This window comes from Cynoglossus semilaevis, chromosome 9 (genome assembly GCF_000523025.1).
Source record: "Cynoglossus semilaevis isolate Cse_v1.0 chromosome 9, Cse_v1.0, whole genome shotgun sequence".
Taxonomy (NCBI): Eukaryota; Metazoa; Chordata; class Actinopteri; order Pleuronectiformes; family Cynoglossidae; genus Cynoglossus; species Cynoglossus semilaevis.
This window is the reverse complement of record NC_024315.1, coordinates 10,806,573-10,869,358: the sequence shown is the minus strand read 5'-3', so window position 1 is coordinate 10,869,358 and position 62,786 is coordinate 10,806,573. Positions and strand designations below refer to the sequence as shown.

The 62,786-nt window shown below is 39.5% G+C and overlaps 7 protein-coding genes across 12 annotated transcripts in view; 2 read left to right on the top strand and 5 right to left on the bottom strand.

Moving 5' to 3' along the window:
• The window catches only part of LOC103383852 (mitochondrial calcium uniporter dominant negative subunit beta), a 14,019-nt gene extending 8,672 nt beyond the window's left edge, over window positions 1-5,347 (top strand). For 2 of the 3 annotated variants that reach the window (XM_025058773.1, XM_017035289.2), the window contains 7 exons: window positions 1,139-1,199; window positions 1,719-1,886; window positions 3,217-3,321; window positions 3,435-3,595; window positions 4,265-4,468; window positions 4,549-4,665; window positions 5,065-5,347. In XM_025058773.1, coding sequence (XP_024914541.1) covers window positions 1,139-1,199; window positions 1,719-1,886; window positions 3,217-3,321; window positions 3,435-3,595; window positions 4,265-4,468; window positions 4,549-4,665; window positions 5,065-5,142 — 894 coding nt within the window. In that variant the 3' untranslated portion in view covers window positions 5,143-5,347. Of the gene's footprint in view, window positions 1-1,135; window positions 1,200-1,718; window positions 1,887-3,216; window positions 3,322-3,434; window positions 3,596-4,264; window positions 4,469-4,548; window positions 4,666-5,064 lie in introns of all 3 variants that reach the window. The other variant, XM_008317164.3, reaches the window with a different exon arrangement.
• A 128-nt stretch (window positions 5,348-5,475) lies between these two features.
• Window positions 5,476-9,558, bottom strand: LOC103383854 (caspase-6). Its single transcript, XM_008317167.3, has 8 exons — window positions 9,423-9,558; window positions 9,120-9,158; window positions 8,454-8,496; window positions 8,206-8,355; window positions 8,038-8,114; window positions 7,766-7,941; window positions 7,523-7,673; window positions 5,476-6,798 (listed from the first exon to the last, which is right to left on the bottom strand). Exons 1-8 carry the CDS (start codon window positions 9,451-9,453, stop codon window positions 6,563-6,565), a joined length of 903 nt encoding a protein of 300 aa, XP_008315389.1. The 5' UTR covers window positions 9,454-9,558; the 3' UTR covers window positions 5,476-6,562.
• A 1,213-nt stretch (window positions 9,559-10,771) lies between these two features.
• On the bottom strand, window positions 10,772-13,322 carry pla2g12a (phospholipase A2, group XIIA). Of its 2 annotated transcripts, XM_025058774.1 has the most exons (5): window positions 12,895-13,322; window positions 12,452-12,528; window positions 11,752-11,917; window positions 11,219-11,372; window positions 10,772-11,015 (listed from the first exon to the last, which is right to left on the bottom strand). In XM_025058774.1, exons 1-4 carry the CDS (start codon window positions 13,112-13,114, stop codon window positions 11,254-11,256), a joined length of 582 nt encoding a protein of 193 aa, XP_024914542.1. In that variant the 5' UTR covers window positions 13,115-13,322; the 3' UTR covers window positions 10,772-11,015; window positions 11,219-11,253. The 2 variants fall into 2 exon arrangements, with proteins under 2 accessions (XP_024914542.1, XP_008315390.1); XM_008317168.2 differs by having other exon boundaries at window positions 10,772-11,372.
• Window positions 13,323-13,968: 646 nt separating this feature from the next.
• On the bottom strand, window positions 13,969-19,541 carry dnajb14 (DnaJ heat shock protein family (Hsp40) member B14). The gene is made up of 8 exons (XM_008317169.3): window positions 19,318-19,541; window positions 17,644-17,818; window positions 16,415-16,560; window positions 16,084-16,272; window positions 15,791-15,867; window positions 15,547-15,656; window positions 14,886-15,058; window positions 13,969-14,794 (listed from the first exon to the last, which is right to left on the bottom strand). Exons 1-8 carry the CDS (start codon window positions 19,448-19,450, stop codon window positions 14,670-14,672), a joined length of 1,128 nt encoding a protein of 375 aa, XP_008315391.1. The 5' UTR covers window positions 19,451-19,541; the 3' UTR covers window positions 13,969-14,669.
• A 1,767-nt stretch (window positions 19,542-21,308) lies between these two features.
• LOC103383857 (tetratricopeptide repeat protein 39B) lies at window positions 21,309-27,288 on the bottom strand. The gene is made up of 18 exons (XM_008317170.2): window positions 26,667-27,288; window positions 26,165-26,196; window positions 25,947-26,051; window positions 25,433-25,564; window positions 25,218-25,294; window positions 25,003-25,132; window positions 24,776-24,878; window positions 24,600-24,665; window positions 24,388-24,496; window positions 24,214-24,281; window positions 23,785-23,844; window positions 23,545-23,706; window positions 23,347-23,438; window positions 23,151-23,271; window positions 22,952-23,063; window positions 22,757-22,874; window positions 21,819-21,935; window positions 21,309-21,449 (listed from the first exon to the last, which is right to left on the bottom strand). Exons 1-18 carry the CDS (start codon window positions 26,694-26,696, stop codon window positions 21,335-21,337), a joined length of 1,749 nt encoding a protein of 582 aa, XP_008315392.1. The 5' UTR covers window positions 26,697-27,288; the 3' UTR covers window positions 21,309-21,334.
• Window positions 27,289-28,327: 1,039 nt separating this feature from the next.
• On the top strand, window positions 28,328-34,537 carry snapc3 (small nuclear RNA activating complex, polypeptide 3). Of its 2 annotated transcripts, XM_017035100.2 has the most exons (10): window positions 28,675-28,778; window positions 28,811-28,823; window positions 29,323-29,406; window positions 29,498-29,576; window positions 29,692-29,796; window positions 29,903-30,052; window positions 30,475-30,557; window positions 31,705-31,863; window positions 32,738-32,845; window positions 32,924-34,537. In XM_017035100.2, the coding sequence occupies exons 1-10, from the start codon at window positions 28,775-28,777 to the stop codon at window positions 33,069-33,071; spliced, it is 933 nt and encodes a 310-aa protein (XP_016890589.1). In that variant the 5' UTR covers window positions 28,675-28,774; the 3' UTR covers window positions 33,072-34,537. The 2 variants fall into 2 exon arrangements, with proteins under 2 accessions (XP_008315393.1, XP_016890589.1); XM_008317171.3 differs by lacking the exons at window positions 28,675-28,778; window positions 28,811-28,823 and adding an exon at window positions 28,328-28,596.
• On the bottom strand, window positions 34,015-43,153 carry psip1a (PC4 and SFRS1 interacting protein 1a). Of its 2 annotated transcripts, XM_008317172.3 has the most exons (17): window positions 42,891-43,153; window positions 42,478-42,569; window positions 42,099-42,175; window positions 41,861-41,999; window positions 41,652-41,741; window positions 41,197-41,298; window positions 39,978-40,037; window positions 39,618-39,678; window positions 38,925-39,006; window positions 38,547-38,727; window positions 38,388-38,467; window positions 38,230-38,285; window positions 37,806-37,876; window positions 36,817-36,918; window positions 35,650-35,851; window positions 35,093-35,180; window positions 34,015-34,682 (listed from the first exon to the last, which is right to left on the bottom strand). In XM_008317172.3, the coding sequence occupies exons 2-17, from the start codon at window positions 42,547-42,549 to the stop codon at window positions 34,652-34,654; spliced, it is 1,494 nt and encodes a 497-aa protein (XP_008315394.1). In that variant the 5' UTR covers window positions 42,550-42,569; window positions 42,891-43,153; the 3' UTR covers window positions 34,015-34,651. The 2 variants fall into 2 exon arrangements, with proteins under 2 accessions (XP_008315394.1, XP_008315395.1); XM_008317173.2 differs by lacking the exon at window positions 41,197-41,298 and having other exon boundaries at window positions 42,891-43,151.
• Window positions 43,154-62,786: the final 19,633 nt, after the last annotated feature.

The window sequence follows — 62,786 nt, the reverse complement described above, 5'->3', positions numbered from 1 at the left end:
CTTTTAGAGAGGGAGGAAGAATAGCTGTATATACAGTAAGAGAAGGGAATACACAAGCCCTCTGCCATGATGAGTATATATAAAAAGAATTTATTTTATCTATTGCTGTAAAATACCTTGCGTTAATTTTATTTAAAAAATCAAATATAAGATTCACATATTGTATGCTATTTAATGACAACTACGTCCTCTGTGTACACAGGAAACATGAATTCGTTTGACATGAAGTGCACCCACAACCTTCCTGCCGGGGGAAGTTGTTCACCCTGTTTGTTCATAAAACTAAATAAATAAGTAGACCAGAAAAATTACAGTCTTTCCCCTAAAGCAGGAGATGTCAGCTGTTTAAATAAATCAATGAGCTCTTGGAGTTTAACTGCTTAACCATTATTTCTTTGCAGCCAAGGAGCGACTCTAATAGCTAAAACCGAAAAAGTGCACAGCCGGTAGATTTCTAAAATACACTGGCAGACTATGTTAAGTGAGCAGTTTTAGACAGAGTTTTTTTATTTTTTTGTCGCTGTGTCTCAAATCAGAATCTGTCTCCAAAAGCAGCTGTAGTCCTTGGGCTCGCTGTCTGAGGTGACTGCTGTCTTTGGAGAAAAGTCAACCATGGCAGAATGGTTGAAATTGTTTCTGTAGCAGAAGTGATTTATATGATGCATCGGCCTGTGCTGGGTTCATCAGAGTTCACGCAGCAGTGTCTTAGTCAGCTACTTTCACAGTCTGGATTATGTCAAACAATTGGCACAAGCCTAGTCAAGTGTAAGTGACACGTCTCCTGACAGCTTCAGTGGGCTGCGCCCAAAGGTTTGGGATGCTCAATCACCCCTCCGCTACAGGACAAGCACTACACAATTAATGACCCAATTAAATGCTGCACCGTGCAAGTTTCAAGGGCTCCAAGGGCCTTTCTGTAACCACTGCTAAATTCTCACACTGCTGGATATTAATAATCAGTGTTGAACAAAGTGCAGGGGCACAGAAAACACACAATGAAAGCAGTTAGTTCACTGTATCCTTTACTGTGTTGACATTAATCTACGTACAGTGAGTGTTGAAGTTTCTGCACCTCCTGATGATAACTTTATAACAGAATCTCTTTTCTCCTTTTGTCTTTTCTCCTGTGCTGCAGCAGAGGTGGCCTCCATATGGAAACTGCCCAGCGCTTTTCTACAGTACACACCTGCCCCCAAGTGGTAAAATACAATTACTACATATTACTTCTTATAAGTTTCCCAACCTTTTTTAAGCCACAGCATATATTTAATTATATTTATTTATTTATATTATATATTTAACATTTTAATAAAAATTTCACCGCACAAAACCAACATTAAATGTTCAAAGTATGTGTCATATAGTATGAGTTATCTAGTTTCCATATGTTCACAATGTACTAACTTAGTTTAGTTGAACACAATGCTGCTATACTCGCAGGAATAAAAGAAAGACGTACACAGAGAATTTCTTCAGCAGTTACGGTGTTTGTTTGTTTTTTAGTTTTTATCAAAGTATTAAATTATTCTGCCTTTCACCGTCAGACCAATTAAGTGAAACTGATTTATATTATTTGTAGTTTTCACCACTCTTGAAGATGCACCATGTATTATGTCTCCTCATCTAGTGGTTGGGAGTCCTTGTTGTTTGACAAATAGAAGGTAAACTTGCAGGGAAATCAAAATTTTTTGTTAAAGTGTTTCATTATTTTATTGCAGATGTTAACTTAAAGTACAAATATGACCGCTTGGTCCTGGAAGTACCGCTGCCATCCAGGAATGAAAAGTGCGTCTTCTTCCTCAGACCCATGTTGATGACTGTTGGAGACCTGCTCACAGACCTGCAGAAGGAGGACCCTGGAGTCTCTACCTCCGTTCTCACAAAGGGTATGACGCAGCAGTACATCTGCGCTATGCAGATACTGGACTGTCTACATTCTTAAAATGCAAACAGCACTTTTTTGTTTTTGAATACAGCTAGTGTTGGAGGTTGCAAGATAGAGACAAAAAGAAAAAGAAAGTCCACCTGTGGCAGAGAAACAGCATATACACCCGTGTACTGTATGCGACAGACAGCGGTCTGTACTGACCTTATTTGAGTGTGACAGCAGACGACCAGCTTGGACGTACACTCACATGGTAGAACACGACTGACTTGACGTCAGCCCTTGCAGTCCTGCAGCTGTTCTCCCTTTGATCACCATCTGAGAACATTTGGCAGCAAAGTATTTAATCAGACAAACAGCCATTTCCTCGCCACATTCATTTTACTGACAGCAGCTTCAAATTAAAAGTCAGTGTTTGGTCAACGTGCAAAATGAAAAACGCTTCGGAGAAACTGCAATTTGTTTTTGATTAAGTAAGAGTCGTGCAGGGCAGAAACCTGTCTGACATTATTTCTTACTTTTAAATTAGCAACAAATTGTATATATTATATATTATATATTATTGTAGTATATACCTTACTACAGCCTGTATAGGGCTGTGAGGGGCTGCAGCTTATACCTGCAGTCCATCACAGGGCTACATACAGAGACAAATAACCATTCACAGTCACGCTCGCACCTTTGGCCAACTGAGAGTGTTAATTTAGCCCAATGTGACATGTTTTTTGACTGTGAAAGGAAAGGCAGCCACAGAGAACACGGACACACACACAGGTAGAACATACAAAGTCAAGACAGAATGACCATCAGTTACTACTGAGGTTTAAATCACTGACCTTCTTACTGTAAGGCAAGAGCACTAACCACACTTCTGACATAAACCCAAAATAATGTCAACTTGTAACACTGCAGCATTAGCATTTCAAGGGAGGGTTGTGAAACCAAGTCCCCCGACTTGAAAAACGTGTTTCTTTTTCTGTGGAACGTTATTATTTGATAGCACCTGAGACAGTGAAGCACAATCTTCAGTGGTTTATGTTACATTGTAAAAAAGACTTGCATTTTAATACAATAAAATATGAATGTGCAGATGTCTCCCTATTTTTACTCTTTGCAGCGATAGGTGTCTTTGTAGGAGCTGGAGAATGACTGCTCCTGCCTGAGGTGTAATAGTATATGGAAGATGGATCCTCTTAGCATTACATTATAATCCTCTCATTCCCTGTGGTTTATTTGTGCAGTCTGTCTGCTAACCATTCTCGTTAGGTGTTAAATGAAATTTTATGACTGCAATAAAATTACTGAATAAAATATCTTTCTTGGCCTGACAGATGGAGAGCGTGTGGCCAGCACCACGCTCATCGATGCTCTGCTGGATAAGAACTTCAAGCTTGTCATCAATGACACTGCTTATGACATCCAACCACCTAAAAGAGGTACTAGCATGTCCCCCCGACCCCCACCCAGATTGTTTCGTCCATGCATGTTTCATCTCACATCAACTCTAATTCTATCTTTCTCATGCACCTTGTCTTGCCCTTTGATGAAGAGTGTGTGTCCAGTGAGCACATCATAGAGCTGGAGGACATGAAACATGTGGTGCACCTGCTGCACACGGCACTCCACATGCCTGAACATCACCTGCTGAAAGAGCGGGAGCTGCTGGAAAAACTGGACACCCTCAAACAGCAACTTTCACCACTAGAGAAGGTTGTTTAACTTCTCCCAAGATCAGTTTTACTCATGATTAAACATAATCCAAATTACCCTTGATTGTCAATAAATTATTTTTTGTTCAAATCATTGGACATTATTAAAATATATATGTAGCCGGTGTACTTATACACGCTGCAAGAAGCTACAGCAGCTTTCCCGCCTTTGTCCAAAAACAGCTCTCATAACCACACTAAGTCACAATAAACACGTAAGACATCCCCGAACAATGTTACTTTAACATTTACTAATCAATTTTGTATTAAAACTTAAACATAAAACGTTTTAATTCTGCCTCGACAACGTACCTCTCTCAATCAGGAACAGCACAAACTGACGAGGGGCTACCCACAACATATCCGCCGACTTTCAAAATAAAAGTCTGGATTTAAAACAAAAAACGGAAATACATAAAAAATAAAACCACAATTGTATCAATAATAACCCGAGTAAAAAGAAACTAGACCACCCCATGCGATGGATTTTGGTGAAATTAATAATAATAAAATAAGAATACCAGAATAAAGTGTTTTATTTTCTCACCTGTTACATATACATTATAGTGAGAAGGAGAGTGGTAGCATTTTAAATGTGTGCTTCAAACCAACTTTTTAACTTTTTGACTGCATGAGAGCAACAACAAAACAATGTTCTCTGTTCTAACAGATGAAGGCACAGCTTTCCCATACAGCAGAGTTCCAGACTTCCAACGTCGTCTGGACTGGTTTGGCCCTTTTATCAGTGCAGGGCGGTGCACTTGCCTGGCTCACATGGTGGGTCTATTCATGGGACGTAATGGAGCCTGTAACATACTTCATCACCTACGCTACCAGCATGGGAGCCTTTGCCTATTATGTCCTTACAAAACAAGTAAGTCTCAGAAACTCGCAGCTTATTTGAGCACTTTTTTTTTTTTTAAAAACAAAACAAAATTTTCCCTCTTCCACCAGGACTATGTCTATCCAGAAGCTAAAGATAGACAGTTCCTGCGCTACTTTTATAAGGGGGCCATCAAGAAAAACTTTAATGTGACACAATACAACCAACTGAAGGATGAACTGGCTCAGGTGGGTTGGGGTTTTTACATGGCATTCTCTCATAGCCATTGCTACACTGTGACACTTAACTAGTGTGTATATTCACAAATGCAAGTCAGAGGTTCATTATAAACATAATATAGTCCAACTGTTATTGTATGATCCAGCTGTCCATCACATGCCTTGACCAATCCAATTCACCCACCCTCTGTCTTTCCTTGCTATTCCCTCCTTCTGTTCTGTAATTTACCAAGTGTCTGGTTTTGTTAAGTTGGTTTATAACCTCTATCTCTAATGAATCATTTAGGTAAAACATACCAGGAAGTTTATTGCTCTCTGAAATCAAATCACATGAACTATTTCAATAACGTTTATGACTGAAGAGGCAATTACCTCACTGAACTGACATAAAACCTTCCTGTGTGTCAGGTGGAGGAAGACCTCAGACGTCTGAAATATCCAACCCAAATGCAGCTGCCACTTGAACAGATCCAGGCAAAGCCATGAAGAAGTCAAGCGGCCCAGATGTAGTTCTCACACTTCTAAACAAACGAGCAAAAAACAAGTAAAGTTCAACTTTATTTTGATAACAGCCCGTGTTTTTTTAAACCGCAAATCTGTGTCGTTCAGTGTTTTGTTTACAACCTTGATATCAACGCCAATCAAATCTAATTACACTGTGGACTGTTAAAATAAAAAAAATTCAGAGGACCATTGGCTGTTTGCATGAAGTTTGTTTGTACATCATAACACAAAAGAACAATGCTTTTTTTTTTAAGGTAATGACGTTTTTAAAAAATAAATCCAAAAGGAGAAAAAAAAAGGGAAAACACAAACTTCTTTGCCATTAAAAGGATCATTTATTTAAAAATAATGCTTTCAGAAACATTTCTATTTGTTTCACGTGGGATTTGGACAAACAGATCAGATGCAAGGATTCAAGTTTACAGCATGCTTCTCCCTGAGGTGGAAACCACGATGAGCTTTGTTACATTTCTGGCTGCAAAGACGAAATATTATACTTAGTCCCTGAAACTGCTACATAACAAACAACAGGACAAACATCAATTCCCTTTTTGATAGAGCCAGAGGTGTCAAACAGCAGGATCATGTCCCCTGAAATGCTTTTTCAGCTGGATGATACCATTTCAAGTGAGATGTCATGTTCATTGGAACATCTGGTTTTTGATGTAATGACTATTTTTTCTTCTCCTCAAACAATGCCCTTTCTCCACTGCTAATGTACTTTATTGGAAAACTGTAAGACATTGCATCAATTTGATGTACTGCTAACTGCTAACTAATGTAGTATAACTGGAGGTTACTGAATGACATGTGGGAGCAGCAGTTGGGTCTGGTTGTGCATTTGTACCGTACCATTACAACCCTATCACTAATAGAGGTTGATAAGTCTGACAAAGTCAAGTTGGAGTAAGAACATTATTAACACAGTCACATGAAACACACTTGTGGTGTCACCAGAGTTCACACTGGATCAAAAAGCAAGCTTCAAGAACAGAACATGTTGTGGAAGGTCACTCAGACTCATATGGACCATTAAAAAATTATTGATTGATAGTGCAAGATATTTGGCGTAGATGAAAACAGCAGAAATGAATGCAGCATTACATAGACACACACAAAAATATGATTCACATTTCAGTTCTTAAAAGGTAAGATGGTACAAATGGAATCACCCTGAAACTGGACAGTTGGGTCCGCATGTTTGATATTTACCTACGACACTAATGGAATGATTTAATTAAACTTATCGTGACCTATAATAGTGTGAAAACACAAGCTAAAATCACCTCGTAATGTAGTATTTACTAAAATTGCTCCATGATTGGAAATTACCTTTTCACTCATTTTGAATAGATCCTATTTGACTGGCAAAAGATATAAAACGAATTAGAATCTGAATCTGTTATTTTTTTGGTCGGAAGTATAACTTTTTGGTGAGCATCGAAGCAAAGCAAGGCACTTGTTTCTTTCCAATAGCGTTTCGGTCACTGGAGCTTCCCACGCTCCTCATGGACACCTTTCTGTTGACCAGTGTAAGCAACTCTGTAAATTCCAGGGAATCTCCGTACTGCTTTATCAGCTCACACAGGTCCTGGATATACCACGACCCATTGATGGTCTCCCGGTGGGAATAGTAACCTTAAACGACAATGGACAGAGGACGGGTCACGTACTGAGGTCACAGCCACACATCATCTACAATGACCTTAGCTCAAACCACAAATAATGGGTTTAAAAATAAAGGACCAAGCTATTCACAGGCAGAACAACTAATTAAAGGCTCTTCCTGTTGAAGATCTCTGTGCTTCTTTCTTTATTCCATATTAAAACCAATAGCTTAACATTATTTACCCATAAGTCAAATATGAAAAGGTTTTTAAGATGTGATGGAAGTGTTTGCATTTTTACTTAATTTATATTCTATTTATAATTTAATAAATGTAATATAAATGTAGTAAGAATACAAGAATTTATTATTTTTAACACTAAAAACAAAACCATTGTACTCTGTTTAATTAGGTCAATTACATGTTTCCTTTTTACTCTATAGCCAGTTTTCTTGGTGCACTGTAATACTATACAACATGACAAGGGTGTGGGAGATAGGAATGGCCTGCACTGAGATAACTACAAGAACACATGCAAATATGATACTTTCAGACAACTGTGGGGAAGTGGTGGCTTAGTGGTTAAGAAAGTGGGCTTGGGTACAGAAGGCTTCAGGTTTGAGTCAACCAGCTGCTAAGTTACTGCCCATTGTTCACTTTGATGATGGGTTAAAAAGGCAAAGGTCACATTTGGTTGTGTGTGCAGTGGTGTGTCACAATGACATTCAATTCTTATTCACTTTCAAATTTCTCACCTTGGGCAACAGAGTAACACATGATGAAATCAGCTCCGGCAGGAAGTGTGTAAAACGCACTAGCGTCCACCACAACCTCATTTGTCTTAATTTCACTGTCCACATCATCACAAGGAGTAACTGGATCATCGTGTTTGTCTCCACGGCAAGCCTGTGGACCAGCACAGCCACATTCAAAATTCTAAATTAAGCAAAAAAATTGAAAACATAATACATTGATTTTACTTGACACATTTTTATTACCTGTATTATAAAGATCTTTGGCTTTCCTACAAGGCTTTTGCACTTGTCTCCTTTGAACAGGGACATGATTTCCTGGATATCAATCTTGCCATTGTGGGTATAAACATGTTCGTTCTCGCCGTGGCTCAGGAAGATGAGCATGAAGCAGTCTGCATCTGAATGGTTAGCTGCAGCAGCTGGTGGGAATCAGGCACATGTTAAAACCTGACTTTTAACAATACCAGTTATGGAAATATAGGTGATGCTGTTCAACTTAATATATACGTGCCTACCATCGTCAATTACTTTTTTGACTTCTTCCTGCTTGTAGCTATGACATGACTTCACCTCAAAGCCCAGCGCAGCCAGTCTGATAGAGATAATTACGAGATGTTATGCCCTTAAACAAAATACACAGACGTGCACTGAAGTTCTAAAGACAAATGGCTGCAGTAAAATACCTAATCTCCAAGTTGTAGCAGTCAGCATTGGTGCCATGCCTGTCATTTAGTCCAAGTCGCCAGAAAAAACGCTCCTGGTTGAAAATAATTGCGAGGCCTCGGCGTTTGTTGGTCATTTTATACTCCTCTGCTACATCCAGAGCTAAGGAACTGATCAGCAAGTACAACACACACAACAAAGTTACATTATGTGACAACCTGTATACAGTAAATGACAATTCAGTGAAATAAAAAGAGAAATCCCTTACCTCCGAATAAAGGCATCAGTTTCTGTGAGGTTTTCTGTACATGCTTCAAAAAAAAAAAAAAAAAAAAGAAAAAAAATCTGTTTTGACATCCACTTAAAACCACAGAAAAAAGAATTATAATGTGACCGCACAAACGTGATGTCACAACCATCACTATTCAGCAGTGCAACTACAGGTGCATGAAATGCTTCCTGCTGCTAGTACGGAGGTCAAGCAGCCATTGTTCTATCAGATTAGAGTTGTCAATAGCTGAATGACAGGTGGAGAAAGATGGTAAAGAACACAAGCCAAAAAGCGTAGGAAGGTTAAACTTTATGTCAGAGCAACAGCTCAGAGAGAAACAGCAGCCACCGACCACACTTTAATGCTGTGGTCAGTGTTACATAAAAGATTCTTGTTTTTTATTTTTTTATAGAGATGTAACTTTTATTTCCAACATCACATGCACTAAACCCATGACAGAAAATAAAAAGGATAACATAATAAACTCGTGACACCAATTATTGGACATGGTTACTTATTAATCCAGTTTGGGTTTTTTTGTTTCAGTTTTGCTTTGTTGGAAATCTAGTAACCTAGATAGCCAAGTAAAAACTCTTCAAACCGACTTTAAAAAAAAAGATTTATAAAAAGGGGTTACAGTATAAGGTTAAGTTAAGAACTCACCCGCCCTGTCTGTCTCTGTCCTGCATTTGGCAGAACTTCCTAGATAAAACCAGACAAAAGTTCACTTTTAAAAACAATATTAATAAATTTGAAACAACACAACCTCACAATAGTTGTAAACACCCGGTAAAAAACAACAGATAGTTTCTGTAACCAATGAAAGATTAATTATGAGTAAAGGCGGTTAAGGAGGAGTATCAGCTTTGAGAACTCTGGCAAGTTAGACGTCTTTGTATTTACATTTACACGCATGCAAACTCTCAAGGTCCGATTTAACAGCTAACATAAATGGAGATTCTCTACCTTCGTGGCTGTCTTCTGTCGTCTTGGACATGTTGACCAAAGTGCTCTCTCAACGTAGACACCAATGGAAAAATAGTTTCCTCTCCAGCGCACCTCCACTGAGTTTCCACAAGCCCCTCCCATACGTTCCCCTTTGGCTAAAGAAGACATGTTGATAACACGATTGGCTATCGTGCCTGTCAGTCACAGACGGATATCACGACTTCCGTGTTTGCAACATAGCTACGGTGACTAAGACAACTGTCATGTAACGCGAGCGCTCTCTAGTAGTACGCGGGGAAAATTCACTTTTTAACATTTACATTTTCAATTGAATAGATCTGAAACATACCATGCGCAATTAATACAACATTTAAAAAAAATGTGTAGCTACTTGTGAGTTTATGAAATAGGAAGCTAATAGGGAAGGCCTATGCTGCTATATTCTAATGTTGGTCATCATGGTGGTACTCAGAGAGCTCAATGTTTTCTCAGGTAGCACTGAGTATAAAAAGTTTGAGAACCTCTAGACTAAACCAATTAATTTAAAGTGGATTCAGAGACTAAAACCTTATCCATCCTTATCAAGTCTCTTTTATTCACAATATTGTAGCATTTAAAGTGGATTCAGAGACTAAAACACCTTATCCAGACAAGTCTCTTTTATTCACAATATTGTAGTAATGACTTTGTATATTTCACAATTTAAAAAGTAATTTATAATATATTGCAATTAAATATAATACATACTTATAAGAGACATTTAAGTTTAAATTAATTGTACAGTTTTCAAAAACATAACCATGGGCTAAAACATACAATTCATTTGGGAATTAAAAAAAATAAATCTCAGAAGACAATCAAAAGTGCTTTGCTGGTTAACAACTCCTTAAAACAGAAAGTCTATTGAAAAATAAGGCAGTGAGAATTTTTCAAAATCTTGTCAAAGTAAGAAAGACAACACTTTTGAAGATACACCATGTGTGATTGACCAACAAAGTGTCTCTGTACATAGGTGACATTCATTTTAATTGCAAGCAACCAAGCTGCTTGTGTGTAGCGACAGTACCCTGAATCTCACCAGGTTCCACTGAGGTGCACTGAGCATGACATCGTCCAAACACACTGCTTCCCTGCTGCTCTACTTGAGCTGCACACTGCTTACCATGTGATGGGATAAAGACAGAGGTCAAATTCTGTTGTGTGCAGTGGTGAGATGCGTCAAAATGAGAATTAATTAATTAATAAATGACTTTCACTGGTTATAATGGGTGAAGCAAGGAAATAATTGACCAAATTCTTGATAAGTAATACGGTTAAAAAACATAATATGGGCTTGGAATCAAACAAAAATTAGAGTATACAGTAGGTGCATTGGTGACTCAATAACAAATTTATTCAAGGTCAATGGACATTTCCTTACACAATATAAAGTATTATAAACTTTTCATAACAACTTCTATTTTCAAGTTCTATTTGTCTTCACAAATTGATATGTTTCAGCAGACCTCACCAGGACATTGAGTTGTGCATCATTCAACTGTGTTATCCCCTTTTAGCTCCTCCACATACAGACATCCTGGACCAAAGTACAGCTGAAGTTAAAAGCATCTGCTAATATAAAGAGAATATCCACATTTTCATTTAACAAAAGTGCATGACACCATGTTGAGAAAATATAAACTATTAAATCCTCCAGAACAATATTCAATATGCACTAATGTAGCGCTACATTCATTTGTCTAACAAGATTCCTGAGAAAATCTGAAAACTATTGGAGTAATTAGTTGCAAGCTCTAATAGCTCCTTGTTTTTACCACAGTATGTTCCAAGTCCAGTTTCTGCTACAGTGTCAGAGTTCCTTTTTTATTTCATACTGACAAACACAGGACTCCCGCTGGCTGTCCAGGTACGGCTTACATCCCAGGTGCATGACGGCATCAAACAGTAGACTCACTGCTGACTCACAGGCTGCCAAACAATGATAGGTGTTAGTTTGATGAAAAACATGTTCCCTCAAGCAATTTCAGTAGATTAAGATTGAAATGAGTTATCATAATAAAATAATTTGTAAACATGATAATCTCGGGTTATTTGATATATTATCCTAATCTATCAAAAGAGGGCAAAAACAAACAAAACAAGCACTGTTTCCCCCTGCTAGACACTACATTAAGTGCGCTGCCTGTTTCTGCACTTAATCAACATTGTAATATATGTTGAAACACAAATAATAAATTTTACCAGTGAATATTAGAAACAGTTTTTTAAATGTATTTGTATGGTTTATTTGTATATAAACCTGTGTTTAACCATTAAATAAAAACTACAGGAATGGATGTAATTTCACCTTGGACACTCTTGGCCAATCCCAGAGTTTTTTGCACATTCTTACAAATCGTCTCAAGACAGTCCTGGAACTGCTCATCGCAGTCTTGCTTCTCTCTGCCACAGGTGTCATAGCATCGATCATGTTGGTTACAGCATTTGGTCATTGATGGGATGCCTATGTCAAACTGGACACAGCAGTTCAATATTTATGAATATCTACTGTGAATACTACGAGCAATAAGTTGCTAAACAGTGCTAGGAAATAACAAAATACATTATTTTCAAAAAGTACTATATATTTTGTATTACTATACATTAAGTCTTTGGAAATGTTTTTACAATATTGGCTTTTATTTTAGGGTATACTCATAACAGCCCCAAAGCTGTTATGAGTATGATAACAAAAAATACAAAAAATATTTGTTTCTCATAAAATTTGATTCTTTAATCAGTAAGAGTAAGCATGTATTGATTGTAATCTGGCAGTTAATATGTATTATATGCAATAAAAAGTAAAAATTCAAACAGAGTGCAACCCTCCTGACGTAGGCATTGATGCATCAGAAACAGCAGCTGCAGCCATTACAACTGTGGTAACCAGCAACCACGGGAAATCCTAAATCAAACCTTGCACCAAAATGTTTTACACTTCCTCAATACCAGTGATACAGCCACAGAGAAAACTGGAGTAATCCCCACATCCTTTTACATTAGAGTACCTGGATTCCAAACAACGGGGACCCACATCCATTGGGTGGTGGCTGCTTGTATCTAGGACGAGGGACCGGCTTGTAACCTGTGAGACAAAGAGCAAAGGTAAAAGATTCTTTTTTTTTTTTAGTTATCTTGTTTTCAGAGATAACCACATCATACACAGACCATTTGTGACTGACTGTACCATTACAGATATGGTAACATAGATGTTTTAGCTTCAAGTCTAGGTTTGTCTCCTACTGAATGATCCTAAGCTGGTAACTACACAGAGGCATAAATCAAAATAATCTTCTGTTATGCATGTGGTGTGTCCTAATTTGAATGAGACCGATTAATTGGTTATATGTATATGTATTTAATGTATGTACATTTAGATGTGACATGTTGACATGGATATTTAACTCATTTAAAGACAAATTATCACTAAAGAAAGTGAAGTCTGGTTTACCATCGCTACACCTGTAACGACACAGTCCATCATCACCACCGAACAAGTCCAGCGCTGCGTTCAGGTACGTGTCTATTCTGTGAATTCCGTTACGGATGGTTTTCAGAGTCGTCCTCCAGTCTGGAGTCTCGGGTTCCTTATCCCACGCAGATACATAGCAGAACCCCCGGCAGCAGAACAACAACAACAAAAATACATAGCTGGAGTGGTGGTTACGCATAGTCTTTGTGGAAGCCGAGGACGTACAACGTAGTTTTCCGACAGGCTGTTACGCTGGTTGTTTTATTCCGCACACTTCTGCCTGGCCGCCATCGTTTATTTTGACTTCTAGTTTTCGTTTATATTCCAGGCACCTAGCACTACACTATTCTGACGAGCAGTCCTCTCTTCCTGGTTTGACGCTGTCACGTGAACACTGATTACCAATAGGAGATGACGCCAAAAGTTGCGTCAGTAAATCGCCGCTTTAAGCTCTGTAAACATTAATTCAAGTTCGTTTATTTTAATAGAACTAATAATGTGAAACAGCCTCCAATTGTCGAACGGGAGTTGCTATAGTGTCAATTCGGATGCTGTGAACAAATTAATTGCCTCACGTCTTTTATTGAGTGGAGGTAAAAATTTGCAAACTGAGTTGTTAAAAGAGGAAATCTAAATTTACTCCGCCAGTTTAAAGCCCCCTACAGTCCTGTCTCTGTTAATACACTTTAATCTTCAATGGAATTTTTTTTTTTACACCATTCTATTAGATTGCAAATTGAAATGAATATGTTTTGGTATATTGAGTGCATTTATGATTTATCCAGCAGTTGTTCGGAGAAGAAAAGGGTATTTTTTTTATTACCAAAGAAGACTAAAAGTTTTAAAAAAATAAACCCCTTTAAAAAATGACCATTAGTGATCTCTAGCCTGCAGATAAGTAATGTGTATGGACATCTATAGCACTCTTCATAAAAAAAAACTATTTGCTAATAGATGTAGCAATAACTATCACATGACCACAGATATTTTAAAACAGTCAAACTACGTACTATAAGACACAATTTATTTTTCTTATTGACTGAAACACACCCATCCAGTCTGAGGTTAGGTTTATTTTAATGTTCAGATGCACACCTAAGAAAACGTCTTTCTTCTATAGGTTCATATATTTTAAACATTCCCAAATGAAAATAAACAACCATTCGTGATTAAAAGTTCCAATGTCTCTGCATATAAACTCTTAAACAATTGTCACATTTTTTCCAACATAAAAATGTTCAAGTAACAAAATCACAGATATCTTTCTTTACCCACCGATCCTCATCTGCACTGAGGGTTAGGGAGGAAGCAAAACCGATGGATTGATGCTCTATATTGTCTTTTTTTCTGGGATGATTGGGATTTTTCTGGAGGACAGAACCATCAGATGTGTCCCTGAAGTCACCAGTGGTGTAGTGGGTGATAGCTTGATAACGAAAGGAATCATCCACAAGAGTCTTTTATCCATGTTGTAACCAGAAAAAACACAGATGCGCAAATATGAAGTGATGTCTTTAACCTAGTGTTTTTCTACTGGTTCAACAGGTCCTAACAAGGCAGTTCCTCAAGTGAGCAGTAGTGATGAAGAAGCAAAGATGGTGGAGGCAGGTGAGATGGTTGCTAATAAAATATTGAACAACAAATTACTTAATTTATTCATTTTAAGTTTTGCTTCTAGAGTGAAGACTTTCTTTAAAAAAACATGAGCATATACATCTATGCATTTATATTTACTAAATCTAAAAATGTCCTAATCATCCACCCCTGAATAAGTTATTTAGTCGGTCCAGCTCCTTGCAGTTATCCATGGTCATGAGCTCGGCCTTCTTACGCATTCGGTCATCCCTGTATACTTTTGCAGCGTACAGCAGGTCTGTCTCTGGATGATGACAAAACGAAAAACAATGTGAGTAGTAAAACCAAAGCTGTCCTGAAGGAAAACAAATTGTTTTTGTTGTGTTAACACTTACTTGTCTGTCTCTCCTTCCAACAGTTGTTCCTTACATTGGCTACATAATCATCCTCAACATTTTTCTCAACTTGCTGCAGCGCTGAGCCTTTATACTCTGACTTGAAATCTTTAGTGACGTAGTAGTCGACATGCAGGTTTTCCGTCTGACGTTTTAAGGTTTGACCAGTGGACCTGGTGGGCAGTGTTAGAGAACACAGCGGAGTAGAAAGAAAAAAATTACAATATTTAGAAACCAGAAAAACTGTTGTAGGCAGTACAACACAACACTGTAAATAAATAAACAAAAAGCCACAGGTACCGAAAAGTATTTGTCTTATATCTAAATAATATATACTGCATTTCACTCTGATTAAACTAAGTCACATTTTTATTAGTGTCGGTGCTTTACAGCATACACAGTTAGGGTTTCCAACTCGGGGCCTGCAAGCCGAAAGTGGCCGACGGATATTCCACATGCGTCCCGCAACAAGATGTCATTATAATCAAAATTTGACACCCTGCAAATATTATGCAAGCTGGATGTTGAAGCCACAACTTTATTTATTTCTAATAAATATAGTAAATCAGACAGTGTAAGGGACTTCAGCTACTTACAATTGTGCCTTTATGGATGAGACGTCAGTAAAGTGGACTAACAATAAAAATGCAAATGTACTCACGGTCTCGAATAGAGGCTGTAAGGAGGTGTGGGCACCATCATCTGGCTCAGTATTGAAACTAAAATCAGGACGATGACGGGCATTAGCTGGATAAACATTGAGAAACCACCCTGGAAACAAGAAATCATATAATTTTTTAACAAAATGGGTAATGTGATTTTTTAAAGCACTGGCACAGTGTGTAGATATATTTTTGCGTGCTCATTATTAAGGGTTAAAACAATGTCGGTTGGCATCGACGTACATCTCCCCTTTCTTCTGTTCTTTCCTGTCGATAATCTGCATGGTGACTGTAACTTGTTCTGCCGTTGTGTGCAGTTGCTGAAAATAATAGTAAAAAACATGATCTTTATGATATAGGACAACAATATGTCAGTAGATTCAGGTTGTCTTTTAAATTTGAAGAGATAATAATAAAAAGCAGACAAAGTTAACAACATGGTAAAAAAAAGCAGACAAAGTTAACAACATGGTACAAGGGACATAATGTTGATAATACCTCATTGAAAATAATGAATTTAAGAGCTGCAAACATACCAGAAGGAAAACCACCTCCAAAGAACATGTTAAAGAGATCCTCAGGCGTGATGTCAGCCTCAAAGCCCCGATGGAAGTCAAAGCCTCCGCCGTGTGAGTGAGCTGGGCTGCTTGGCTCTTCCCCTCCTGTCAAATCGTACTGCCGTCTTTTGTCTGAGTTGCTTAGCACTGCATATGCATTACCAATCTCTGGAGGAGGAAAAGGTCATGGCATTAATTCTGAAAGTGTAATCACTGTTTTGTATAACACCTCCAGACCAATGTATGTGTTCTGATTGGATGACAGCCACTGTATCCCTCACAGTGCTACAAAATGGAAGCACAAACATACTTTTAAAGGCCTCTGTTGCCCCAGGGGCATGATTTTTGTCTGGATGGAACTTGAGTGCAAGCTTCCTGTAGGCTTTCTTGAGGTCATCTTCATTTGCTTCTTTGTTGACACCAAGGACTTCATAATAGTCTTTGCACCCTTTTATCCTGAAAGAGTGAAACACAGGTGGACAAGTGCAGAGCATTAGAGCATAGTAGCTATATAAATGTTTAAAGAAGTATAAAATAAAATAATGAATATAAAATAATAAAATTAAAATATAATCATTTAAAGATAACTTGAGGATATTGCAGACTCCTGCTCGCCTCTCACAAGCAATGAACATTAACAAGGACCATCCACAGCCTGGTCACTACCTCTTATACCGTAGGTCAGTAAAACAGACTCTTACAGAACGTCTAACCCCACTATTTACAGACAGTCAACACACACTTTAGGTAACCGCTGTTGTACAATAATACCTGCTGTGACACATTATATGCATTCTTTAAATAATTTGCATACTTTTGTCTGTTTTTATGTGCTTTGGTTTTTTTGCATGGATCTATTCTTGTGGCTGCTTTTGTGCACACGTGTTGAACTATGGAAGACACCTGCAATCTCACCGTATCTCGTGTATAATGACATTGTATTGTATCTTGTTTTTTCTTATTAAAACATTAAAGCTACATAATCTAATCACTGTCACACATTTCCAGTTCTTAAGCGCTACAAGCACTAATGACTGCCATAGAAATTCTGATGAGATCACTGGAGACATAGTGGGTCGTGCTGTGTCTCCTAGAAGAAAATGATGCAATATTTAAACCACAAAAATTCCTTAGGGCATTAAGTATTGGAACGCCAGGGATTAAAGGATAAACTCTGATTAATTGTAATGCACCTGTGGGAAAGTAACAACTACGCTTGTTTATCAGAGACACATTATTTGCCATCACTGATTTTGTAAGGACAGACCTGCAGGATGTTAGATTCACCAACATGTTCTAATTTTAGAAGCAAAATAAGGGCAAGTAGTGGTTACCTGGTATCTAATTCACACCACTCTGCGTCGCTCAGTCTCTCAGCCCTCATGGGCAAAAGACTCTGTTTAAAATGTCCCCATAGCAATAGCTACTGTGTGTACGCAAACCTGTGGGGAGTTGACTTGTCTCTATCAGACATGACAAAGTGCTGTCCAATTTCCAGCAAAATAAACATACATAAAAATAAACATTAATAGTTCTCACCTTTTCACACCTTCAACCTGGTCCTTGGTGAACCCTTTTAAAGATTCTCCCCCACCACACTCTTGCCCATCTTTCTGTGACTTTGCTCCAGAGCTTTGTGAACTCTCTGTGAACCTCCTTTTATATGCACCGTTACCTGCTGAGCTCCCATTCTTGGTTAACGCATCCAGCAATGCTAAAATAAAGAAAGCAAGCCGAACAACGTCTGTTAGTGAATGAAAAACCACACGTCTAAGAGACTTGATCAATGAGAAAGTATGTAATGTGGATGTATAGTCTATATTATGGAATTTAAATTTCAAATCGAAACAGCCAATTCATTTTGAAATTCCTCTGCAGGGATGTTCGGCCAATGATTCACCAATAGTAACACTGGAAACCTTAGCACTAGTTAAGTTAAAGACTGGAGCACAGACTTCCTGGGTTGAATAAGTAACACTGTGAATATCCTTCTGCACCATAGTCAGCATGGGATGGAATTGCACCAGACTGCTCTAAGTGCTGAGGTCATATTTTGGATGGTTCCAAGTGTATTAAGACAGTTGCTAAAGAAATACTCTGCTACAATTGAACACCTGGAAATCTGCTTTTTTGTTTTTCGCTGTGTTTATTACAACAGGTAAAATAGCAATCAACTGTAAGCAGCCTTCCTTTGTCACTCACCATTTTCATCAATTAAACAAATGCAATTTCATTCTTTACATATTGTAATATTCCTTCACCATTTACAAAATCTCACCATCATTTGGTAAATCCTACTCTGGTATTTAAAGTTGCAGCTCATCATCTTAATACATGAATCAGCATGCTTAGTATTCCATCCATTCATTCATTACACAGTAAAATGTACAATATTTGTAACTTGAATTAATAATATTCAGTTGCAGAAACATTTATTAATACATTATGGAGCAGGTAAATCTATTCCATTCCATTCACAGAAGAATTTTGGAGTTTAGAACCACATGAGAAACCTCTAAACCTAGCAGCGTATCATCAGACATATGCATATGCAGTTTCCCTGGTTGTAGTAGGACAGCAACTGCCAGTAGAGCAGCTTTGGGCTTCTACAACATATCATGCAGTCAATTTACACGCCTGTAAAGTTAAGATTTAAAAAAATGAAATAATAAAAAAAAACCTCCAGATTTACTTGACACAACTATCATCTCTGAGACAGACGTGCGACCTGGATTAGCCTTTGCTTTGTGGCCCTCCTCGGCTCAATTAATGCGCTATAAGATTAACACCTGTCTCTACTGCTGAATGAACGTGTCATATGTTGCCTTCTTTCATCCAGGCGGTGGAAACGATGTCAGGTATTCTTCAAATAAATGGCAACACAATAGCCTGCTGCGCCAGTGCACATCATCTTAAAGAGGGCTAACGTTTGCTCCTTAATGGCCAGCGCCAGCCTCTTGCTATCAGCACATAAAACCATGGCTAACTTCATTACAACTTACAGCTTTTCAGCGTTTAAGAAGTAACAATATACAGCTTGGTTGCCTGTTGACAATTTTGTTTACCAATTAAACGGTTTCGATTGTGAAATACACTCAATCTGACCATTTAGAGAAAAGGTTAGCATTACGCTAACAGCTGGGGCTTGACAGTACACACACTAGGATGAGTCTACCTAGCTTTGACCGGCTACTAGCAGTTTCACACTCATACCTTTGGCTCTGTCAGTCGGGTAGAGCTTCTCTGCTTTGTTTAAAAACTTCAGCGCTTTGTCCTTGTCTCCAGCTTCGAGGGCTTTCGTCGCAATTTTTATACATTTTTCTGCTTCATCTCTATTCCCTTCCATTTTGTTTCCTGTACCTCCCCCCGCAGGACTCCGTCATTCGCTTCTCCTTACTCAGAAAGACACTCAATTTTAGGTGCACCCATACTAGAGGCGTTACGGTTAATTCACTGACCCACCTGTTAGACAGACGGTAAGTAATACAACTTACTTCCGTTTTCACAATAAAAGTAACTTTAAGATCCATTATTGTTTATTTAATTTTCATTATCGTTACACTGTCGACAATCTAAACACATAACTTATGTACATTAGATTAGCGTATACCTCTGATGATGCGGGTGCTTTTCACATTTTAATATGAAAACCGGATATGGGTGGTCACTGCATTACCTTACATCTCAATGTAAGAGGGCACTAAAAAGTCGACTGGGCTGGTTTTACACGGGAAGACAGTCGGCAATCAGCTGACCGGCTTAGATACACCACGTGATCAAGAGCACGGTCCACCGTAGTGTTACATGGTGTCAAAGAACCTCGAAATCCTCCCGTTACTGAAATAAAAACACCGTTTTATTGCTATATTGTCTAATGAGACAACAACGTCGGTCAGAAGATTCTTTTTAACAGCCTTCTGTCAATGAGAAGAAAATAAAAGTAAATCAGAGCAACACTTACTGCCATTTAATTTAATACACGTGTACAATATGACCAATAAAATAAAATAAAATAAAATAAAATAAAAAAATGCCCAAAACTCCTCCAGCTGAATCATATTAACCAGGACCAGATGCTCATATACGATATTTAAAAGGTTTAATGAACCCAGACTATGTTCATTTTTTTCTAACCATGTTGCAGGGAAACGTGATATTGAATCTAAATGAGTTTTATTAAGATTTAAAACAACAAGAACAAAGAAACAAAGCACTGACATAAAAGACCCAGAGCTTTATCCAAGTAAATAAATGTTTTTTTTATTAAATTTGTTATTTCTGTCTAAATGCATAATGATGACACAATGGTGTAGACTTCTATAGAGTTCCATAGAACCAATATCTCTAGCTGCTGTTCAAATATGATGCGACTAAATAAAGTTTTTTTCTTTACCGTGTACACAAATTACTGTAAACCTACAATTAGCTATTTCATTAGTAAGTGCTACATCCTTAACAACCCTCGAAATGTAACTTATTTATTTGTAACCAAAGCTTTAGCAATAACATTCACAAAAGCCACAGATGTAAATACTGTATATATTCCACAGTTTTGCATAATGTTACACCAGTGCGTTCATCTTTCGCAAAGCTCAACAGATTTAGTGACCCCTGGGGGATCCACAAAGTACTGCAGAAAATTGAAAAGACGCTTGAAACATGAATATATTAAAGTATATTTTGAATGGATTTGAACTCAAAATAAGGTACCCTCAATACAATATGAAACATTGTAAACACATTAAAAGTCAATGATCTCTATCCAATTGTCTGTATGAGTTGGTATGAGCCGTTGCTGTTACTGTATATGTAAATCCATAGTCAGATGTTGTAACATGAAGTAAATTACATAAGTTTAAATTACATTTTTCTATTTCTTGATAAAATGTAATATAAATCAGCACATACTGTCCATGCCACTGTCATATGTTGCCACCCTCAAAAACATGACCCTCCCGATACAGTAAATCTGTACTTTTCAGATCATCCACTTGAAGTAACATTAACACAACACAGAATCATTGAATTACTTACTTTAATTAAAAGTATTTTTTTAAAACAAAATACTTTTTACAACAGCTGGCTAAAGGCAGCTAATACTTTCAAGACCTTTATTTACTTTTACTAAACATTTACTTTTGGAGAAGAAACATGACCAAGAAAGATGGTCTTGAGATTTTAAATCAGGTTTATATATATATATATCCCATGAGTCGCATTCCTGGCATCTTTAAGCTGGTGTACGTGAAGGAGGAAGTTTGGCTGAAAATGTGCCCATTGTGTTGAGCGTAGCATGAATTCGGAAATGTAGCCTTGATTCCATGTTGTAGTCTTTGTAGTTCATCCTAAAACAATAACACGTATTAGCATGTGCCGCATATTAAAATGGCGTGGGATAAGACAGCAACTGATTTTACACTTTACCACATCAGAGGAACAGTTTGAGTTAAAAGTTAAAGAAGCAAGGTTAGGTTGGACATGTGCCACTGAGAGACAGTGGATAAATTAGACAAGTAATGCTGAAAATGGAGCAACCAGGAAAGGAAGATCTCAGAGAAGCTACATGGATGTAATCAAAGCGAAGTAGCTTGGCGCCCCCTAAAGGATGCAGCCGAGGAAGGAGTTAGCTTAATTTTTTTTTTCCACATGAAAAAAAAAAAATCAACCAAAACAATCAAGTACAGTGGGTCCTCCATATTATGTCCAACACTTACTTGACATTTTCAATCACTTTGATGGCAGCCTGGATGTCTCCTTTCTGTTTGTGTAGCAGCCCCAGCTCATATATGGTAAATGGCACCAGGTAACTTTCATGCTTTATGTTGTTTTCACTAGAAATATAAAGATCACTTTTGAAGGAATGTTTACAGTCATTTACAGATAATATTTTGCCTTGAGAACGTGGGGGTCACTCTGCCCTTTTCACCCATGAAAATATAAGAATTGTACAATACGTGACGCAGGTAACGGATAAAACCAATCATTAAACACCATGCAGTTTTCTGAAAGCGTTCTGCTACTTTTTAAATTTAACTAAATATAAAAGGAAATTTTTAGTAAATCCTCTTCCTCTCCTTAGTTAATTTATTATCTTACAATAATTTCCCTTTAACTTCCAGTTCATTTCATTTTTAATGCTATGTTAGGAAACACAGCCCTTTCCACACTTTATTAGTCAAGTCACAGAATTTCTGTTTTGGATTGGGTCAAAAACTATATTAAAGTTTGCGTGAACTAAGATAAATTACATAATAAAGTCATTTATGAAGGCTAAAGAGTTTTAGCCTTTTCTACGCCATCTATTGGAGAAATATGGGCATTACAGGGAGAAGGCAGAAGTATAATGATAAAATAAATTAATGATTTTGACAGGTTTGGTGGGCTGGATTAAAAAGCCAAACGGACAGTATCCAGCCCGTGGGCCGTAGTTTGTCCAACTCAGAAGGAGTTGAGGCCAACATTTTGCCAGCAGAGCAGTATTTCTATTGACTCATTTAACACATGTTAAAACTGAATATGAATCTGCATCAAAGTTCATACTTGTCCCACACCCTGATGACCTGGGTTTGATAAGACTACTATTAAAATCATAATCTGAGTAATTTCCTTATCGGGCAATCACATCACTCATGAGTGAAGAGGTGGACCTCACCTTGCAATAACATGATTAAAGCATCGCTCGGCCTCATTCAGACGGTCCAAATGTCTGAGACACAACCCCTTCAGCAGTTGGACAACGCACTGATCATCCAGGTGATACTCGGATGGATCTGAATGAAATAAAAAGATACAAAATGTTAGAGCTTGTAACATAAGAACAACATTACAGTTCTCCTGTGCGTCTTACTTTGATCATTTTTCAGCTGCTCCTCTGCTTTTTCCAGGGTGGTCAAGATGTTCTCGGTCAGCTCAGGCCTTTTCCCAAGTATCGTGAAGCCATTCCAAACGTACATCATTTCCTGGGATGAAAAGATTGATGCTGTAATTTTTGCTGCTTTTTATTTATTTATTTTATACATCTGAAAAGAGTGTCCTACAATTCTTACCAATGCAGGAACAACTAACTTGACAGGGTTAGGGTGAGAGTAACGCTGAGCTTTTTTGGCTGCAAATTTCTCCGTTGGAATAGATTTCCCAGCGATCCGGAGTCTCAGATGATCCACCTGCCTACAAATGCCAGTGCAATTCAAATTTACTGCATTAAGAATACTGTAAACATAACATCCTCTTTCTTTAGCACACCTGAATAACTCCACGACATTCTCCCCTAGTTTAGAGACTTCTTCCTCTGGGAGCATGCTCAAGATGGCTGCCTTCTGGAAAACATAAACTGCCTGCAAGAACAAAGCAAGAGCCATGTATAGTATAAAAAAAGTTGAGTGTGAAGAATATAAGACTCCAGTGATACGCCTCAACCAAACACAAGGTTGCATTAAATACCTGGGACCATTTGCTCTCTTTGCAGAGAAGGTCAGCGTAACGATAAGCCTCCATCCAGTTCTGCTCAAAGGAGTAGGCCCACATCAGCTCCCAGTAACACAGGTGGTGAATCTGATGCCACTCTTCTTGGGCTGCGATACATGCGAGAAACTTTTCCTGGGCCTGCAAAGAAGACCATACACGTTGAATCCCTTTTTCCTGGGGCCGTGTCAACATCTACTGATTAGACCGACAACTCACAAATGTGAAGTTTCCTTTGAGCAGAGCAATTCTGGCAACGTAGAAAAGCATGAGGGCTCCCTGTGGAAAAAAAACAGTACAATTATTGCACATGACCTGAGTCTCTATCAACAACTAGGAATGGCTCGATACAACTTTTCATATATGATACTGATTCTAAAACTTGGGAGTATCTGCCAATACTGATATCAATCCAGCATGCCGTGGGCTGCCGTTGCCGAGGCAACAGTGTCCCCGTTTACAGCATGGTCCGCAAAGTTAAGTTGCACATTTGAGCTTAGGTATCAGATCGGATTGGCTATAGTTGTTTCTTTTTTCTATGTTCAATGCTGAAATTTTTAATGATATAAGACCGATACTGATCCTGAGTATTGGATCAAGCCATCCCTGTCAAGAACAGCACGGCCTGTTATCTGTCAGAATGCTTACATTAGGAAACTTCTCAGTGTAAGGTTGAAGCAAAGTTTCAGCCTCGGTCAGGTCTCCCTCACCAGTACCTTGAAAAAGAAAATAAAATTTATGATAATTTATAAACATAACAAAATATTCTTTATCTGGAATTGTATTTAATGTTGCAATTAAATCCAAAAGTGATGTAGAGACCAAGTATCACTGTGATGTATAGATGAAACATCAGGAGAGTCAGGGCGCTGAGGATGGAGCGCAGGCTGTCGCTGGCCGCACCTTCTCGCAGCAGTGACAAACCCAGGTCCTGTGGGCCGTAACATGTGATCATTGGTTTTGATATACACAACTCTTTTTTCACACACAAAAACTCATACATTAGGACCAAGACACTAGTTCCAGTGACCTACCCTGTCTCCTGAAAAACCCAGAAACTCCATCAGTCGGAGAACTCTTGATGGCAGCAGGGACAGCATCTAATAACAAAAAGACTTTTCTTCAAACAATGTTTAAAAATCCGTAGTTTATCCCTTTATGATAATTCTCATAAATTCTTCATTAAATGCATAATTAGTGAAGCTCTCACCAGATTAAATGACCCAATCCCCATGTTGACACCGCCCTTAAAATGAACATACGTGCTCCTTTTTTCCATGTCTTTGGTAGCATTAGCCATGGCCAGGCAGTCTCTGATTGGATGAAGCACATTCAAAACATTTAGATATTTCCACAGTGCAATAATACATTTTCTTTCCTAGGTGATATATTATTATTTCTCCAGTTTCCCATTCAAACCTGTTCCAAATATCTTACTTGTAAATCTGATAACTGTTTCTTATTTTCATGCCACCTTTGATGAACCCAATAATACTTTCGTCCAGGAATGTAAGCGCTGCCTTCTGGAGCAGAACCTCAGCGTAACACAGCTCTGCATGCAGCTCCTCTGTGAACAGAAATAGGTGGTGCAATTTAATATTCAAACTACTCAGAGGGTAAAATACGACATTCTCCGACCCTTGTCTACTTACCCTCCGTCATACTGTCTGATGGTTGTCTGTACCACATGCTGGTCAGAGTCTCCACGATCCCAGTTTTTTTCCGAAATCTTTTAAAATAAAGGAAGACAAAATTGATGAAGATTACACAACGAATAGCAAAACAATAAGATTGATGGTAAAACTCTGAAAATACATTCATAAGGAACATTTTAAAATTATAGGAAGCAAAAATGTATATTTTTTACCCTTGGCACGTCTGCAGTGACTCTCTCAATGAAGTCATGGCAAGATCCATGTCCTTTGGGTCAAAGGTCATTCCAGCTTGCATCACCAGGATACTGCTGTAGCCCATAGCGTGGTACATGCTTTTACTCTTCCTGGTAAACATAAATGCCGTTTTTTTTCCTTTAAAAAAATACATGTGTAAATGTACATAAAGAGCAACTGACATACATGTGTTCAAGTCTTGAGCCCCTCATGTATGAATGTGACAAAAAGAATGCCTAATAAGATGCAAATGATATTCATTTTTAACCACCTTCCGCTGAAGAGCAGCATGATAGCCAGGTGAGACCAAGGAAACCTACTGGAAATACCACTGGGGTCAACTGCTAATCTCAGGTTTTTACCATTTGGAGATTTATCACATATGCTGTTTATCTATTATAAACTTATTTATCTATTAGACTCAAACACACCATAACATCTTCAACTTGAAGTCAAACTTAGTTTCATCATGTTCAATGAACTTAAACACACCAGGGCTTTAGAGCGGCTAAAGCATCAGAAAATCTGTTGTTCAGGAACAGTTCCAGGGCAGCAGAGCATTCCTTCACTGCAGTCTCCAGGTCCATTGTCGATGATCTGATTAAAGATAGAAGAACTGTAAGACACACTCTTCTTTTATTGGCAGATAACATTTTTCATTATTTTGATCCTTTATGTGATCAGTAAAAGCAGGTTTTAACCTCACTTACACTGTCTCATCATCGGTGTTCTTGAGGTTCACCTAGAGCAAACAAAAAAGTATTCAAAACATGTATCTAGACGCGCGCGCGCGTACACACACACATACACAGAGGCGGGCACACCGTAACCTGAACCTTATCCCTAACAGTAAAACCTAATTATAATCCGCAACTTTATCTAAACTTCAACCAAAGGAATAATGGTTATCTCTCTAGACCGGGTTCTGGTCTCCATTAGGACTACAGGTATCAAGAGGACCACCAACGACGTCGGAAATAGTCATAAATAATCAAGAAATACATACACACCAACACGACCCGATGCGGTATAAACTTAACACCGCAGTGGAGTTTTGATTTTACACCCATTAAGGTGATATTAACCTTTAACTCAACGACGTCTTACTCGGGTTGAGCGACGTATTGGAGTTAATTGTTGCTGCTAGTTTAGTAAATCTAACTCGAATCAAACGACACATTAAGAGTGAAGGGTGAAAAAAATGAAATTTACCTCCGACAGGTTAATGTCTGTCGTCTCCATTTGATGCCGGATGGGGTTGAATGGCTTGTTGTGACGGTTGGAAGTAAATTAAATGAGAAGAAGAACAATTAAAAGAGCCTTATTTCAAAACAGCGATAGACTGATAGTAGTGATTTGATCAGCCGCTGCATTTATTTGCTGAAAGAAAAGGGAGTGGTTTCGATTTGTAAACCCAACCTTCAAGATATTTTAAAATCCCTCCCGCGGCGTAGAGATATCAATATTTAACAATTATTAGAAAAAACCATGCGTTAATTTTATAAAGATTTTCTTAATTAAAAAAATTAAATCGAGAGAGGGCCGCCCTGTGTTATATTTAAGACTACGATTGTGTGAAAGGTAAACGCCAGGGGCGCTGCAAGGGATTCTGGGCACCAGGAAAGGATGTGACAATGAACCCCTATGTCATAGGGCCTATGAGATCAGATGCATCGTAATTTATCTTTGATTCTGGAGAGAATTTAAAGTTACAAAAATTACACAATATTAAATTAGTAAAGAAGATGGTAGTAAGCATACCAACAACTTTGTAATTCCCCCTATAAACTGGAGGAGAAGATTTGAAAGCGTTTGTGCTACTAATTATGTTACCTAAGGACAAGCCCGCGGCCCCCAGCTGCGGAATGACCTGTCAACAAAGGTTACACTCAGTTATCTCCAAAAAGAGTGCTTCATTTATTTTCAATTTACCGTTTCTGATCCACATTCATGTGATGTCCCTGTATAACTAATTTGTTCTGGTGGTTTTGTCAGTCCTCCTGCAGTGCTACAACTGTTCTTTGTAGTAACCCGAACCCTTGAAAACAGTTAGTTACATTTTTCACATAGAAGATGGAGAATTATTCCATACCTAATCAAGCTAAAGCTTCTGTTCTGTAGTGGTGGAAATAGAAAATGTAATAATTTTGTTTTCACCATGTGACAATGTTGTCATATTACCTTAGCTGACATTTTTTAATACTAAAATATTTGTTAAAATATACTAATTTTATAGTCAACATTCACGTCCTAAACAAGAAGATACAAATAAATGGCAAACTATGCATGGCAATATTGAGTGTATATATTATATAAAATACATCATATTTTTGTTTCTTTTAAAACATCAAAGATGTTTACACTGTTTAAACACTTTTTTAAAATCACTGTCTGACATTATACCAGATTAACTTTTTCATTGATTTGTATCCATTTGGCAAAGTAATAAGAAAGAGAATGTTTTATATTATTCATTATAATTTTCTTTACATCATTTCAAGTTGTCATAAAGTCAAGTTCACATAATGGTAAAATTACTCTACTGTTAAACTAACGTTCAACTAAAACTGAGTGTTTAACAGGTTAATTGAAAACATTTTATTTAATTTGTTGAAAACATAAAGTGTGTAACATGATAATCTAATCTCTGGACTATTTTATAATTATTATCTGTCTTGAGGCATCTCCACGTGTCTTTTAATGTATATAACTTGCATTTACAAATGTATACAAAAGTATCTATTCACAATAATATTAAAATAAACCATAAAATAAATATTGAAAAGTAGATTTATATTTTACAAAATGAAAAAATATGCTCTGTAACTCTAACCTGTCTCTACGTCTGCCTTCTACTTTTCCTTTACTACAATACCCATGATCCTCTGCGCTGTGACGTTAGCGGAATCATGGCAGCCTCCAGAACTACTATGGAGAACGAAGACAACATCCCGGAATATGAATATGTTGATGTCAATACCAACGTTTTTCACATCGGCTCATTCCAGAGCGAGTGGCTGAAAAGACTGAGCCCCCAAGAGTGGTCCTACCAGCAACAGGACGAGACAGAGTTCGACGCGAACTTCGCTAAAGACATGCAGATCAATGCGCAGACCATGGACGCGCTCAAGTCCGTCTGCAGGTATATTAACCCACATCATATATAGGTATATAGTGTATACCTACATATACAGTATGTTTAGGTGAGGTTTGTAACAGTGCCTGGGAATGGGTCATTAGTAAGTAATGTGCTGTTTTACAGTGAAACAGTCCAAGAGCATGAGGGAGAGTCTACTTTTGATTTAAGTTAGCATCAATGGATGTGAATGGAGGGGTTGTGAGCAGTAATGTCCCTGTGTGCACAGTGACGTGAGTAGGTCGCTCATCTCTGACACAAGGAGGGGTTGTGAGCAGTAATGTCCCTGTGAGAGGGTGTTTACACTCAAATGAGACACTTATGCCACGCTGACGCCAAACTTACGTCTAGCCGTTATCCATCGCTCTCTAAATGAGTGAGAGCGTTAGATAACAGTCAGACCCCCACTACAACCCCACCCTGTGTGATATCTACACAGGTGTAAAACGATTGGATTAGGATTCATTCAACATTTGCTAGGTTTCAGTGAGGGACATGAACTCAAACCTGGCAATCAACATGTGATTATAAATTAAGTTCTCCATCATATTTGAATGTTCTTTGAATTCAAATAGAAAAAGTGTTACACACCAACGTAAGGTCAGATTGGTTGAAAACTACTTAATGGTCTTTCAGGGTTGATAAGAGACCTGCAGTGACTCCAATAGTCCTGATAAAAATGATTCAGGATATGTTAACAAAGGATCTTGATTTTTCATCCTCTCTTTTCAGCTATGATTCCCTTTGTTGTCACCCCGAGGAAGAGAAGCCTGATATGGAAACAGTACCTGAGGATTCTATTCTTAGAACACTTTTGTAAGATTGCTTTCAGCATCTCAGCAGTCACACTGTATTCAATGTCACCCAGCATATTTACTGTAAACTGTCTGTGATTGTCTTTGGTTAGACAGAGGAAAAAAAGACAAGATTACAAAGCCTCTCTGAAAATCCACAAGAACAGACACGATCTCTATGCAGAAGAACTAGTAAGTGTGTTTCCGTGTAGTCGACAAATGTTTAATTAACATTTTTACAGGCCAAACTAGCTCAACAACTTTTAAGAACTTAGCAGCCTAACTGAATTTTCTGCTTGATTTCCAGGACAGATTAACAGTCGTTCGGAAACCAGACACTGTCACAGACATGTTGCCAGAGGGAGAGATCATCCTAACCATCAACATTTACTACCCTGCTGTTTTTGATAAAGTACGTGACATATTTATTTTGGCATGCTGACGACCTTTACACCACACTGAGACTTCTGTCTGTATGGTGCTCTCCACGGTAATCACAGGTGTTTTTTTCCCCTCAGTTTAACTATGTAAGACCCCACATGACTCTGCTGATGACTGGCTCCCACACTTTGGCTGAACTCAGAGACGCCATTTGTTGCGTCAGTGACTTGCAAGTGTGCGGCGAGTTCAGCAACACACCAGACGTGGCCCCGGACTTCACAAGTAAAGTAAGCACATGTGCATTTACACTGTGTGGGAGAACATTTGTATTTGGCAACCTCACTCGGAGCTGATGATTTTGTGGTAGATCACCTGTGTCCACACTTTTTTGGCTTGGGAGCTACCATTCAGATGACCAGGAATGCATGATGCACAATTCAATTCTTACAGTACAGTATATGGTCACTACTACACACTATTGAATTATATGTATTTTTTAATTCTATTTTAATTGCTCTGGATCTACCAGCACTCCCCTTTTGCGATCTACTGGTAGACCCCGATCTACTTATCTGTGGTGTATCTTGATTGACCGCTGTGATCATGTGACTGTAATAGTGACAGCTACTAAAATGTCTCTTGATACTATGTTCTTTGTAAGGCTGTCCTACCAAACCCGTCTTCATGTGTGTCTTTTGTGTCTTTACAGGACCTTTATAAGTCTGCATTCTTCTTCTTTGAAGGGATTTTCTACAATGACATGCGATTCCCTGAGTGCCAAGATATCAGCATGTGAGTTTATCAGTCTTTGAAAAGTTGTGCTGTAGAGAGTTACTGCAGATGAAGCTGCTTATTGACGATGACTTAAAGCTGAATTCACACTATTGTCACATGGGTATCATTGACATGCTCCTGAGTTGTTTTTGTTTGAATAATCAAATACTCTATAAGGCTGATGTAAATGCTGAATGCCATCTGGCTGTGAACCAAATGGCATTCAGCAGTGTGAACAAGTCCATTTCAGTTTGGGGTTTATTAAATCCTTGTGATCCAGATGTCTGAACACACTCCTCACAGTTATTATAATAGTTACAATTACAGCAGAACATTGATTGCCCTTGATTTGCTTTAATGACATGCTGAAAACTGTTGATGATGATTGTAAAGTGTGTGCACTGCATTTTAAAAGTCATTGATGGCATCTATCTGGTTATGTTGTTAAACGTCACAAATATGTAGGCAAGGAATTTAGAGCTTATTGCTGAGTCGATTCTTCCAATTAGAAGTTGATAAAAGTTTAATTGAAAACATCCAAACTTCCCCTCAATATTTTAAATATTTCATCCACTACATTACTGTGTTGAGGGTCACAGGGTGACCTGAAACCAATCCTGGCTGACCCCTCACAAAGGTTGGACAGGTCACAAGTTCTTCACAGAGCAACAAGGAGACAAACAATCCAAGACACTCTCAAACTTACAACACACTACAAGACTGTGAACTCACAGGCACCACAATCTGGTATAGATATATTTTTTGATAAACCAGAATCCATCAGACAGCAGTGTTCAGTAAATCTGCTGATGGTATTACAAGAGGAACCTTTGCTTAGTTTCTTGAAATTTTCCTCATCAATAATTCATGGTAGTTTAAAGTGTTGGTACTAATCATGAATTAGGTGCTTGTTTTCATTTGACGTAGTGTGGTGAAGATCCCACGTGGAGACAGAAAACACTCAAGGGCACATCACCCTTCACTCATTAACCATTTCCAAATCACATCATTGCATGTAAGCGTCTACAACCTAAGGTCATCGGTTTTAGTCAGATAGACTGGTGTACAGTATATCTCTTTCATTCAGCATTATTATGCCGTGTAAAAATCTAAAACAGGTAGGAACCTCAAGCTGTCGCATGACACACTTGTGCTTGCACCACAGGACGATCATTGAATGGGCAAAGTCCCACAACTTCCCTCCCTACAGCCAGGCCGGGATGGAGGACACTCGCTTTTCGGATTTGAAAGTAAAAGTAGGCTTTCCGTACCTGTACTGTCACCAGGGAGACTGCGAGCACCTCGTCATCATCACAGATGTCAGGTTAGTGTCATAGGTTTATGGCTCTGCCCTAATTCCAGACCCAGAGGCGATTTTAACTTATCAACCACTGATGAATATTTTAGGCTTTGTTCAGAAACTATAGGCACGGGGGTTCAACCTCATGCAGAAATATTAGATTGATATATAAATGTTAGAAAACCAACTCTTTTGTGTTCTTCTGTAATGAACTGGGTGTCATAATGTTAGGATCTTGGTTAATTGAATAAAATATACCATAAAAATATTTTGAGAGAGGAACTGGGATACTGGGATATAAAAATGTCAGGAGTGGCAGAAAAGTATGGGATACACAACATTAACAAAGCCAGCGAGACAATGGTTAGCTGTGCAGTACAATCTGAAGTATGGAGCTCTTACCTGACCTGAACCCATCTGTCACTCTGATTGCACCGCTAACCACTGTCTCACTGGCCTTGTTGATATTTTTCCTTCAGTATCCCAGTTTCTCTCTGGAAATCCAGATGCTGAGATTGTCACTGCGGGGAGACATGATTGGAAATGAGCAGATCAGAGGAATACAATTGAACTTTTGTGTTTGAATTGAACACCAGTAAAAATATCGTCGCCTTTTGCTGATACTGATAAACTAGATGTTGAATTGTGCTACCTCAGTGCACTCTGCACGATGAGAAGACTTTAAAGCACCTCGTGGACAGACAGGATTTGACTGCTGTCATAAGACTGCAGTGCTCATTTGGTTTCATCACACCAAAAATGCGTGAATGTCAATTAGTTGCTGTGAGCAGGGCAATCGTACATGAAAGCAGCTCTCAATATTACAAATGTGTGACCAATGTCTGCTCTCATCACTCATGACTTTGGCTCAGGCTCTTCTCTCTTTTACACACTACAGACTGACACACAGGGACGACTGTCTGGATAAGAAGTTTTACCCGCTGCTCATCCACAAGCACAGAATAGCCACCCAGAAGTGTGCAGTCTGCCACATCTTCATTGGAAGGTTTGTAAAACTTTTGGAAGACATTAGTTTTTAAAAATTGTATCCCTTTAAAACTGAGCCTTCAATTCTCGTTAACAGGTGGTTCACAAAGAATGATCAGTTTGCTCCCAGTGACCCTTGTCTCTTCTGTGAAAAATGTTTCCGAATGCTTCATTACGACAGCGAGGGGAAAAAGCTTGGTAATTTTGTTGCATATCCCTATGTTGACCGTGGTGCCTTCAACTGAAGTTGTCCCCCTAGTGAGATGCACATATCACCGAGTTAAATGCTGTACAATACAGTTTTAATATCTTTCTAATGAGAGAAATTTTTTTTTTGTTCTTTTTTTGTCAAATATTTTTGCTTTGACAAGAATTGTTTGTCTGCAAACTTATGTTCTATTTTGAAATGAATAAAAAAATGTTGAATTTAAAGGATCTCAGTTATGTATTGTGTATTACATTAGTTTTGGGGGGTAATACAATTTCCAGAATTCCCAACCAGTCCATAGCACAAGAATGTTTTGGGATTGTTATTTTATAGTAAAAAACACAAAGAATTTCAATGAAACCTGGTGAAACAGATAAAAGACACCAGACTGACTTCTCTTATAATCATGCTCAAAAACAAAGCAACAGAGTGCAGAAAATCTTAAACTGATGAGTCAGACAGTGAAATATGATGAAATAAGTGTTTGGATAGTTACTCAGCAGCACACTCCCTTCAGTTTCTACTTTCAAACTCCACTTAACTACATGAAAGAACATTGTAATGCCTACCAAACTGCTATTGTCATTGAGACAATATAAACAGATGGTTATGCACCTCAACCACTGTGGTGCATGTGAAGACAATAGTGATATGAAAGTTGATATGCCTTACTAAAACTTTCCATGCAATAGCACCACAATCTACTAACTCACAGCAAAAAAGTTAGTTTGATTCTCTAGTGTACAAGTGGTTTCCTGGGGGTCCTCGACTTATGTCATAGTTCTGTTCCTATGATATGATGTAACACTGACCTACACTAACACAGTGGTAACACAATCCATTGACAACCTACAGGTGGTGAATGTAAACAGAGGCATGTACTGTGTGTAACCCTGTGTGATGACGCATTCTCTAATATTGAAGGTTGGTCCGTGTGTGTGTGTGTGTAAAAGCATTTTAAAACAATACCTGACAGTCAGTGTTGTCTATAGACTACTTTAATATGAGATGCTGAGACAGGTCATAAAACAAGCACAAAAATACTCTTATTTACAACCACGTGTTAAAATACCACGGTTGAGTAGACACTTGAATGCGGCAAACAACCATTCGCAAGCTGCGGAATTTTCTTTGTCCACTTCTGAAGGCAGCAAGTAGCAGAAATTGTCACACACCAACAGTTTGTTATGGAGGAATCTGTGGGTGAAGCACATCTATAAATAATTCAGTGGTGTGACATTATTAATTGCCAAAGACAAATTCAAACTTGTACCAATCAACAAAACATCTCTCCCACAAAAGGAATGCTGCCAGATGTAATAATTTTAGTAAGAGCTAAGTTGACACTGTTCCAGAATAACAACTTCTTGAGCTTTTGCCAGTTATACCTTAAGCGACTATGCAGATAGGAAAGAAAAAGGAGTACACATATTAAAAAAATAAACCAACTTAGTCATTATTTTCATGGTTAGAGATGTTTGATGTGTTGGACAAGTCTTTGAGCAGCAAAACAAACTGTCAGTCAACTGGAAACCAGTGTTGAAGAAGAACAGGACAGAGGAACCGGGTCAGTGATCCCAGTGTGGACAAAAGACCGCCAGCCAATGTGGTGGACACTCAGGTGGTTTCTTCCTGAGCGTTTGGAGTGCTGGAGTCAGAAATAATGAAAGAAAAAGGTCAAAATGTAAACAGATTTTCATTTCAGCTAATTCAACATTTTTATTTATCAATATTTCTGATACATCCGATCGGTTCTTACGGTGTCTGTGATTTGCTTTTTGCCGTAAGTCGAAACTCACATATCAAACATAAGTACCAATGTGACTCACCAATGCTAACACAGTGGTAACATCATAATCTAGGACCTAAAGAAGAGTCTGACTTACACCTAGGGGCCATAATGAGGGACAAAAAGTCCCTCCCCCCCAAAAAAAACCCCAACACAAACAAGGAAGCGAATGCAGCACATAATACATTTATGGGAGATAGCGACTTAACCACAAAACGCTGTAGGTCAAAAAACAAATACACTGTCCTTCTGCTGTTTGTGTACAGTACCTGTAATTTTTTTCTGAGACATCTTCTGGTAGCTTTTCAGTCTCCTGCTTCTTCTGTTCAGAACCCGTGTCCCCATTTGTCAGCTTGTCTTTAGGCAGTGAACAGGGGGAGACAAACAACGTGAGATAACAGGAGTACACAACCTAAGCCAAAGCCATGTGACGACACAGGCACAGCTGAGACCAAACCACACTGAGTTCAACTTCATTTAACAACTGTTTGGTGTGTCCCGCTACAGTGGAACGTCTTTCTCACGGCTGTTCTTCTAAGTGGAAGATAAACATCATCCAGACAGTTCACATGAACATGGATGCGGTTGCACATGTCTCACTACTGTCCACTACATTTGACGTCTTCCAGGGAGACTGAGGACATACTGACTGAAGGCACAAAAATGTCTCTGTTCTCTCTAGAGATTTCTGATGTGACATCACAGGAATTACAGCAGCATCCTGATTTACATGTTGAACGTATATCCAGAACGATTATTTATTATTATCATTATTATTTATATGATAATGTTGTGTGTGCAGTGTGTATTACAGGTGACTCTGTACCTGAGTTGTTTTCCTTGGCTTGTTCAGTCTTCTTCATGGCTCCTTTCTTTGCCTCTTCGTGCTGTTTCTGTTCTGCTAAAGACTTGTTGAGCACCTGGCTGAGCACACTGTCTCCTTCACCGACCAGAAACATGCTCTTAAACTTGTTGTACAACATAGTGGCCTTATCCATGATATCCTGACTGGCCTTGAACCTGCGGATCTGCACAGTAAATAAAAACATTTAGTAAAAAGGTAAACCTCCCCCCAAAAAACAGCATTAATTAAATATTATATAATATTTTTTACTCTAAAATGTCCTCATAATTTAATCAGTTCAGGTCATCTGAAGCTCTGAGGCTGTTCAACACACAACATACTTTATGTAAATAGACAGAAGCCCTAGGTTAGGTTTTAACAGTTCCAGGAAGGAAGAAAACAACTCACAAATCACAAGTCACACCATCCCCATGCTCAGAAACGAATACATTATTAATACATTTTAACATGATGTAAGTTCCTCTTTAGAATAGTTGTTTAACAGTCAAATACTTTTTAATTGAATGTCAGAGTCTCTGCAGTGGATTAATGCTTGTCGATTTTATTTATTTTTTTATCACGTTCATTGCCCCCTTGCGGTGAAAAAGTATAACGGTTTGCGGGCTAACGTTTAGTATATAAAACAATTAAATGCCGAACACTGAATTGTGATACAAGCAGACGATGACAGCAAACTGTATATGCTGTAGTTAGATCGTTTGGCCCTTAAACATGTGTATTTAGTATTAATTCATGAGTAATAAAGACATAATATAAAATTAACATCAACAACATTCTCCCCAGCATTACTGTATTATGGCTAACTTGCTATTTTACTATACCGTATTTTTACATCCAGTAAATGTACCTGGTAAATTTAATGTTGTTTAGACTAATGTACAACAATCATTATTTTTGGTTTTAGCTCATTTCAACTATAATGCTAGAACACATTAGCTTGTGTAAGATGTAAGTCTTTAGCATAACACATTCTACATGGGATTAGCACTAGATTAGAAGAAGTAAACAATAAGTGTTTAGGGAAATTCCAGTTATTTTTAGGGGGGACAAGCTAATTAATTTATTTTAACTGGTTCAATTTGAACTGAGAATGCACCATTGACCAATCACCAAGCTGCATTACCGTACCTTTTTGAGAGTGGCAATGAGTTCACCGTGTTTCTGCAGATGCTGTGTTGTCACCTGGAGGCCACTGATCTCATCTAATGCTTCCAGACACTTCTTCACATCCTGGAGAGTTGGAGCAGAAGGGTAGGTCAGATGACGCAATCAAGGGGAGCATAAACATTTAAGACAACAAATGTGAGTGACAAGAACATAGACCTGTGTTTCCCGAACGTTTTTGAGCCACAACACATATTAAATTAAAAGAATTCCACTGCCGCTACCCCTTAAAACTGTGAAAAAAGTATAAGAGATTAAATATAACGATCTCCAAGTTTCAATTTAGTCCATATTTATCAATCGTTATCACTGCTGTCAAAGTGATATCACTAATACTATTGTTTCAATGACACCAGATGGAAATGCAGATTTACAAGTCATCTGCTGCCACCTAGTGGAGACAAACGTTATCGTTATGAACAAAGACAAGTTATTTGCAGTAAATAAATACTAAATTTCACAGTCTGTCATAACACAAAAATGTGTCTCGGCATAGTGGTTGGGAATCACTGTCATACATAATGATGGAAATATTTGTTAGTGTCAGCTGAAAGCAGATAAGTGATGTACTACAATACTGTCCATTGAAAAATGCCATGACAGCAGCAGACTGAAATGTTTCCAGAAAATCTGACTTTTTTAAAATGTTATCTGTGACAGGCCAATTAGTCATTAATTTCCCTGCTTTTCCAGGCCACATGCAAACAAAACCAGCCTTTTTGAAGGCAACCCTAATACTGATGTAGACAATTGAGTAATTCTCTGATGTGCCAAGTATGTAGTTCCTCTGTCGCGCTAACTACTACCTTGTGTGATAAAAAAAAGAAGAAAACTTGACAATTATGAATGAAATAAGTAATTACCGCAGGAAGATGCCACTACATATTACGGATGACTAGAATGACAATTCATACCATTTCAACAGTTTTTAATTTGAGAATAAATGAACTTACAGGGTTGTCTATTTTCAGGGAAATCCTGATTTCATTGTGCAGTCTTTGAAGTTTTAGGTCCACGGACATTTCTGAGGAAAAAACAAACAAACAATAATGTGGTGGTGTGTTTGTGGCCTTCATTGAGGACTGTTTTTAATGAGTCTGACTGTTCAATGAGTATGTACTGTGGATGTGTCTGTGTACAGAGAGACAGAGAGAGAGAGAGAAAACAATGATGCCCAGTGCTGCAGCTGCCACATGCTTTTGTCCAATGACAAAACTAACAACTAATGAGTTTGTCTGTAACACCTCTGAGTGATGGGCTGCTTCAATGAATCTACAAGCTAAGCTCTGTTCTGATGTGCCAAACAGAGTGGTCTACATGGTCACTGTCCATGCTGTTACCCATTGAGAGAGTTGATAATCAGATAAAAGTGTTGACCTTTTTTCTTAGCTCCTGTTTTCTCTTCATTTTTCTTCCCGTCGTCTTTGCTCGCACTAAAAGACATCAACAACCACAGCAGGTCAGATCAGTCATCAAGTCCTCTGAGGACAACATTACCTGAAGACACATATTATACTCGGCTCGTAAACACTCACTCTTTGGGGTCATCAGCTTTCCGTCGACGCACATCCTTGTCCGTTTCAGAACTTTGCTGTCTTTTTCTGCCTTTGTTTTTCTACAGTTGAACACAAGGAAAATTAGTTTGATGGACTGAAACCTGACCGTTGGTTAGTTACTTAGTATTAGACACCTGCCTCTTCATCGTCTGAAGCAGAGGAGACATCATCCTTGGACTGCTTCTTCCTTTTGGCTTCTGGCTCCTTCAAGTCATCTTTTCCTTTACTGTCCTCTCTCTTCTTCCGTTTCTCCTCCTCTGCACTCTTAGACTTGTCCTCTGGCGCCCTCTTTCTTTTCCTCTCAGACTCAGCGGTGTCCCTAAATGTATTTGTTACAACTCATTATGAAGACAAACTTCATTTCTTGAGACTTTGTATTGTGACATGTTGTGACTGTTAAATGAGTCAGTCTTTTTCATAACATTTACAAAGACGTCACCATTTGCCATCACCTGCCTCAGTTAGTGAACCTTACCACTAATGTGCACTAATGTCAAACTACACTGAAGTATTTACATTTCACTTCCGGAGCCTTGTTGGTCTTGCAACAACTTTTCACTTCTGGGCTTTCTGCCTCTTCGTTTCGGACCGTCTCCACCTGAGACATCCCATAAACACAAACAATATTAGCCACATATCAAACTGATGAAGCCAAAGAGACAAACATGAAGTAAATGCAACATTCAGGCTCTATGGGTAAAGAAGGTTTTCAGACACAATATTAACATACACAAGTTACTATAAAACCAGAGCTAGATCAGTGCCAATTTCACTAAACCTGCATCAGAACTGTTAATAAAATAAGCAATCAAAGCTGTATGTTCATCTCACTGACTGACTGGTGGAATTTGCTTCCCTCCAACCGCGTACACCAGGAGTACAGAAGAATTGAAATCATATTGTGTCATACAGCTACATGCATTTAATCAGTACACAAACATATAATGTGTATAAAAGTATGTTCAATTTATATTGGTAAATATATTTTAATGTTTTCAATGCAGGTAGATCACGATCGCACTATAGTACTTGATACACCGGCTCCCTCTAGTGGTAGATTTTGGAATAAATAAAGCACCAGTTACAAATTCACTTTTATTTTATTTATTTTAACATGATTTATAGGAAGAAATAACGCTATGTTTTTTTCTGTTAAACTATTGTAAAAACAGTGAATAAAAACGCTCTCATTATGAGGGCAGAGCTTACCTGAAAGACTAACAGGACTTGCTGGAGCATCATCTTTTTCTGTCTCTTGGTCAACTTCACCCTGAAAAAAAAAACACACCAAAAACACCACCAACAACAAAATCTATTATTTTAAGGGATTGTTGCAAAAAAGAAAAATGAGAATTATGTTCTTTTTGTACCAAAGAACTGCATATCCTTTCTTTTTCTTCATGAAAGTTTGTGACTTGAACTGGTGTGCAAAATATGGACACTCCAATGTGTCGACATGCATGATATTGTTGGTCATTTTGAACCAATCAATATAATTTTGTCAACATAATACAAGATATATATTTATACTCTATGTACTTAAAAAACCAAATGAGAGCTGCTACCAACCTTCTTCTTCCGTCCTCTCTTGGGTTTAGGAACATCTGCGGACTCACTCTGAGCTGTATCCTGAAACAGCAGAATTTTATGAACTTTGTGTACAATGTCAATAACAAAAAGAAAAACTACAACATAGAGAAGGGACCAAATGTCCAAAAGTCCACACATATATAATTTGTCTTTTTCATGTTGCTACTATAAAACAGTACCTTTGTTGCAGAATTTAGACAAGTCCCAGTGTTTTACAAACTGCAACTTAATGCAGCTGTCAAAGTCAAATAAATCTGAAAATTTCACATCAAAGCGCTTTTTTGATTTTAACTTACTGGAGGGAAAAGAAAAACAGTTATCAACTCTTGGAAATTATTACACAGAGAATTCAAGATAAATCAAAATGACTGAAAACCCACAAAGGGTGCTTTTTCTCCACAAAGCACAGAGAAAGCCATGCAAAAGGAAAGTGACATGAACTCATTCCAACCAGGCTAAACTTTATCTGGACACTGCAGTTAGTCACACAGGGTTAGACTATATCTACTAATAACAACTGGAAACAATGAGTTGGCTAAGTATACACACAACCACACACACACACAGATATACACACACAAGTATACACACAACCACACACACAGGTGTAAAAGAAAATATATTTTGGAGTTTTTTATTGTTATTTTAGAGAGTATTTAAGATGGGTTAAGGAGCATTAGGGGGAAGAATAAGAAAAAAGAACGATGTGAAATGGAACTTACAGCATCTATCAATTGTAATGTGACAACTATGATATGTGAATGTGAGTGAGTCAACTTCTTTGATGGCTAGCCAGACCTATGTTCTTCACAGAATATCAAATTAAACACAGTTTACAGGCTCTGGAGTTTTCAGGTCTTTAAACACATTTGAACCAAAACTGATCAATGTAATATTTACCGTCAAACCCTGGATAAATATAGTAGTCTAGCAGAAATATTTTGCCAGTTCTGTGTGTTGTTCATGTGTCTGGTGTGTGGTGTAAATGTAGAAAACCCAGGATGACCTCTTTAATTTAAACACCATGCACCAAAAAACAAACAAAAACAAAACTGGCCTCCATCGATTGTTATGAGCCCAACAAAAACAAACCAGCGGGTAAAAAACAAAAGGATCACCAAGTGTCACATGCTTTCCTACAGGGAGGGGATCAGACAACCTGCACCTGCTTATGTATCCCAACATGCAATGTACGTACATCCTTGTTCTGAGGACCCTGCTCAGTGATCAGAGACCCTTTCTCCTCCTGCTCCTCCTTCTCTTCCTCCTCATTTTCCTGCTCAGCCTCACTTCCTGGAACCTGAATGCACCCGAGACACAGCATAGGACGCAGTGTCGTGGGGTAAGCATGTCTTAAAAGGAAGAAAAGTTAGCCAGGGCCCTCCCGTTGCACACACCCCCTATTCTTAGCATACCACGGACCTTCCTAAGGAGCGGTGTGTATTATTCTCATACCAGTGTAACTAATGTAAGAACAGTGTTTCTGTCTGCTGGGATGTGTCCTTTAGTATGAGCAGCACACATGGCATGCAGTAGAGAAGGATCAGAAAACACAGCAAAAGAAGAAAATGAGCTGACAAAGTACAGAACAACAGCATTTGAATGCACTGAAGCAGCTGTGGACAGGTGTTAACTCACACAGAACTAACTTACTTTGGACTTGGACTCCTTGTTCTCCATCTCCTCCTCGTCTTCTGGGCTGCTGTCAATATCCTTGTCCATAAAGGATGCTGGAGGAACCGGCTTTAAGCAAAGGCATCAAACAGTGAATTATCAATAAACTACTTCAAATCCAGAGCCTTTTTAACATTGTAAAAATGTGTATATTTTTAACATGTCTATAAATAAAACTGATAACATACCTTGGGGGCAGTGAGCTCAACTTTTGGGTTGTTCTCAATCTCCCATAATCCCTCATTAAAGCCTTTTCTTTTGTTGGGCTTAGCATATTTGTCTTTGTTGGGCTGGTATGGAAAAATATCTTTTGGACCAAGAAAGGCTCTGTTCAAAAAAAAAAAGAAGAATTTAAGAACACCTTTTCCATGTCACACACTGAGTCTTAGGTCATCACAAAAAAATTAATATACAACATTAATTTACGTTTCATGGGTGCCAAAGAAGAAGATGGGAAACTTGATGTTGGATGGCTTCACAGCACCATCTGGGACTTCATCAATCTGTCAGGGAAAAGCAAATATTATGTATACCAGAGTTACGGTATAGACGACAAGTCACTGGACCCAAAGTGTTTTGTTGACAGTTAAAAAGTATTGTGTTGTCAATGGGTCATTTTCAAAATCATTTTATATGATCAAGACTTGTGTCTATGTGAATGCAATTCTACTTCATAAAGATGTGATGATGATGTTTTATTAAATAACTCCAACAACAAAGGGCATGCTATATTCACTGTACATGAGAGATCTTCTACTCTGTGCTGATTTAAACGAATTTGCATATGAATGAGCTGCAGACTCACCCTTGCAGGCCAGTGAGGATACCCCTTCATTTTGGCGAAAATAAGATCACCAGGTTTCCAGTCTCGGGTCATGGTATAAAAACGTTCACAAGCTGTAATTAACGAGAAATACATTTGAATTAATTTAAACTTGTTTGCACATCGTCTAAGCGTCCGATATCACCACCAGTGATTGTGTTTCGTTTACAGTAGCCGTTCATTCAAATGTGACTCATGTTAATATGACAGGACAAGTCCTGTCGTGTCAACGTCGACAGTCTGACCTCAGTGAGAGTCACTGAGTGACACTGACACTCACAAGAAGCTACACTCCCACTTCAACACAACCACAATAGTCCCGCTGCTCTCAACATGAAGCTACGAGAAGCTCGAAACCCCGGACAGTCCCCAGTCTTCACATTGAAACACAGTACCTTAATTTGCACTTGCTGCGGCGAATTATTGACACAGGAAGAATATATTTTGCAGAAAAACACGCAGGGCTTCTTTTCCGCACAGTAAACGGAAACACGTTCTTCTCTCCCGCGCAGGACGTTGACAGTCCGTACCATTATCTGACTTAACTAGGGGGGAATCTGTTTTCGGTTGTACCATTACTCGACTTCAATGATTTATAACATAAACTTATATTGATATAAAACTCGCGTAGTCATTGTAAAACAGGACGTGTATTTGTGGCTAGCATTTAAAAAAATAATTTAATTAGGTAAAACCATTCAGCCGGGCATCTCCACATACAAAGATCGTGTATATAAACATTTTCACATGATGAATGTCCGTCAACACAGACACACGCCATATCCTCGCAACTTAAGAATATTTTAAATTAAAACATGTTTGTTTTCATCGACAATTATTATTATTCGAACAGAATAATAAGGAGATACACACACATGGTAATTTAAGTTACTCTTAACCACTGTAACGTACTGTAGGTGGTTTGCATTTTCTTACATAGAGTGGGACTTCTGTCCATTGTTGCATCTCTTTCCTCTGCGTCCTGCTGTTGACGCAACACTCATACAGAACGTGAGAAAATGCACCCAAACATCATGAAATCACACCACTGTCCAATCACTGATTAACCTTAGCTTACCAGACAGCTTATCAATTAGTTAAGTAACAAGTTAAGCAAGTGTGCGATTATTTCAATGTCTCAAATATTACATACGTTCTCCGTAGTGACTATGTGTATTTGACATCAGTGACCTCTGGTGGAGAAAGTAGGCGTAACATTGAGTTTAGCATTAACGGACTGCTGGATTGCTATACTGCAACTTTTTTTCTTTGGAAACAGTTTTGTCAATTAAGTCTAAAAATGACATGCTAAAAGTGTAATAATTTTAGACACGTCGGATTTAAATTACAGTTAATCGTGTTTTTAAAATAAAATCCCGTGTAGTATAACAAAAGTAGGGTAGTAGTAAGATTCTATAATAATAAGTAGTGATAAAGTGAGCCACCAGGCCAGAGTATATTTGAAGGTGACTCTACCATTTGTGGCCACAAAGAAACATAAGCAACCTCTCTCTCTCTTTCTATCTGTGTGTGTGTGTGTGCTCCTGTGTGTGAAAGTTGCAGCAGACAGTAGAAGATGGTGATAGTTGAAGGACAGGCTCATCAGCCACAGAGTCCCTGAGAGGGGCTGAGGGAGGAGCAGAGATCAGGATGGGCTGGAGAAGGATGGAGGAGACAAAAGGATAAGAGAGGAGTGGAATGGCACACATGCCCAGGAATAACTCACAGGAGTTGCAGGACCCCTGCTCAGCCTGCGAGGTGAGAGACCTTGGTGTTGGACCCCAGCCAGCTTAGTGGGGCTCCTGCTCAGACACAGCCATAACAGAGGCCGGGGTAGAGCCACTGAGAGATGACGGTGTCTCTGTGTACAAGTGTGTGTGTGTATCTGTCATCCTGGCAAACGATATGTTAGCAGAACATCCCACTCTGTCTCTGAGGCCTATGAAGTCCTGTTATCCTTCCTCACCCATTTGTTAACTTGACTTTTTTCATGGCCGTGTCCTCAGCTCACATGCTGAGGGAGGCTGCTTCATATATGACCTGTGCCACGAAAACTCACATCCACACACAGTCTCCTGACAGATCTCTAACAGGATAGTCTATGAAAATTAAGGTTTTTTAAAACATAATACTAGGAGTTCATTTGGTTCATTTAAAAGTAACTTTTTAATGAACTATGAACTTTGGAAAAGTGGTGACACAGTACGTGGTATATGAACTTTATTTTTGGAAAAGTGGTGACACAGTACGTGGTTTAATAAAAGTTGTAAAAAAAAATCCATCCTATAAACAGTTAGTTCTGAGCCACTCTTTAAAAAGAACTTTTCATTTGAAAAAAGAAATGACATTTCACAGTGACATTCCCTAGTTGAAGTGAGTATGTAAAATAAATCTTCAGACCTGGTACCGAATAATTGATTTTTTTGGGTTCATTATTTTCACTGTATGGCATCATGTGAAGGGCACCTTCCCTGGACTTCTTTGAGTGATTGCGTCCTTGAGCGTGTGTGTGTGTGTGTGTTTTTATGTGTGTGTCATACACAGGGATTGGCATCTTTTCCGCTGGCAACCCTTCAGCAAGTTCGGGGAGTGGACGGGGGGAGCCACTGGAGAATGATAAAGTGGTCACAAGACAGGTCAGTGCATTCATTAACACCACAGCCATATCTGTTCATGTTGCTTCATATGGCAAGCCCTTGGCAACATTAGGCCCAAGTATTCATCTTCATATGGGATGAAGAGACAATTGTCATCAGTGGAAAAAAAAACCCTCATAAATTATCCCCTTATAGCAATCTTGCATTTAATATGTATTTATAATTATAAAAACGTATAAAAATAATTGATATCCACCTGTCGTCATTAAAGGTGAGTGCTGCTGGAGCTACGGTGGATGAGATTTCTACAGGAGGCGTCCAAGAGCTTTACACGAGCACCAGGAAACCTTTAAGAATCAGAAGAGAGAGAGAGAGAGAGAGAGAGAGAGAGAGAGAGAGAGAGAGAGAGAGAGAGGGAGTAGGAGGGAGCACAGGGGGTGTCCAGACCCTCGGACAGCAGGTGAGTGTGTGAAAGCAGAGGATGACAGATGCTTCTGTCAGTGTTCCAACAGTCACCACTTTGTGGGAGCGGTGCAGATGCCTCTACTTCCCCCACTCCTCCCACGCCTCCCCATCCCTTCATTCCTCCTTCCTTCTCGACAGGCTGTGATGTGGGGATAACAAGACAGGAGCAGGAACTCAGCAGTAAAGTGACCACACTGGCACGCTGCTACATGAAGACAGGGGAGGAGGTGAAGTGATGTAGAGGTCCAGGCCTGGGCCCAAGGCCTGAGGAGGTCTCTGTGGCAGTGGAGGTGGGGTTATAAATGTGGAGGTCAGCAAGCGAGGACAGGAGAAGGGCTCTCTCGCTGGGCTGAGAGAACCAGCTGAGATGTGGGGTTCATGGCAGTCCTGCCTATGAGGAAAGCAGATGTTTTCACTCGAGGGTGTGCCAAGTTTGTAGAGCAACCTTCAGCTGCTTGGAGGTCAGGTCTTGAATACGGGGGCCAGGCATGGGACATTTTAGCGGCAAATGCTTCAACTTTGATATAACAACATATTAATTATGATGGTAGACCATAGGGCAGAGGGTTGTAGTGAAACATCCCACCCCACTGGTTTGGAGCCTCCATCAGGCTGACATTACTCAGGACTGGCTGGCAGATTAAGTGCTGTAGCAGCACCGGGCGTCTTTCTCAATCAGGCCACGTTGTTGCAGAGGCAGCAGTTTCGGTTGCTTTAAAAACTCCCTGATTTTGGATTTTCAAAAGTTATAAATCCATTTGTTATGGTTTCATGCAGACTGCAGAGGGAAAAGTTACAGTGCAGAACAACAGTTAGAGTGAACTTTCAAAATACAGTGTCTCTAAAATAGGTTTAGTTTTGTGTATTTAACATACATTTTAATTATTCCAAACAAGCCATACTGAGAAAGCAATCCCCAATTACTAGCATTGTCAGCAACAATGGATGGGCTCCAGCATAGACCTCTTACCTGGGAGGGCTTCATGAACACAAAACAGCTGACTAACCTACAAAAGCTGCTTCTCATTGTGCTCGAAAAGTCCCTTATAACGTCCCTGTAATTCTCTATGTAGACGACACCCAGTCTTTGGGAAACAATGTATTAACTAGTGCTTCAGAGATAGATATATAGCACTTTATTAAGTGCTATCTATTCATGGTGAACATGTTGATTTCATGACACAAACACAGTGCAGCCCTGTAGAGGTTTGTATGTTTTTCTTGTTTATTTGTTTGTTTTGTGGTTACAATAAGTACAAAGCTCTAGTTGAAAATGGTAGAAAATCAACTGTCTTAATTACAGTATAGCTTGTGTGTGTGTGTGTGTGTGTGTGTGTGCGTGCTGTGTTGTTCTGCATCTCCATCTGAAGCGTCTCGACTCGAACTTAAATGCTGTAATTTATCTTTCAACTACCGTCGCAACTACATGAAATATGACACGTAGTTTCGTCATGGTGATCCCAATGATCACAAAAAAAAAGTGTTTCTAAGACTTTATTACTTCCTAGCTTGATGAGTTAAGAAGGGAGTTTTACCTCATCTCAACCTTTGAATTGATTTTTAGAGAGTGGGAGATCTGGGGATTACGTAGGAGAGCAGCAATGAAGACCTAGCTTACTGGGTCTTTTTTGTATTTGGCAAATGGGCTTCACAAAGATGGAGGAGACAAAATCTAGGGCTTACAGCTGTGGCACCCAATCGGGGGAACTTGAAAGCTTCGATAGGATGGGAAGCTGGGAGTGAGGGTACTTCATTTAGGAGTGGTGAATTTGGACAGGGGGCATGGGGAAATGCTTAAAGCAAACCACAGAGGCCCCAACAATCATCTGGAATTGAGACATTTTAAACCTTTAACGGGGGACTGTGATCAAAGCGGCAGTGGATCCTCACTTGAGTGTGAAAGCAGAACCAGAGGGAAAAGAGGGGATTGCGGGGGATCATAGCAGGTTGAAAACGTAAAATCAGCACATTAGCTTTATAAGGGCGTCAGAATATGGGATGATCTGGGGATCATTGGACCCAAGGGAAACCGGGGAGAATCCACAAAGTAGCAAGCACGGTGGAGAAAAACCAGGCCACTGCTGTCGGAAAAAAAATCTCTCATATAAGATGCAGTTAGAGGAGGCGTAATGTTGTCTAATTCCCACAGAACACAAGTTCACACAGAGCTGTGGCTTTAACACTGTACAATCCCGCGCTTTCACACTCCACTGCTCATCTCTGTGGTACAGTCACATTCACAAGACACATTTTACCTGAAGTTCACTTTCAAAGTTTTAACTAAACCTCAGCGTTCATCTTTAGTGGTGTGCCATGGATTTTGCTCGTAGAAGTCACTGGTTCTGAGACTGTTCCCACCAGCAGAGAAGGCCTTGCTGGCCTCGATGTGCCGCCACTGACCTTCATTTTTTCAGGTTTGTGGAGGTGTGTGCTGGAGCCAATCACAGCTGTCCAAACAGTCATTCGCACTCACAATGATTCCTACAGTCATATTAAAGAGTTCTTTTAACCTCAGACCCAATGTGCATACCTTTGGACTATGTGAAAAAACAAGAGTACCTGGAAAAAAAGATGAACACACAGGGAGACCAGCGAACCAGTGAACCACGTGTTTTTTTTGTTCTAGGGTAAGAGAAATAACCTCTCTGTCTGTGTGTGAGAGAAATATGTTATGTTTTTTAGCATTGGCCAGTAGGCAGTACCCTAATGCAGCACTAGGGAGATGTAACAGAACTATCTGGATACAGGACCAGGCAGGAACAAAGCATGAACTGGTATCAAACAGAAAACAAGACCAGTGACCACAAAGGACGAAGGGAGAGAGGTATGTATACCCAGGACACCCAGTGAGACGAGTGAGACTAATGAACAGTACCACTGATTACACAGCAGACAGACAGGAGGACAGGGAGACAGACAGACCTCACAAAATATTCAGTTTAATAGAAAGAAAGCAAGACTCACACAGAAAGCTTTTATTATTAAACCCTCCTGACATTTTTTGCTAGAACCTTTATATCTCGTGTTCTGAGTTCTACTTGTCAGTATTCAGGTTCTCCAATTTTTAGACCACAACAAACTAAGCTTAAATTAGCGTCAGCTGCTCCCAGCCACCGGGCCAGGGCAGATCAGCACTAGCCTAAAGTCAGAGTGCAGCTAATTATACAGAATTATGGATCAAACAGTACTTACATTAAACCATGGTCTAATTACAAATTCACTTATATATTCACACTTTTTCCCTATGATGTCCCTTTGTACCGGTTACGTTTGCTGGGCGAAGAGTAAAGAGTGACCTACCAAAGATGACAGCAATTATTTTCCTGTTATTACCATGTGGTTTATTGATGCTAATGCCCACACTTTGGGCTCTGCCCTTGATTCCCTCTCCCCAGCTAATGTGTCTAATGGAGGCCATGCTGCCTAATATGTGCTGTACCCTCAGCTTAAGATATTTTTATCTATGAAATCCCTGCTGTGCTGTGCTGTATTTGTGACTTCCTCATCCCCATACATGTCCTCTGAGTGTCATTCTCTGCCCCCCCAACTGCGAGGCAAACCAATTTATCACCAGACAAAGGAGGGCCTTCACCGTGTCTGTTCTCATGACTCTGCCTCCATAAGCTGCTCTCCTAATGAAAGAGGGTGCTGCGTCCCAGCTAGTCCACTGAGATTCAAGAGGGCAAGAAGTCCAGTTCCAAGTCCAACTTAGGGAGGTAATTACCCCTCTGGTGGACCACAGAGAGGAACCTTGCCAGTCGGTCAGAGCAACTCACACATTGTGGACTTTTACTCACAGGCCTGTGGCCCAGCCCCCATCGTTAGGAGGCCCCTGAAGCAGGATGTCATATGACCCGGACAGGGGTGATGGGAAGGGGTCGGCGCAGCACGCCTTGGCCGTGGTAGCCTGTATTGGCCAAAGGATGAGAGGAGCGGTGCCAAACTCAGGAGGAGGAGAAGAGAAAGTGGGAAGATGGAAGAGGAGGGGCCGTGACAGGAAGAGGAATGAACTGTCAGGGAGAGATAAATAACAAGGGGGAAGTGGGCAGCAGGTGACCAGCAGCAGGACAACCTCGCAGGGACAGTAGCTGGATGACCTCCAGTCTGGCTTCTGCAGGAACCACCCACTGGTCAGCTGGCCCTGTGCTGTCACATCACAGAAGAACCTGCAGAAGGATACCGTGACTGTGACCAAAAGAGAGAGAGAGAGAGAGAGGTTTTAAATAATCATGACAATGTTAAAAAGATTTAAAGTTATAACAACAAACTATTTTATTATTCCACTGTTTTATTAATACGATTCCAAAGGTAGGTTACACAGGAATCTCCTTTAAAAAAATCCATAGACTCATTCAAAGTCAATCCCCACAGTGATCTATAATGACCACTCTGCCTTGGCTCGCTCTCTTTCCCCCCCTTTTCTTTTGGGATGGTTCTGTGTGTGAGTTTTGCTACTGGAAAAAAACAACCAGTGGGTGGCAGTATTGGAATGTAATGCTTCAATAAAAACTAAAAGAATGTAATGCTTCAATAAAAACTAAAAGATGTTTAATTATTAGAGAGGTTCATGAAGTTGTCTCTCAGTCCAGTTCAAACTTAGAAAATATAAACTATTTATGTGAATAAAAAATAAATACCATATCAACTCTTCCATTAACAATATGACAATTAAAAACATAGTACTTTTAAATGTCGTCTTCCCAACTACTTGGAAACCACCTCTAATCCAGACATATTTTAGTTGAAATACTTTTTTTTCCTTCTGATTATTTTGATGACCGCCCGTCCTCCACATGAACATATTTTAGTTGAAATACTTCTTTTTTTTTTCTGATTAAACCTACATTTTGATGACCGCCCGTCCTCCACATGAGCACTGACTTATATATGTCATATAGTTACCTATTGTCACCTCTTTCTTCCGCACAAATATAAGCTTTTTTTTTTGATCCGCTCAAAGTTAATAATCAGTTACTGAAAGATTATACTTGCCCTGAGGTTCCATACATTAAAAGTGAGAACGTTTTATTTTCACCTTCTGAACGAGTGTCTGAGTTTCTAATGTAATTTACTTTAGTGAGATGCCTGGAATGCCCATCATTCTCTCTCTCCGTTCCTGCTGCTATTGATCCCTTTCTCTCACCAATTTGAGATCTGCCTCCACTGAGCTGTTGCTTCCATGTCTCCACCACTGGACCAAGCCCAGGCTCCATCTGTCTACCTACGGCAGCAGCTCTTCACTGACAAAATGGAAAGTTTTTGGTCTTTGGTTATCAGCAATAATCTTTCTTATTTATAAATTATTTGAAAATAATGGCTGCGGATGCAAACATTAAAATATTGTGATTGTTGTTATTATTATTATAATAATTATTATTATTGTTATTATTATTATTAGTGCTCCCACTGTGAATGTGGGTTCCACTGTTATCTCCTGACGTTATCACCTGATGTTATTTCGTGTATAAGAGTTGAGTGTTCCATAAAACCAGCCAGTTGAAAGCGACTGAAGAAGCCTCCTGGATAAGAACTGGAACACCTTCAAGGACCTGAGCCAGGATGGTTGCCTACCTCTGAACTTCTCAGGAGTGGCTCACTGCTGTAGGACACAACATCTGTGCGTTTGTGTGTTTGTGAAAGGGTTCTCCTCCAAAAGTATCTTCGAGAAGGCAGGAAAACACACCCTCTCCCATAATAGTTAGGATTCTGCCCTGAGGGAAGGTGACAGGCGGGCCTGAGCAGTGATGGTGATGGCTCATGCAAGTTGATACTGGCAGGAGAGGTCTGTGGAGGGGAGTGAGCAAAGCAAGGGTTGGAGCAAGAGCAGATCAATTTTGCTGTTTGATCTAGCAGGCTCTGAATAAATGTATATTTTAAGAACTCTTCCCCCCGTCTCTCTGCGCAAACATTGACATTCTTCATGTTGATTCTTGACTTTTGTGGATAGAGACTTTATTTTATCCAACACCTTTGACTTTTCTTTTACATGCAGTGACTTTACGCCTGTGTGGCTGTGACTGAAGTGTAGACACAACAGTTTTGTAAATGATGATACTATACGAAGACAGAGACAGATGACCCCCCGCACCCGGCTCCACAGTGACAAAAATGTTCCTTGTAAAAATTGTGTGTGTTTTACTTAATAGTGCATTTCTACTATGCAGAACTGAAGTTTGTGCATTTACTGCCCAGTGGTGACTCCGCCTTCAAAGTCAACTAAATTCACATTTTTTTATTTTTACCTTCATCAAATCTTTTTCATCATGTCTACTGGTCTAATAATGTATTCACTGCAGTGATTACTAATTTGATGTTTGCAGTCAGATATGGCCCTAATCAAGTGGCCTTTATGTAATTTATGAAATTACATTGATCTAGAGTCGTGTTTTTTGGCTTTCCCTTCGCCGCCGTAGTCCTTAACCAGACAACTCTATCCAATTTTCTAATCCGGTCTAGGATTCAGGACCGCCTATAAACATCTGGGCCGACTAAGGACGCGATAAAGTGCCTTTTTCTTTTTTTTGGCATTAGTGATTCACTGCATATTTGATCTGAAACTCTTGGATACTTTAAGGCATATTGCGTTTGGTCAGAGCTCACAATTCACCTTTGCCTTGCTTACAATTGAACCTCAAGACAGACATGATTTTTTCAGTAAAAGCACACTGATGCAAGAGTGATGTAAGACGCTATATTGTTTGGACTCAGGAAAACCAATGGTTTAGTCACGCTCTGCTGAAGCAGTTTAACTGGACAAAGTGAATGAAAGTTGGTGTTACAGTGAAACGACGGAGATGTCCACTCCTCACTACATGTACTCATTTGCTTTTACGAGGACAAATTTTAGTTCATGGAGACACCAAAGGTCTAGGGGTTTAAAAATATACCCTCCATTAAGTGTCAAAGGTCTGGGATTTGGCCCATTTACAATTCTCTGTGCTCCTCCCACTCCATGTCACATCCCTCCAGCCTTGAAGTTCTTCTTGTCCTTGGTCTGGTTTAAATAACAAACACAGTTGCCATAATTATGCTTTTATCTCATTAAACATTGCTGGATTAAAGTGGTTCAAGGTTTTACAGATTGAAAATAAAAAGGGATTTGAGCAAGTGTTAATGAGTTATGCTGACTGGGCATTTGTCTAAAATATTAATTATGGTCTGTATTCTATGAAAGCTGTGTGGTTATTACCAATTTAAATGTGCTAAGATGAGGTATCATTATGTTCTATGCAGAGTATGTAAAGAAAGTGCTGCTTGTCAGGCCCGGCCTCTGTAATGTGTGTTCAAAAGGCATATTTATTACCTCATTACTTCAGATGCATAAATTATGTCATTGAGTGAGTGTGAAACTGCTCTTTTTTAAAATAAAATCATTTCCATATGAGTTTTTTTAAACAGATCAAAGTCTAGAAGTCTCTATAAGGCTGTGCATAAAAACACAAAGTCAAGTCAGATTAAAATGTGACATTAAAATATTTTGATTCAGAAAAAAAGGACTTATAAAAAGGCCTATAAAAACCTCAGCAGCTGTTAATCTTAAATTAATGGGTAGAAATGATAAAAATCTCTTTTCAAATATACAAACGTTTTTCCATGGTTTTTCTTTTCAAATGAAGACATAGACAAATTTCTATTTAAGCCAATAATATACAGAAAATGGGAAACAATGTGAATTTGTGTCATAACCATGAATAAAACGCCTTGATTTATTTTTTCATATCTGGACGATTTATCTGTAAAAATAAATATTTATATATTTGATAAATAAACTTCACAAAAAAATTCTGTTGTAAGTCAAGCAGGTAAAAAAAAAGAATCAGTAATAAATCTGACCATAAAAAATTGTCCTCACCAAGTCAACTGTGATTCAAAGTGAACTTTGACCTCTGCATGCTTCAAAAGCCATAAATGTAAGAAAACCATGAAAAAGAAAGTATTATTATTATTAGTCGTGGCTGTGAAATAAATAAATATATACTGATGTAGTGGTCGTGTTATCCTGTCGTTTTTCTTTAATGTGTTTTATAGGAGTCCACCCGAGTCAGTCGGGGGTGTTTTGTGTCAGTGTTGGTTTTATTCTGCAAAAAAAGACTCAAATCTCTTGAGCGATTGGATTTTAATGCAAGCTAATAAAACGGAATGATCCACACCTGAAGGAATGTTTGACATTCAGAGGGAACTGGACTATTTATGGGATTCCACTCTGTCAATATGGATCTTAATACCACTCAGCCTTTCCATTTTATGTAGGGTATGTAAGTGTTGGTGTGTATGCCTTTCTGTGTGTGTGTGTGTGTGTGTGTGTGTGTGTCTGAGAGAGCGGTTTCCTCCTTTCTGGGAAGTACTCCTGGTGAGTGTATACATTTTAAATTCCACCGGTCCGTGTCTGTGCGTGTCTGTGCGTGTTTGTGTGTAAGCATGTGTTGGTGTTGGTGTTTGTGTGCGTGTGTGTGTGTGTGTATACAGGATCCTCCTAGGAGCTACAGTGGACCATAGTGTGTGACCTGAACTGGCCCCCGGCAGCAGACTGTGAGCTAATAACTGTGTAGCGGGGCCTGCAGGACGGCCAGTACTTCGGCCCGTGTGCACCACAGGAGCGACGCACTGCAGCTCTCCCTTGCCTGACCCCTGACCTGGGCCTGAGCTAATGAGCAGGCAGGATATCAGAGCCGGGGCCGTACAGCAGCTGAGCTTTACTTCAGGTTCCACATGATGACATTCGTCCTTATTGCTGAGAGAATGTGAACGAGGGACCTGCAGAGTTTACGTTCCGTGGTCGACAAACCAACACGTGCACACACACACACACACACACAGCCACGCAGGCAGAGCGTGGCTGCATTATTAATTCAGCAACATTAATTATGACATGCCTGTATCTCAGTTTGGTGCCATTGCTGAAGGCATGTTAATGTGACTGTGTCTGCGAGGACCTCCCTTCCCTCATCTTTTTCCTCTCCACCCCCGCGCCCCCTTCACGGGACGAGCCACTGCTACCAGCCAACATTAGCCACAGGGACCTAATTAACACAACATAAATTATGGGATGCTGATAAAGCAGTCACCGGTGCCATTGCGGGGCAGCGCGCCGCTGTGCCGGCTTCCACCGCTCACACAGCAGAGCGACATGGCCGACTGTGTTTGCCCGCTGCAGTGAGTCTGTTTTTCTTGCCCGCGGAGCTGTGGCAAAAAGCTGTGGAAACGTGTGCAGCTCATCTATATCAGGCCAATGGCCCCTCAGTGAGGGTGTGATTAACTTCAGCCGCCAGTTCACTAAGTCTACAGTAATTACTGCTCTGTATATTTTATTGATTTCATTTGAGATTTACACATTTTCTCCTTAGTAAAAATAAACAGAGAAAGTTTCAAATAAAAAGCTTTGTTCTGATTTCTTACGCCTGATGAAAGATTTAAACTGAAGCTGCATATAAATTAAAAGAGAATTATTAAATAACATTAACCCAAGTTTTAACTCAGGAGTTCTGCCACACAGATGTCAAAACAATGTCAAAACAAAACATCATGTAAATCAACAATATAATAAGACTTCATCAAAGGTACCACGGGAAAAAAGCCAACTTTCTCTTCCACTAGGTGGCACCAGATGGCTGTAAAGAGACAAACACTGAGATGGTCAAGAGGATCTTTGTGTTGCTTTCTTCAATTCCTGGGACTATATCATGGTTGTGTTCAACTTAACAGGGCAGGTTTTGATAATGAGTTAGTAAATTGTGAGGTAACTGAAGGTCATTTTCCTTTTTTCCCCTCACACATTGACACATTGTTCCACAGCAGCAAAACTTAAAACTGTGCCTTTCTCATTTTACGTGCAGCAGGCATAAACACAGAGGGATCGGACCGGTGATGCATGTTGGAAGTTTTGAGGAGATGTAGAGTGAGTAGTGTCTGGACCTTCTTTTTCCATAACGAGATTCCAGTACAAATACATTATGGGAATACGATACGGAAAACGAATCACGCTGCAGTTGCTAATGTTTGAAAAGAGGAAGTGAAATAAATATACGGTACGACTTCATGAAGGACGTCGTCAATAATACAGTCTCCATTTTATTTAACTTTACTCAGAATGACACTTTAAATATTCTAATATTAGAAACAAAGCTATACTCTTGCTAAATAAGCAACCAATTCTGGATCACTGCCAGCACAAAACTGCTGCCACTGTGACTTTGGTCAATGCAGGGGTCCAGCCAGTGGTCCCACCATCTATTGTGCCTGGGTCAGAGCTGAGTAGGTCCTGTCATTGGCAGCAGGGAGCCAATTAAAATGGTGACCCTTAGGTGAGAATAGACATGGATCAAAACTTCATATTCAGCACAGATACACAAACATGAGAAAATGAAATATAAAAAATACCGCAGCAATTATATGAAGCATGAAATTAAGACATTTTTATCAGTCTCATAAAAACAACCCTTCAAAAAATAGATTAAAAGTAAAATTTGTGTGCAATAAACAAACAATAAAATGTAATGTAGAGAAAATGCAGTTTCTTGTGTGTCGTTCCAAAGAAACTAAAATGTAGCTGGAAATGCTTTTGATTGCAGGTTGTACTAACTAGTACGTGTAAAACTACAGTACAGCTAAAGAAAGCACAGCGGTGAAACACAGTAAATAATGATTAAAATTAACATTAACATGGCCCTTTATTTTGTTGGCTGAAATGCTGTTACAACATAGTTAGCTCATGCCAATATTTTTGTATTATTTCAGGATGAGCTGCTCTTCCTTGTGCTGCATGGGTTTATAGGCCTGACAGACACGATTATAGTCCTGAGAAGATTTCAGTCCGTCTTAGGGCTGTTTGTGTACAGGCAGAGGAAAATGAAGAAGACAGTGAGGCAGTGGTCGATAGACTAAGACCAGATGGAAATGGAAGTCTGCAGCCATCAGTTAACCTCCAGCACTCAAAGAGACAAAATCTCAGCCGTAGTTAATACTGACATGTTGGGGACCGGCAACAGTGGACTTAACCAACATTATGGGCATGAAAGCTCAGTTTGAAACGTAAAGTGAACCAAACAACCGACTAATGAGCCATGAAAAGGCTGAGCCCACAGGCACCAACAACCCTGCCAAAAGGAAGCGAGTAAATAAAGAGGGGGTGAGAAAAAAAAAAACAAAAAACAAACAAAGACTATTTCAGCAGCTCTTGGCTCTTGAGGAGAATCAGGCAGCGCTCAGGTAGCCTTGTTCTCTGTTTATCCGAGAACAACAGAGAAACGGGTCGAGGTGTGTTCCTCCAGGTGCATTGTGGGCATGCCCATGGATGCGCTGTTTGATTTGCGCTCGGCCTTGCTGTTGTGCTTGTCTGTGAGCTCTTGACATGTGCACTGCCGCATGAATAATTGAGGCCTCGCACACAGTTAGGGTCCAGCAAGCACTATGGTTGTCTCTCTCCTCCTCTCTCTCTCCGCACTTGTGTCTTTCTCTACCTCTCTTACCCTTTTCCAAACTCTCTTTGTCTCACTTTCTTTTCAGCTGGACTCAGCCAGTCTGACAGATTTCGTGGCATTATAGTTTTAGTGAGATTATAACTGAGCCCCACAGGGTGTTGACCTCTGTCCTCACGCTAAAAACCTAGGATCTCGTCTGATATCATACTGATCTGGAAGAGATCCCTAGAAAAATACATTTCTTTTTGTGGCTAGAGGAATCTGTAATTCTTGGTAATGATGAAACGAGTTAAAAAAACAAAACAAAAAACAGACACAACAAAAATTTGACTAAAATAAATCCAAACATGTTGCTGTACAAATTCTGTCCTTGCCCTCATTTAGTCCTATTCTGACGGGTTTGACTGACACATGCTTGGCAGGCTCTCCCATTGAAGCCATAGCAGAGGTCTAAGCTGGAGTGCGAGATAAAGAAAAGAAGGCGTACCTGGGTCAGACTACTGATGAAGACATGCTAAATCAATGAGAAAAGACTGGAGGAGATGAGAATATATGAGCGGTCTGTCTCTCTGTATCTCCCTCCCACTCTCTGTCTCCCTCACCTCACTTACCGCTTCCTACTTGGGCCAGTTCTGTTATCAGCCCCAGCAGATAAACAAGTCTGGCTGCCAGATATAACTCCAATGTGTGAAACTCAATCATAATTCCGGAAACCGGCTGGGAATATGAATGGAGGAAAGAGGAAAATGAAAGCTGCCATGCCCACAGGGCAAAACCCAAGGTCCCTTTGGCAAAGTAAAACTCCCTCACTTCCCTCTTTTCTATAACTTATTTATTTTAGAAAGGAAAAAAAAATCACCATGCAGCAAACATTTTTGTCTAACCCAATGCCTCCAACCCCGTCAATTCTTTTTTTTTTCTTTGTGAACGTGTTCGCACCAGTTCTTCAAGTATAAAGCGAAAAAGATGTGCTTGGTGTCTTCATTCTGGAGTTTAGGACACTGATAGCTGTAGGGTACACATTTCTGAAGTCCTCTTCACTCTCCATCTTTTGTTAGTAGGATTTCTGTGATTTCCACTTGTCAGTAAGGGCCAGTCATGCAGAGGGGATGGGACCTGTGCATCAGAGAGAGAGAAAAAACTTAAAGGAAGGAGGAAAAAAAGTGTGTGTGTGTGTGTTGGTGTGTAGGGATGGACAGCTTTGACTGGACTCACTCATGCTTTGACATTGACGGCCCTGGGAGAATAAAATCAGACTGGCTACCCCAGAGGACCAGAGGAAGGCAGATAAAGGAGGGGGTGGACTGCCAGAGGCTGTGCTCTACTTTGAAGCGGGGACTAGAAAGGGCTGAGGGCACTGTTAGCCCCCTTGAAGTGGTTTCAACACTTGTCACTCTTTCGGGCATTGCCTAGAGCTGTGGACAGCTCTGCTCTTTCACTACCAGGTTCCACAGTTGACTTTGCAGCACTGATGCTCACCTTGATGTGGTGGCTTGCATCAATAGTCAGACCAGTGAGCCACTGGTTCCAACCATGTTGTGATGTTATAAAGTATCTGAAGTGCTGCCCAGTACCTGTGCACTGGGTGAGGGAAAAGACGAGGTTCCTGTCAAGAACGTCTCAGCAGGCTACAAAGGGCTGGAGAGCCACTCTGGATCAAGACATATAGAGGGTGAGCTGTAGTATAGAGCATGAAGATGATGCAAAACTGAAAAACGAAAACAAATGTTTGTTTTTTTCCAAGTAAAGTTGGTAGGGTAAAAAAATAAGGACTTTAATTTGGTAAGACTCCATTGTCCTGCCAAAAATAATATGTTTCTAGAAAAAGTCATCTTTTTTGATTCTCCCTCTATACCCAATCCTCAGTCCTTAACCAATTAGCAGGACAACTGCTATTTTAAGAACCTCCCATAGGGTTAACAGACTGACCATGTCAATTTTACTTTGTCTCTGTCCCAACTTTTCAGGATGGCTGAGCGGTCTAAGGCGCTGCGTTCATAGGTTTGAATCCCACTTCCGACAGTTCACATTCGGGGCAGTGGTGGATTAGTGGTTAAGTAAAACATACTTGGTTCCTGAAGGTTTGAGGTTCGAGTCCACCAGCTGCCAAGTCACCACTGAGCTCCAAGCATGAGACCATCCCCACACACTGGGCGCTTAAAGCTGCTCACTGTTCACTTTGGTGATGGGCTAAAAGCAGAGGTCACATTTGGTGGTGTGCTGTGTCACGATGACATATAGTTCACTTTCTTTCCTTTTCCTTTCTGGGGACTGAATCAGTTTGTACAGTAAACGATTGATATAAAAAAGTTTCTCTTTTTAAATCTGTTCTGATTTTGCTGCTCATACAGTCAGAGCTTGTGTAAATGACTTACCAACACAGGAAATGTTCTATCTTTTAAAGATATAAGGTTTGTGTACAGTACACAAATATCTTGCAGAACTGAGCCCTTGTCACCCGCACCAACGAAACACCCGCACAGTTTTTATTTCTTCCCTCGACCTCTGCACAGTTTGTTGTTATTATCCACGACTTAACTGGGTTCACACTCGCCGCTCACATCATTGTCAACTTATTTCCGTTCTGCTCAATTAAAAAATAATAATTTGCAGGATATACACTGAGTGATTGCTCTAATGGGTACACCTGTAAAAGCCAGGGCAGATATATTCAATCAATAAATATTTGTCTCACACGCAGCCCTGATTGTTTTCCATTTTGGAGGACAATCTTATTTATCATATATCTATAAAAGCCTGTATCTTTGCTTTAGAAGCCCAGCTCAATAAATAGCTTGAAATACTCCTGCTCCCAAAGTACCCACTAAGTACTATTAGTATTTACTGCCTGTGTTTCCTCTGGCCCCTCTTTCAGCCTCTCCTCTCCCAAAAGATAGATTATATCCAAGACAGCCTATGACCGATGGATGGGGGCACAATGCCTAAGCCTTTGGAGAAATATGTGCTTATGAAATCATAAATATTATCTCAAACACTAATTAGTATTAAGAGCACTTGTGATTTTATTTATCAACTTTAGCCACAATTAATAACCACAGCCCTGAGAAGAGCGTGAGGCAGATAGGCAGGACATGTTTGCCGCGTCAAGGCCATAAACCCATTACACACGTAGACTGATTGAGGCAGGCCTATCGGGGGAATAAGTAATTGTGCCTGAGAAATTTTAATTGCCCTGAAATGTATTCTAAATTACACTATCTTGTTTTCAGACAGAAGCAACATGGCTGGTGGGCCGGGATAATGTTGGAGTGTGGAGAATTTGCAAAACAAGAGGCTGCGCTGCTTTTGCGTTATTACTGATTTTATCCTCCGTTCCCACCGCCATCCCCGGCTGCCTGTTAACGTTGCAGTGGAACGTTACAAAATGTTTACGAGCAGAAAAAAAATCCTCAAACTCTTTTAACACTTTGTTGAACACTGTAAAGTGATATGACAAACCTGTTGTTGTCGTCTGTTCAAGCCAGAAGGGCTGTAAAAGAACACTGTTTTAATTCCGGTGAATTATGTTTACTAGCTGACGACTAGCTGACGTCTTTAACCCTAACCCATCAGCAGGATCGACGTATCTTAGCTACAAAAGCTAGCATTGGCCACAACTGTAAAACACTATACAAATATATATATAAAAACGTGGTACAAAAGAATTTTCTACATTTTGCTGCCTGATAAGCTAGGAGTAATAACTTAAACTGCTAAATGCTCAATAGAAACTCAAATGATTTTTTTTTACTTTTTTATTTCCTGTGTTTTGGCCACAAATCAGTTGAGATCAAACATCAGTTTCTAATATTTTTAGTTCTGGATCTGTGTATACCAGGAAATAGCCGGCTAACGCTGATAAAACTGGTGCATGTAAACATCCTGTTTGTTTAACCTGTAGAAAAAGTGCACGTTCCCTATAAGTGTAGCTGCTAATTGTTCCTTTGGCTGAAGGAATGTCTCCTCCGCATGTACGAGATGCTTATTGGGCTGACAAATCAGAGTTGAATAGAGGGAAGGAGATACCAGGGATGAGTTAAGAGCCATTTGAAGAGAATGAGGGTGAAACATCCAGGGGATACTGGGCTGGTGGTGGGGATTTGGGGGCTGCTGGCGGCTAGTGGTCTCATCGCTAATTATCTTTATTGTGCTTCCCTGGCAGTTTTTCTGTGCAGGGCTTGTCACTGGCTCCATGGAGCCGTCCTCACTGGGCCTCGGCTAATAACCTCTTAAGGAATGACTATGAGGTCACAGGACTTGGCTGTATGGCGGTTTAATTCCTCCTGGATTCGTGGCAGAGCCAGGAATAGGCAAGGACAGATTTTACCTCTGTACTTGTACTACAGGCAGAAATGTGTGTATCCTGCTCTCAGACGGTGGGTATGAAGGCCGACACTCTGAGATGAACACCCAGAACTGGACTGTCAATACTAGCCCTGCCTGAGAGCTGCGGCTAGGTTGGAAGAAACAACCTGAAAGGTGAACATCTACCTAACCTGATCTACACGCTCCTGCACCTCTCTGACTTTGAATCTCACTGTGTGGAATTGTTGGCGTTGGGTGGGGTTTCCTGACGAGCCCTCCACCTTGGAAAATCAAGTGACCACTGGGCAAAAAAAAAAAAAAAAAAAAAAAAAAGAGGCCCTGACAGCTCTTATTCTGCAGGAGGCAAAAAATTGTTGTTGTTTTTCTTTGACATGGATGACAAGCGCTGTGTTGAATTACCTTTCATTCAAATGCTCACACACAGGCTCTACATCTGGCACTCTGGGAGAGTTCTGATTATTTGTGTTTCTATATGAGATCGCAGCCCTGTTTTGACCCAGAGCTTGTTGCTGAGGTTTGCATCACCTCCAAATATTTTTTTCGTGAAATACAAGAGGGGGAATCTATCAGACGGATGATGCCTGGACTGAAGCGTTTTCAGAAAATCAGTAAACAACATTAATTCTATATCAATTATTAAGAAAGCACACAAGTCCGTTTTTAAAGTGATAGTCTTGAAGTTGATTAACTACTGTGGAAGAATTTGACATTACTAACTTTGCATACTTACCAGCTGTAGTCCTTTCAAACTGGTTTCTGAGTCGTTCATCATTTTCTCACCTCTAAGAGACCGGGTCAAAACCAGCCCACTGAACTCTTAAATCCGTTCTGCAACTTGATTCCAAAATTGTGAGGAACAAAGAGAACGAGAAATATCGTGTCGTCACTACTATTAAAGCCATTTAAATAACTATCAGTAATCACTACCATTTTTGACTCTGTTTAAATTCCATTCATTCACTCAAACTTGAGTGCATGGACCCTAAAGTTTCTGTCTAGAGAAATGACCATCCAACAAACACAGTTGGTGACCCCTGTTACTGTATACACTGTCTCTTATATCCGTGAATGTCCACATGCTTATTCTTAATGAGCTTTACTGGCATGAATTATTTAATTATTTCCCCATTTGCAAGTCTTTTGCAAGTTCATCCACTATCCATATATAGTCAAATAACTCAGCACTACAATTTCACCAAATCTTTAGGAGTCATTTGTTTTTCAATTTTCAAAGTCTGTCTTTTTAACTAATTTTGCTCAACAAACTGCACAGTTCACAGTGAACCGTATTCACAGAATGATAGTTTCAACCTTTACATATTGTCACAGTCTGCTCCTGTTCAGCCACACTCCCTCGTCTACGTAAACTGCTCTCACCTGCTCCTCTGCTCTGTCACTCCTGCAGCCTCACCCTCTGATCAGCACACCTGCCTCCAACGGTCTCCACCTGCCCCAACCCAGTACATGTACAGCTCCACTCCTTTCA

Coding starts and splice junctions, on each gene's coding strand:
- LOC103383857 (XM_008317170.2), bottom strand. CDS start 26,696: ATGGAGACGACAGACATTAACCTGTCGGAG. Junction 23,272..23,346: donor AATGTCGTGGAGTTATTCAG/GTGTGCTAAAGA, acceptor TGGCATTTGTAG/GCAGGTGGATCATCTGAGAC. Junction 21,936..22,756: donor TTTAATCATGTTATTGCAAG/GTGAGGTCCACC, acceptor TTATATTTCTAG/TGAAAACAACATAAAGCATG.
- pla2g12a (XM_008317168.2), bottom strand. CDS start 13,114: ATGCGTAACCACCACTCCAGCTATGTATTTTTGTTGTTGTTGTTCTGC. Junction 12,529..12,894: donor TCGTTACAGGTGTAGCGATG/GTAAACCAGACT, acceptor TTTGTCTCACAG/GTTACAAGCCGGTCCCTCGT. Junction 11,373..11,751: donor ATTGGCCAAGAGTGTCCAAG/GTGAAATTACAT, acceptor ATTGTTTGGCAG/CCTGTGAGTCAGCAGTGAGT.
- psip1a (XM_008317172.3), bottom strand. CDS start 42,549: ATGACCCGAGACTGGAAACCTGGTGATCTTATTTTCGCCAAAATGAAG. Junction 42,000..42,098: donor TTCTTTGGCACCCATGAAAC/GTAAATTAATGT, acceptor TTTTTTGAACAG/AGCCTTTCTTGGTCCAAAAG. Junction 37,877..38,229: donor AACAGGAGCTAAGAAAAAAG/GTCAACACTTTT, acceptor TTTTTTCCTCAG/AAATGTCCGTGGACCTAAAA.
- LOC103383854 (XM_008317167.3), bottom strand. CDS start 9,453: ATGTCCAAGACGACAGAAGACAGCCACGAAG. Junction 8,497..9,119: donor GACAGAGACAGACAGGGCGG/GTGAGTTCTTAA, acceptor TTTTTTTTGAAG/CATGTACAGAAAACCTCACA. Junction 7,674..7,765: donor CAAAGATCTTTATAATACAG/GTAATAAAAATG, acceptor GCTGGTCCACAG/GCTTGCCGTGGAGACAAACA.
- snapc3 (XM_008317171.3), top strand. CDS start 28,364: ATGGCAGCCTCCAGAACTACTATGGAGAACGAAGACAACATCCCGGAA. Junction 29,577..29,691: donor ATCTCTATGCAGAAGAACTA/GTAAGTGTGTTT, acceptor CTTGATTTCCAG/GACAGATTAACAGTCGTTCG. Junction 30,558..31,704: donor GAGTGCCAAGATATCAGCAT/GTGAGTTTATCA, acceptor CTTGCACCACAG/GACGATCATTGAATGGGCAA.
- dnajb14 (XM_008317169.3), bottom strand. CDS start 19,450: ATGGAAGGGAATAGAGATGAAGCAGAAAAATGTATAAAAATTGCGACG. Junction 17,819..19,317: donor CCCGACTGACAGAGCCAAAG/GTATGAGTGTGA, acceptor TCTTTATTTTAG/CATTGCTGGATGCGTTAACC. Junction 14,795..14,885: donor TTGGAAGGAGAGACAGACAA/GTAAGTGTTAAC, acceptor GTCATCATCCAG/AGACAGACCTGCTGTACGCT.